General features: G+C 36.2%; 1 pseudogene; it reads left to right on the top strand.

The window, feature by feature from the left end:
* Positions 1 to 38,367: 38,367 nt before the first annotated feature.
* Positions 38,368 to 46,906, top strand: LOC103286794 (sodium/potassium-transporting ATPase subunit beta-3-like; annotated as a pseudogene).
* Positions 46,907 to 72,089: the final 25,183 nt, after the last annotated feature.

The raw sequence follows: 72,089 nt of genomic DNA, 5'->3' as shown, positions 1-72,089 counted from the left end.
CTCTTGCAATTTGGGACCCCTCAGGAGATGTTGGAGAGCCAGTTTCTGCCCAATCCCTGCATGCAAGGCTGAGGGGCCCCTCTGGTGCACAAATCCGTGTAGCGGGCCTCTAGTATAATAATAAACTCCATTTCACATACTCACAACTGTAAACCTACTTTTGCCATACCCTGTATTTATAGTTGCATCCAATATTTTTTTTGCCTATTTCAATAACAGATGCTGCTAAGCATCAATTCAAATTGCTTGAAAAATTTATTTAGCATCTGACTCACCGTAGGAAATGTAAAATTTAGCTGTATTTTCAATAATATGTTCTTCATATAGAAAATGATTTCTCAAGTTGAATTAGAAAATTCTAATTCACAAATTAAATTATGTGAACAGTAGAACTATCTTTTGAGCCTCAAATTAATAATTGAAATGTTTGATGCCCTTTAGGTATAGAAGGCAACTTAGGCTGGCACTTATGTTTGGGTAATGGAATCAAATATGAAAATCCTATGTAATAAAAGCATAGTATGCAAATTGTCCTCTCGACCGGGAGTTTGTCCAGGAGTTATACCAGGGGAAGGGGCCAGCTAGGGGAAGGGAGGGAGATCCCGGTGGCAGCAGGTGGCCACAGGAAGGGAGTGAGTACCTGGTCAGCAGCCAGCAGCCACTAGGGACGCTACCAGTGCACGAATTTCATGCACTGGGCCTCTAGTATTATTAAAAGAGTAATCATGGATTGTGTTGCTTTGCTCTATATCTGGTTTTGTTTGCTATATATACAATTGATGTGCTTTGGATGAGTCCTGTTCTAAACTCTCATGAGTAAGAGTTATTTCCTTAAGCATAATGATTTGTTCCTTAATAATTAAAGAGATTTTGTTTGCCAATTTAAAGTGATGTTAAAATACATTCTACAGTGTCAATTCATGTGTGTTTCCTCATTTTGAATAGTTACTATCAAATGGATAAGTGTTTTCAGATACAAAAACTTTTTAAGAATATAAATTATAATTTATTCAATCATATTATTTTGGTGAGAATATCTATAGCTAAAATGTATACTAACACTTGGAAGTGAGAATTTGAAAGAATAGTGGGAAGTAGGTATATACTTTAAGAAAACACATTTACATTAATACTATTTCAGAAATTACCCCTAGAGTTTTTGAAAGAGTAGATATTCAATAATATTTTCTAAAACATAGATTTTAGCCTGTTGCTGGCTTGTCAACATCCTAGAATCCTAATAAATAAATTGAGGCATCTTAGTATTTAGTTTTTAAAAGAATACTTTAATGAATAGAATGATAATTTTGTCAGTCTATTCCTGATTATACTTGAATATACAATCTTCATTTGACTGTATAGTGCCTGGAGTATCTCTGTCCATGAAAAGCTATGTCATTCTTAAAGACTATATAAAATTTGAGGGTTGTGGCTCTTAGATAAACATTATTCTATATAATAAAGAGGTAATATGCAAATTGACCATCACCCAAACACATAAGATGGCCGCCCCCATGTGGTCAAAGATGGCCGCCCCCATGTGGACACAAAATGGCCACCACAAGATGGCCGGCAGGGGAGGGCAGTTGTGGGCGATCAGGCCAGCAGGGGAGGGTAGTGGGGAGGGACAAGACCTGCAAGGGAGGACAGTTGGGGGCAATCAGGCCTGCAGGGGAGGGCAGTTAGGGGTGACCAGGCTGGCAGGGGAGGGCAGTTAGGGTTGACCAGGCTGGCAGGAGAGGGCAGTTGGGAGGGACAAGGCCTGCAGGGGAGGGCAGTTAGGGGCAATCGGGCCAGCAGGGGAGCAGTTAGGCATCGATCAGGCTGGCAAGCAGAAGCAGTTAGGGGCAATCAGGCAGGCACAAAAGTGAGCAGTTGGGAGCCAGAAGTCCTGGATTGTGAGAGGGATATCAGACTGCCCGTTTAGGCCCAATCCTAGTGGGATCAGGCCTAAATGGGCACTCAGACATCCCTTGAGGGGTCCCAGATTGGAGAGGGTGCAGGCTGGGTTGAGGAACACACCTCCCCCCCGCCCCGTGCATGAATTTCATGCACCGGGCCTCTAGTGATGTATAAGGGAGTAAATGGAACTTGGGATCCAAAAACAGAGACTTATTATATTTAATTGAATTCCAATAAATATAATAAAGATTAAAAAAATAAACATAATCAGGTACATAAATAAGCAAAGTTCATATGGAGAGATAAACATTGAAGAATAGCTAGGGATGCACTAAAAGGGAAACAGGCAAGGAAGTAAATAGTTATACCAGATAATACAACCTAATATAAAGGCTTTCTATTTAGTGTGATGATGGAATATAAATATGTACTAAGTACATACAGAAATCCATTATATAATACATATTTCAAAATATTATTTTTAAACACCCAGATAACAATTTGATACAAGCAGATAAATGTCTCATATTTAAAAAATATTTATATTTCATTGATTTCAGAGAAGAAGGGAGAGGAAGAGAGAGATGGAAACATCAATGGTGAGAGAGAATCATTGATCAGTTGCCTCCTGCACACCCCCTACTGGAGATCAAGCCCACAACCCAGGCATGTGCCTTGATTAGGAATCAAACAGTGACCTCCTGGTTCCTAAATCAATACTCAACCACTGGGTCACACTGGTCAAGCAAATGTTCCCTATATTCACTAGTTTTCAGGATTTCCTATTCGAAGTTAATACATTGATTGTTTTGTTTGCTCTTTTCCTTAATAAATGCATTTTTCCCTTAGATTTTGTTTTAACTGTATCCTATTGGTTGTCATGGATAGAAATTTCACTTTTTTCCACCCTAAACAATCTGTTACATTATATTCAAAACTTAGATGCAATTTTAGAACTTATTTCACAAGCATCTCCCCATGGGAAATGGTTACTTCATATATCATGTACCTCTCAAAATTAGCTAATAATATCTAAATGAAAATACCATCTAATTCACCAGTGCTTGAAACTGAACATTCTATTCAGGGACATTTTATTAGTTATACTAAAAAGAATGTATTTTATTCAATCCAATTGAAATCATGCACTTACTATTTTGGTGTTGTACCACATTTTAAATGAGGCAAAGCTGTTACTCTAAAATAGATTTAGCCCAGCTGGCATGGCTCAGTGGTTGAGCATAGACCTAAAAACCAGGAGGTCATGGTTTAATTCCTGGTCAGGGCACATGACCGGGTTGCAGGCTCAATCCCTAGTATGGGGCTTGCAGGAGGCACCTGATCAATGATTTCCTTTCATCATTGATGGTTATATATCTCTCTCCCTCTCCCTTCCTCTCTGAAATCAATAAAATATATTAAAAAATAAATTATGATCTATCTAAGCAAGGAAACATTTTAAAAAATAAAATAAAATAGATTTAAACAATACAGTTGAAAAATTGGTAGTATCTTTGACACCTATATCTTTGACACCTCTGTTCAAGGCTACTCTTCACTTCCCTATTCATACATACCCTATACTGAGAAAAATATTAATGTTCATACATTAGGTTTGACATATGACTTGAACTTGTCATTGGTTCTATATGATTCACACACGATGCTTGTTTCCACATTGTTCTTCAAATTTTCTGAAATATGTTAGTTGACAATGATGTCATGCCACTGCCATTTTTAATGTAACATTTTAGAATAAAAGAGACGGGAATAATTATATCAAGATAACTTGTTATTCTTTCCTAAAATGCTAACACTGCACTTCATGTTCATTTATTGCTGAAGATTAGAGTTGTGAAATGAAGGAACAAGATTTACCCTATATGTGGAAAAGTTGTTGAAAATATCACTGAAAGCCATCATTAACATATAAGGATATGTTTTCGTTGAAAGCACCAAGTTGAAGCAGCTTGCCTTTTTCTGCTAATTTTAATTACTGCCTTTGTGAATTTCTTTATAACTGCCAAATTTTCAAGTAATGATGTGTTCTGTGATGGTATTCATCAGGTTGTCATTCATTTTGTGAAGTTAAAACTAATTGGCAATGCTTTCAAGACTAGCTTGTTTTAAAAAAAGATCTTTAGATAGACTTGTTAGAGCGAAAAGAGCTTCAAACTGCCCAGCAAGCAGATGGTTCAATATAAATAAATTGCATATTTGCCAAGCTGCATGCATTTCCTTGCTATGTGGAAGCAGGACAATTTTTTTTGAAGAATCCAGTGCTTAAGAAATGAATACTGCATTTCATAATTCTAACAAAAAATGACATAATTGCAGACCCTTCTAAAGATAAATCAAGTGTATACTGAAGATTTCATTATGAAAAGTATGTGAATGTGTGAATTTCACATAGATATCAAGAGGTTCTGGAAGATTATGTGCAATCATTTCTTAGTATTTCACATTTGCTTGGTTCAGAATTCTAGACTTATAGGTTAACTGAATACATAACTGACAAATGGAAGCCATTGATTCTTCAGTTAACTACTGTTATTGATAAATACATTATACTATTCTGACTAGAAAAAGGTTGTGCTGCTGTGCCAGGGAAACGAACAGAGATAGATATATGCTTCACAGGGCAGTGGTTGAATAATTGTGGTGAGAGTGGACATCCTTGTCTTGTTGATACATCACCTTTTAAAATAATAAAGGAGTATCCTGTAAGGCTAAAATAAACATTCATATATAAAAGAAAAATATTATCTTATACATGAATATATGAGAAAAGATCCAGTTTTAATTTAAAGAATTTGGTTGATTTAACACATTGCTTAAATTTAATGTATTTGGTTATTTTAATAATTAAAGATAAAATATCTACACTAATAAAAGAGAAAGATGCAAATTGACCCTACCTCCGTGACGCCCACCAGCCAATCAGGAGGGAATATGCAAATTAGAAGGACAAAGATGGCGGTGGACCCGCCACCCAGCCACTCCAAGGGCGGGCCAGGATGCCTGCTATGAGAGGGAGGGTGGGGGCGAAGGGATCTACAGGAGCGGCACTCTGGCTGCAGCGAAGACAAAGACAGCAGACTCTGGCTGGAGTCAGCAGCAAAGATGGCAGACTCTGGCCAGATTGAAGGTGGAAGGCAGTGGCCAGAGTGAAGGCTTGGGTCCTGGGTGCCAGAAACCAGGGGAAGGAAGTCCTATTGCACAAATCTTTGTGCAACGGGCCTCTAGTGTACATATAAGATATGTATGTATATATTAATATATGTGTTCATACATATCTTTGGGTACATGTTAAGTATGTAAGGATTAACATTGTATCAAAACCTTAATATTGAGATCAATATCAGTATTTTATAATATATAGACAGTTATGAAAGTTATCCTGATTTTTAAATAGTCTATCAATAACCAAACTTTTCTCAGAGCTGGTTGAACCAAACTTGCACATTGTGTTTAAGTTAATGGTCAAAACATATATGCCAGTGTCTCCACAGAGTTGTTGAATATAAATGTCCATCACAGATGGTAGTAAGTTATGATTAATGACAGTGCAGTTACTTGGTATAACTGGGTATTAGGACTAAGCCACCAGCAAACTAAAATGACATCCTGTCAATTTCTACAACACCTTAGACATGATCAACAATAGCTATTACAGCAATATTTAAACAATAATTCATTGCTGAAATGGTAATGCTATTAAATCTAGACAGTAAGTGGAATGTGATTGCTCAAGGCTATAAAATACCATGCCTTCAGTTGTATTAGGAGTAATATGTCAAAAGATCAACTAAGGTAATAGGGCCACAATTCTTTTTTTTTAAATATATATTTTATTGATTTTTTTACAGACAGTAAGGGAGAGGGATAGAGAGTTAGAAACATCGATGAGAGAGAAACATCGTTGAGCTGCCTCCTGCACACCTCCCACTGGGGATGTGCCTGCAACCAAGATACGTGCCCTTGACTGGAATCGAACCTGGGACTTTTCAGCCTGCAGGCCGATGCTCTATCCACTGAGCAAAACCGGTTTCAGCCACAATTCTTACATAATGCCAAATGATTTACAAAAGTATTGGCATAAAATAGTTTATATTCACATATGTTATTTCAATATTATTTCTAATGAAGAATTCTAATTGCATAATTTGGAAATATTGTTATCAATGAATGTTTTTGGTCTAAACTTTGTTTAAAATCTAGAAAGTAATTAAATAAAATTTATATGTCATTACCTAGTGTATCATTACACCCTATGTTATTAGTCCAATAATTTAAAAAAGAAAGTTCTCACTCAAAACATATAATGGAAGGAAAAGAAGAAAAGTGTTATGTGAGTGTACATTGTTAAAATGGTCATTTTACAAATTCTTAACTGCACTTAACTGTGCCAGCCTCCAGTATAATAGTGATTGAGCTTAGGTAATAATCATAATCTGTTCTACTTTAAGGCCTGATGCTGCCATCATCAGTTGGAAAGCATTACAGGTCATCTACTACTTGGTCATATGTGCCAGTATCACAAGCTCTCATGGACTGTCCCCAGTCAATATCAAGTAGCCAACTTGAACTTTGCATTTTCCAAAAAAAAAAACAGAAAAGAAAAATTTAATCTATTACTTAAATTAACATGGAATGAAATATGTTATGCATAGGTAAAATATCACACTTCATGAGTGTTTATTTGATTTGGTTGATTATTTTTGACAACAGGAAGGTATTTAAAGAAATTGCTCATGAAAAGAATTTCAGTTTGCTTGGTATTGGGCCAAATTCTTGCAGTTTTCATCATGTATTCAGTCCCTCATTCCAAGCACCTGGCAATCACCTGAAAGCTATCTTTTACCTAATAACTCCATATCTGTTACCATATTTTATAGATTTTGTCTTCCACATGTTTTCAAAGCCATTTTCTTCTTTCATATCTACTGTTAGTAATGTAGTTAAAACATAATGATATCTCTTTATCTGTACAACTACAGCAGTCGTACCCTTTCTTCCAGTCTCCATTTTAGTTTTATTCAATTACATTCTTTACATGTCCTCTATGGAGACTCACCTAAAACAAAATATTTGACATCTTTAAATGGTCTTCCATTACTTTGAGCATGCTATACAATGCAGTCCCTTAGATTAGTGGTTTGAAAACATTATTGTGCATATGAATCCTGTGGTGAACTTGATCGATTCATCTCACCTGTATGATTCTCCAGGGCCTAACCCTTAGGAAGTCTGATCCAGCAGGGTCTATGTGGGATCAAGATTACATTTTAATTAATATTCCTCTGTGTCCTGGATAACCTGGTTACCTTAGCCCTAGCTATTACCCACTACTCAGCATATTTTCAGCTTAATATTACAAAATTGTAGTACTCTCTTTCTTCATTCTGAGAGGTGCCAAGAGAATTATACAAATAAAAAGCATGTCAATAATAATAAGTGTGATGAAAAATTAAATGAAATAATGGCATAGAAAATTGATAGGGCTGCTATACTTTTCTCGTTTTGTTTTTTGTTTTTGTTTTTCTAGGACTGCTATATTTTTATACATGGTGGTGGTTCAGGAAAGGCATTTTGTGAAGGTGACTTTTGAGTTGAGATCCTGATAATGTAAAGGAGAAAACCATATTAATATTTATGTTAAGAGTTAAGACCATTCTTGACAAAGGGAAGACAGAGAGCCTGAACTCGAGTTTAAAGGAAAAGGGGTTGTCATGAGGCACAGGCTGAGATGTAGGCAGGGACAACATCGTTTAGGGCTGGATAAAAGAGATTACCAGTAAAGAACAACCAAAGTTGTTAGGCAAAAATGCATACTTCATATACCTTATTGAATTTTTTCTGAGAGGGAGAAGCCCCATTTTTAAAACAATTTTCCAAAGGAAATATGACATGTCATGTGATAAATAATTTAACTTTTCTTTTTAATAGAGGCATGTCTCTTCAGCTTGAGCCAGCATCAGACTCAGGAGGCTGGTTAAGACAGACTGCTAGGCCTCATCCCCACAGCTTCTGATTCAGTGATTTGGAAGTCGGACCTGATAATGTGCATTTCTAGTAAGTTCCCATGTGATGCTGATGCTGCTGGTGGAGGGACTACACTTTGAAAATTACTATTGAATTGTTTTGGGCCAAGTGACAGCAAAGGCCAATTTTTAATTTCAGTGTCTAAAGGTTGATTAGAAAGTAATTAAGCTAAAACCTAGGGGAAGAAAGGAAAATTTCTGGCAAAAAATAGACTTACTGAAATCTTTAAGTGGCAGGAGACTGACTTCTCTTTTGAAGCTAGAAAAGGCTGACAGTTAGGCTACTGTGTGAACAGTGAAAAGAAGGCAGAGAAGAGCTCAAACACTGGCAGGAGACAGATCAAGGTGGAACAAGGTCCTTCAGGGCCCTGTAGGCCATGTTAATTAAGTCAATCCTTATTAAAAAACATATAAAAATTCATTGGGTGGCTTTCAATGAGGAAATAATATTATCAGAATTATATTAAGTGTTTCAGGGAAAACTGAACCTTTAGGGGACAAGAAAATGAAAGAATAAAATAAAGGAGTGGGAAACATCAATTTCTGCCAGAGTGATAGTGATCTCATTTTCATGTGTACCTGCACAAAGGAGTATTAATAACAATAACTTACATTTTTATAGTCCTCTAAATTTTGCAAACTATTTTCACATACAATTGTTTAACTGACATTACAATAATAAATTGAAGAAGATAGAAATTTGTAACTACCATGATATTATAAAGAAAAAAAAATTGTATCTAAAGGAAATGAATTCTTGACACTTTATCAAATAAATTTAGGGGACATCTTAGAGACAACCTGAAGCTTAAACATAAAGTGAATTCGGCTTTATCAGAGGATCAAGAGCACAAACTACCCCGCAAACAGAAGATGGGAGCACCTCCAACTAGAAACCACACAATATTGGTAATTCCCAAAGAAGCATTGATATGTCTCATCTATAATAATAGAAGTGTAGACCGGACATCCTTTCGGACATCCTCCTGGATGACCTTCCAGACCAATCCAGGGCTGCAAGGGAAGCCCAGGTCCTGGGTGCCAGAGGGAATCCCGGGTTCCGAGTGCTCAAGGAAAGTCTGGGTCCCAGGTGGGAAGCCGGTGCTGGCAGCCAGGGGAAGGAAGGCCTACTCTTGCACAAATTTCTTGCATCAGGCCTCTAGTGTCATATAAGTTGGTTTGATATATCTTATAATCGGGAATTGGTGAAAGGTGAAAGAAAGATGGCCAAGTATAATGAGACACATTTTATTGTGTGTGCACATTCAAGTTTATTTGTCACAGATTTATTAAAGCATGATATTCCTTGAGAGGAAAAATGCAGTTCTTTTTTGGTAAAAGAGCATAAAAATAAACCAAAAGAACCACAGGTTCATACTATGTTGATTGACATAGTCCTGTGTTTGCATATTTCTAATCTATCCATCATTCATTTATTAAGTACATATCTTTTCAAAGCCATGAGAAAAATAAGGCATAGAAAAAGAAAAAAAAATCCCTAAATAGAAAATATTACATGCCTTTTTATTATGTTTTAATTCATATTGTTGGAATTACCAATATTGTGTTGTTTCAACTCATAGGTGCCCCCACTTTCTGTTTGTGGGCTGGTTTGTGCTCTTAATCCCCTGATAAATCTGAATTCATTACTTTGGGAAATACTTTTGTGTTATGCCACTTATACAATATTCTGACCTGACATGATCTTCACACATACACACAAACACACATATAGATACCACTCATATGCATCCACATTCACTATTATGCCTGCATTGCTTCTTTTGTATAGGGAAACATAATCAGATTAAATCAAAACTAAGATCCCCAAAAGAGCAAAGAAAGGAAGAGATAGAGAAATTAAAATAGCTCATTGTAAAAATATGATGAGCAATTTGATGTTTAAGGAATAAGGTAATTTACTGCTATTGAGGATTAGAGATATTGCTGCCTGATGTTCTAATATTAGGGAACTATACCATTTTGGCACAGGTTACTTGCCTTATATAGAAGGAAAAACAGTTACTAATATCCCAAAAGAACCTAAAGTTGGATTAACCTACTAACACAAGTTTTACCAGCATGTTCTTAATAGGAATTTATATGCTTTACTCTTCTCTATATCAGACTCTGAATCCATCTTGTGACTTGGAGTCCATTTATAAGGGTGTTAGGTTTTCTGGCGAAGGCAATACTCTCCTAATTTCTAGTCAAGCTGCTTACTCAAGTGTGGTTAACATAGTGCTCCATCATATCAGCTCCACAAAACACAAATCAAGATCTAAAAAGTGACACAGGTTGATCTATCTATTTGGGATAAAAGAAAGAGTGATTGGCAAAAGTTTATGTGGCCTAATACAGGGCAGAGCAAAAGTAGGTTTGCAATTGTCCATATGGAAAACAATTCAGTAATTAATAAATAATAACACAAGAATAAATTCAGTGTGTTGCATACTCACAATGTAAATCTACTTTGCCCCACCCTGTATTTACCAGGGCATATAGACCTATCCAAAATTTTTTTTTTATTATTTCTATGACAATTGTGACAGATTGCATTTTGCAAGGGGAGCAACTACAATAGCTGATATTTCATATGCTCTTCTTCAATGTGACCCTGCAATTTTCCCATTAAAGGAGTTTATTTCTTTATTTTTTTTTATCATGACAAGAGTATGATGTAGATTTTGACTGCTTTGATCATCAGAATAAGTCAGAAGTGGTGGTATGTCTGATAGAGCCCTTTATTGGCCTTATAGCAAGCATCTGTTGCTGCTTGTCCCATGGGACACCTAATCTTGGGATGCTGTCACTCAAAAACCAACCACCATGAGAGGAGAAGCCCAAGCCCTGTGACAAGGTCCCATAGAGAAACTCTAGTCTGCAACTCCACTTCAGTTCCCAGCCAACAACCTGAAACAACTGCCACTAGATTTGTTGGCCATTTCCTTTGATTGGACCATTTTTGGAGACTGCAATTGAGAATCATTCACCTGAGCTCATTCAACCCAATAAACTATGAGATATGATATTTTTAATATATATTTTTTGCTTAAAGCCACTTAAACTTGGGCCATTTGTTAGATAGAAATAAATGGAATAACAACAAACACCGCAGCCTGGAAATATATAAGTCCTTCATTAAATGAGTTAATAAAATAGCCTACGGGAGTCTCTGGAACATTTTCTATGGGCTTTGGAATGCAGAATATTATATTCTGTACACTATTCTGGATGATATTAGTTGTGAGCGTGCAAACTAGCTAGTTCAAAACTCTGGGTGCCTGGTCTGCTAAATGCTTAGACTTCTAGGTACATGCAGATGAAGATAAAATAAAACTTAAAAAAAAAAGGAAAAGTGAATGAAATGTGTCTATCTTTTAGAAATATCTCTAGTCCCTCTCCCAATTTCTCTTGTAAAAGGCACATGCCTTTACCCTTCAAAGTGTAACATCTGCTTTATGTTAACCAAGGTTTTCTACATAAACCCATCTCTTGATTTTTTGAGTAAAAATGTCCAGGCCCTTCTGATTTGCCTTAAATCATTCTTCCAATGATTAGACTTTCTTCTGTCATAAACAAAAGATTTTGCTAGTCTATAAAGACATTAAACAATTTAAAAAATTTTTTAAAATATGAATTATTGTTAGAAAATATTCATTCAGCTCAATGTTTCTAACAGTAGCCTGTCGTCTTATTAAATAAAACATACCATCGCCATCACCCCCAGAAAAGCACAAAGAGAAGTTAGGTAAATGGCTTCCAAGTTATTCTTTTAATGACTTTCCCCCTCTTTATTGCAGTGAATTTGAATTAAATTTCCCTGCAGATTACTAGGTTCATGAAATTTCTTGAATTATTATTCATATAGAGGCTGTATTAAAATATTTTTCTCATCTATGAAGCTCTAAAAACTCAATGATCACATTAGAACTTTTCTAATAAAAAATTTCTCCATTAAATGTATCCCATAAATTATGACACCGTTTTTTCAATAACAAGAGATAGTGATAACTAATTACAAAAGGGAGTTTGTCATAGAGGTAAATTATAATAAGTAACAGTGGCAATTTCAGTTCTCTTCTTTTTAAAATGGTGGAAAATTATCGATAAATTATAAGCCCCATAACAGAATACGTCTTATATTTTGGCAAATTTAAGATAGCCATCTAAAATATAGTTACCTGCTTCATTTTAAATATTTTAGGGGTTTTATTTTAATTTTTTAGGGGTTTTATTTTCATTTTTTGTTGATATACTTCAAAAAACCAGGAGATTAATAAATAATATAATCTGGGCCGTGAACACAATACAATTATTACAAGCTATTGGAGAAATACAGCTATGGAATTATAAGACACAAGAGAGAAGAAAAGGTTTCTAAAATACAAGATGGGTGATTATATCATAATAAATGTTCTAAAATGAAATTACCTTAGGGGTAGAATATAGATGTTATTCTTTTTTTAAAGGCCAATAAAATGTTCTTTTTTTGGCTTAGTATCCAATTATTTGTTATAACCATCTGGAATTTGAACACATTCCATATCTGACTATTTCCACAGGAATAATTATTTGGTAGTATTGGTGCCCCTGAGGTATTTTTACACTTACATACATCTGAAAAGTATTCCAATAAGCTATTGGAATTAACCTGATCATGGCAGCTAAGCATATTTTATTTGCCATTTGAAAAGAGTTATCATAAGTAACAGGGTAAAACCAGATTCCATTTTAGAAAACGTATGTTTAAAATGCTTAGAATTTATAGTGCAAATGCATAGTACTGTCACACTATATTTAACTTCCGTTTATCTATACTCTGCTACAAATTAAGTAGACACTTTAGAGTACATTATAGATTTTGTTAGCATGTTGACTCTGAGTGCCTCTGGCTTTCCATATTGTTCACAGAAAAACAATACAACAATATTTTTGTCAGCCTGTCCAGCATGGCTCAGTTGTTGAGTGTTGACCTATGAACCAGGAGGTCATGGTTGGATTCTGGGTCAGGGCATATACCCAGGTTGCAGGCTCGATCCCTAGTATGGGGTGCGCAACAGATCAATGATTCTTTCAATCATTGATGTTTCTATCTCTCTCTCCCTCACCCTTCCTCTCTGAAATCAATAAAAAATATATTAAATATTTTGGTCAGTGGACCTTTTCAATCTCTATAATTTCAAGTTCCCTATAATTATAAATAAGCAAATTATAATACAATTAAAACATTTTAAAAACTTTATTGTGGAATGTATAAAGTTTTAAAACATTTTCATGAACAGCACTCATTATTTTTTATCAAATTCTATTTTAACATGAGGATAAGAGATTGAAGTCTTCATATTAATGTTATAGAAACTACTGTTTGCTGCCCTATATAGATGGAATAGAAAAGAGTCAAACTAAGAGAGGAGGCCATATAAAAGGTGATTTTATTAACTTAATAATAACCTGAGCCAATGCAATGGAAATAGGGATTCAAATGCAGGAAAGAATTTGTAATTATTTAGGGTATAGAATTGGACCATTAGTACACAGGATGGACAGAATCAATTGGCAGAGCTCTCTGAATACTTTGTAAGCTAATCAGATAAAAATACTTTTAACATAATAAAATGAAGTAATTAAAGTCAGTTCTTCTCTAAAAACTGTAAATATTTCTCAGACTCCCAAATAGTAAAGAGTGATGATAAGAGCAATGCTAAATTGCAAAAATAAAAATAGAGAACCTTCCCTATATGAACAGTTTTAGTCTGACTCTAAGATTGAACTTTATTGGTTAAGATTAGATTGTATTTGTTGTAATTACTTAAAATGTAATACATGTGATCAAACATATGTATTCATTGAACATTAAGATTATAGTGTCCGAGGTCCTGTGCTGGATGAGATCTGGACCCATGGGGAAAAAGGGACCCTAAAAGTGCTCCTGTTCGAGGAGGAGAGACCCTGACCAGGGCATTATGGACATTCTAGGAATGCAGCTTTGGAAAAGCAGTGTAAAGCAGTGTTGAAATACAAGTTCTCAGCTAAAGAATAGTAGAAAATTTTAGTCAAAATTCTTCATACTTTAAATTTTGGAATCTTTACTAAGACAATTAAAAAGTATTTCCCTGCCCTGGACAGTGTTGCTCAGAGGGTTGGAGTGTCATCCCATACATCAAAAGGTTGCAGGTTCGATTCCTGGTCAGAGCACTAAGTTGCAGGTTTGGTCCAGGTTGGGATGCGCAGGGGAGGCAACCAATCAATCTCTCTCTCTCTCTCTCTCTGTCTCTCTCTCTCTCTCCTCCCCCTTTTTTTCCTTCCTCCTTCCCTCCCTCCCTCCCTCTCGCTCCCTCTTTCACTCTCCCTCTCTTTCCCTTTCTTTCTCTTTGTTTTCTCTCCCTCTCTCTCTCTCTTTCCCTCATTATAAATCAATGAAACATATCCTCAGGTGATTTTTAAAAAAATAAATTCCTTAGGGTATGGTATGAATTGCAAACAAAATCTGGATAAAAATAAAAATTTGCAAACAAAATCTGGTTGTCATGATAGGATGATATCCTGAGCTTAAATGTGATTTTCTCAGAATTTGAGAGTAAGTTAAGAAAATTATTGTTTGAAAAAAGAAAGGTAGAAATTCTCTCTTCTGCTAGGTGAACTAATGTTAAATTCACGTGATTTCATTTTCCATAATTAGAGTTGACATCATGTTCCTCAAATATCTATCCATTTTAAAAATCCAGAACAAATTAAGACTTTGGAAAAGCCAATGGAATTGAAGCTATTCTCTTCTCTTCTGTTGAGTGATAGAAGCTAGATGGGATAGGGGAAACTGGGAGTTCATGAAAACATATTTCTATTTACAAAGTTCTTGAGAGAAAAATGCAATTAGAATACAATTATTAGGAATTTTCAATAGGGATTTTATAATTTTCAAAGCACCTGAGTTGTCAAAGAATAAAACAAAAACAATTATATAATATAGATAAAAGTGATTGAAACTTTCCACCTATTTGTTATTGAAAATTACATAATTTAAAAACTAATTTTGTGATTTTGAATACATTGATTAAAGACAAAAGCTTCATTATATAATTTGCAAAAGATTACATTTGTAGTGATGATGCTAATTTAATTATAAAACAATGATTTTTTTGGATAATTATTTGTTATGTGGCAATGCTAATTACCTTATTTAAATAAAATATGTAAATAATGTTTTAATAAAATTATACATAGACTACTTCTCTGAAGTTAAAACCAGGCAATATTCATTGTTTCAGCATTAATTGATAATTTGAAAGATCTCATATTACTATCCCTGCATTCCTTCATTGTGTCATTATTAGGACTCTTTTACCAGAAGCATATAATCTCTGGTTTGCCTCAATCCTGCATCCATCCCCAAATGCTTATATGTTTAGCCTCCTTAAGTATTTGAGCTTGATTTATTTTCTTATATATATAGATGATAGGTATAGGTATAGATGATATAGATAGATAGATAGATAGATAGATAGATAGATATAGATAGATATAGATATAGATAGACAATAGATATAGATATAAATAATAGATATAGATATAAATAATAGATATATTTGCCATAACTTACATTTCTACAATTTATGATAATATAAATGGGTTGAATAAATTCAAACTCTTTATATAAAACAAAGAATATAATTTAACTATAAGAAAATGCTTTCCATATTTCCTACATACTTATAAATATGTTAAAACTGAAACTCATGCAATTCAGTAAGCATTTATTAATTCCTATTAGTGCAAAGCCTGGTAGTGAGTTCTTTCATGTGGATCCTGATCTCCAAAAGCTCATGTTTTGTGTGTAAGAGATATGCATGTATGACTATGAAACAAAGCAAAATTTGAAAACACACACACACATAATTACTAAATATCGGTGGGCTTGAAAATTATCATTTTATTCAGAGCAATTAGAGAAGATTTTGTTTACAAGTTGAGAACCTTTGTCTTGGAAGACGAGCAGGATTTTATCTATTGAAAATAGTGATAGGTAAGATAAAGACTGAGCAAAGGAAAAGAATGCAGAACTACCAAATATTTTGGACATGGTATTATTGTCTGTCTTTTACAAAGAGATGCATCAGAAAGTAAAAAACATGAATGGAGCCAGAACACAGAAAACATGATACTTAATTTCCATGGTGCATCCGTTAGAATAGGTTAAATTACGTTGCATAACAAAGAACTGACCTCTTAAAAACTTAGTAGCTTAAATAACAATGTGTTTTTTGTGACCGTGTGTTTATGTGTGTATGGTTTACCAGAGGTTTTGTTTCATGTCTTAGCCTATTTTGGAAAGCCGTCTGCTGTAACATCTGTCATCTAGATTTTTGCTGGTCACCAAAGAAAGAGAATTGAACACAGTGAATCACTTACTGATTCTTAAAAGATTCCATCACTCTCACTCAGCATTCATTAAGCAAAGCCGGTCATAAGACCACGGCTAACTGTTGAGAGAAAACAGTTCCCATTTCTTTATGTGAGCTAAGGGATTTACAGCTAAGTTAAGGATGTCAGTATAAAAACATTCCAGTAAGTTTTAGAGATGAGTTGGGGTAGTAAAAATAGACATTTTCTTTCCATTTGTAGAGAATAATAGTTTATCTTTCCAGAGGTAGGTCTGGTACCAGCACCCTCCATACTAGTGGTGGGAACATCTGAAAATCATTTGGTCTGACCCTGCCGAGGCATTAGGGGTGAGTTAATTAAATGTTTGACCTAATATAGAATGCTAATTTTTAAGTTGATAATTCTGTATGGCCCTGGAATGATGTTATAAATATCCAAATGGCCCTTGGCAAAAAAATGGTTCCCCACCCCTGCTCTACAACATCAAAGTCTCCTAAACTCAGCATTCCACTCCCATCTTGCATTCCAAAACATGTGCAAATACCATCTAGCCCTCACCATGATTCCCTGCATGGATTGGGACAGATGCTATGATGTTACTTTTGGCTGTTGCTGCTTTTTCATTGGTAATAAATGCTTTGTCTCTGACCTGGAAGCCTCAGATTTTCTGTCAGCCACTAACTTATCTAGCAAATAAAGTAAAATCTCCAAAACTTCACAATCAACTATCACTAACTTTGTGTTCCTAGAAAGGAGAGAGCTAGGAATAGCAGTAAACCACTAGAAGAATTGTGACACATGGTAAAGAAAGTGGATTTGATTTCTCTGTTTATCACTATTTCATTTTAATTTATTGATTTTTAGAAAGAGGGAAATGGATAGAGAGAATTTTTTTACCATAGTGGTGAATTGTTCTTTGCACCACATCATATGTATTCATTGGCTGCTTCTTGTATGTGCCATGACTGGAGACCAAACCCACAAGCTTGGTGTATCAGGATAATGCTTTAACCAATAGAGCTACCATACCAGGGCTTGATTTATCACTATTTTATGGAAGGCATCCAATTATAGTAACCTATACTTCACACCCAAATAAGGGGGGTTAGGGGCTCTGAGCTCCATTCCTAGGTGAAGCCTGTAAATCACAAAGACAAAAGTAAATGTACTCATTAAATTATGGTAAAGGATATGAAATAAGTAACATTATGGTTCAACTGAATATACTGTTTTGAATAAATCCAATAGCTGTCCCAGGTTTTTGAAGACTGATTTAAATCTGTTTGTTTTCTTCAGTGTTTGGCATTCCTTTTTATTTTTTTTGTTTTTTTAATGAATCCATTTTCCTTCAAACTCTTTCTATGGACATTTTAAAAAATCTTCACCCAAGGGTATGTTGAGAGAGAGAAAGAGAGGTAGATATATTGATCAGTTGCCACCTATAATTGTCCTGACTAGGGATCAAACCTGCAACCTAGAACCTAGGTATGTGCTCTGACCTGGAATCAAACCCATAACCTTTTGGTATTTGAGAAGATGCTCTAACCAACTGAGCCACATGGCCAGGGATCTGTGGACATTTTTAAAACCTTGTTTGGGAATATGTTTCTCAAGAGAGAACTTGATTTTGCTCCTACCATATATTGGTGGTACTAAAAACTCAAGATTATCTTCAACTTTATTGTAAACCTGGGCTTTTGTTGCATTTTTAAATAAAGTATTTTAGGATACTTTAGAATCACAGAAAAGATGCAAATATAGCAAAGAGAGTCCCCATATACTTCAGTTATTATCCTCATTTGTAACATCTTGTATGTTAGAATGGTCCATTAGTTCCAACTAAGAAGCTGCCATTGGTACATTACTATATTCCAGGCTTTATTTGCTGGTAGATGTTACTAGTGTGATTACTAATATCTTTTTTTTTTCTTTTCCTGTGTCCCACTCGAGACACCATACTGCATTTACTTGCCATATCTCCTTCGCCTCCTCTGATGGGTGGCAGTTTCCCCATCTTGTTTTGGTTGGGAGGATTTGGCTATTTTTAGGATTACTGGTCAGATATTATGTAATGTTTCTCAATTTGTACTTGGATGTTTTCCTCATGGTTGGACTGGGATAATGGGTTTGAGGAAAAATGACCACAGTGGTGAATTGCCCTTTGCACCACATCATATGATGGGCAATGATGTACCTTATCATTAATGTGCCTTTTCATTCATTTTGTTTTTTTTAAATTACTGCACAGGTAGAATGGATTTAGGTCTCAAATCTATGTGATGAAGTGATTGACATTAGGAATTCTTAGGTAGATTTCCCTTTTTATTTTATTTTTTCCTTTTTCTCAAGTCCCAAGGTAGACACAAAAGTAACTCCAAGCTAGAACTTAACTATTTTTATTTTATTTTACAATTTAAAGAAGAATGGGGTAACATTTTTTAAAATTATTTTCCTTTGGAAACTTAGAATTTAAAACAGGAGCTCTGAATATATGAATTTTATGATGCATATTAGAGAAGTAGTCATTAGCAATTACCCTGGAACCAGGGATAAAAAGGATGTATTTTATAGCCTTTTATGACTCTGAGTATAGAACATTCATTTAAACTAATATACACGCAGAATAAATAATTAGGATGAAATTAGAAAGAAATCTACTTTAAAAACCTTTGATTCTTATCTGTTTAGTATCCATTACTAATTACTTGTTAAGGAAGTTTGTTGTAAATCTGTCCTTATAGAAATGTGCTATTAATGTAAAGTAACCGTGATCTTAGTAAATGAGAAAAATATTTGGTTAGGAACATAAAACAATATGTAGTTCTGACCACAATTAGTTTGGTAACAGTATGTATTAAAATAGACATCCATGTAATCGTTGTGTGATCTTTCCAAATATTTCCTAACCTATTACTACTCATATTTTAGAGATGCAAAAATATTTTTCCAGGTGTGGGTAATGACCTATGACTATTCCTGAGATCTTTCTGTTTCGATTTGTAGCTTCTATACCAGTGAAAAGTGAGGAATGAAAAACAACCTCATTATTTTTATGTAGTTGCAATGATTGGGTTTTTCTATAGCCTTATCATCATGTTTTGCATCAAATATCTACTTTTCTTAGCTGAATATTTATATTTTCTTTGCTTGGAAAAATTGGCTGTTTTACATTGATTCTTTCATTCATAAACAGAGTTTATAAAGAATATATTATTTTTAAAGGACCACCATCAATGCAGACAGAAATTAAGCAAATAATCTAAATAAAAGAAACACTAAACAATTGAGCTGATTCTTTGTCAATATAAAAAAAAAAAACAAAACCCTAATCATGGTTATTCCAAAATTGTAATGAGGCATGGCTTATTAAATATTTTGGTTCCTGGTTCTAATTATTATTGATGTAATAACATTTTTAAAAATAAAGATGCTAAATATAAGACCACATGCTTCTACTATTACATGTGAATATGATGGAAGTTAAATAATTAAACTCCCCCAAAACTTTAACTACTAACAACCTACTGTTGACCCTACCTGTTGACCTGGAGCCTTACCACTAACAAACAGTTGATTAACACATATTTTGTATGCTACATATGTTACATACTATAAGATTACAATAAAGTGAGCTAGCTAAAAGAAAATGTAAAGAAAATCATAAGGAAGAGAAAATACATTTAGATTATTTATTGAAAAAAATCTGCTTTTAAGTGGAACTGAACAGTTCAAACCTGTGTTATTTAAAGGTCAACTGTACTTCCAAGTAAGACTAGCTTAATTGACCTTTACAGCAAATACTGTTCCCCATATTTTAAGGAGGACCATAAGCAGTATCAAGATGGGGATTTTGAAATAGTTCATTAAAAATATTCTCATTCCAAACTGTGATTGTCCATTGCTTGTGGTCAGGGAAGAATGCAGCTTTCCCCTGAATTTGCAGGATTCAACACCAGGAGCAATAATATGTTCTTTAGACATCCCTTTGAGTTTAGATATTTTTCAACATGTTGGGATTATATAGATTTCATGAAAAGATCATTTGCCATTTCTAGGAATAACTTCCTAAAAAGAAGAGAATTAAACAGGCAGAGATAGAGAGGTAGCATTCCCTAAGAGGGAAAGGGCTTGAGATTTTTCAATGCAATAAGTGGTATTACAATTGGAAACCAAAAATATTAGTAAAATATTAGTAGGGATAGACAAGCCAATGCTGGATTGTGAGTGTGTGAGTGTGTGTGTGTGTGTGTGTGTGTGTGTGTGTGTGTGTGTTGTATGTGTATAAAACCCACTTTATTCCAACAGCATTCATGAAAGTGTCCCAAATGTTTAACCCTATATTTCCCTTCTCTATACTTGCAAAAATAAAATGTCTTAGAGTGCCACTTACCTTTGTAAAACTAGCACTTTTCAATATCTGAACCTGTTGGCACAGTTTGAGTGTCAAAACTCAGAGCAGAACTTGGTAAGTCAGTACTGATCTTGGGTATTACAGAAAGCATACTTTTATTTTCTGTTAATGCTATTGGCAAGCTTCTACAGAGGTATCATGGACAGTATTCCCTTTAGAAGTGGCTACTTACTAAACAAATTTATGAGGGTTCACTGGGTTATGTATTTAGTTAAATTCTTATACCATTAAAATTGGTTCAGTAATAAAGCATTGGTAAAATCTTCTATGTCAAATTCTTTGTGCCTGATCCTTATGTCCATCTTTCTTTATAGTTTAATAAAAATGACTTCTTTATAAATACATTGTGCATTCAATAGTCAAAGAAAGGCCAGGGGGTAATTAAATGAAACCTTACAATGTTTTCCAAATTGTAATGATTATGCAGATGACACAGCTCTGAAATATGGTACATTTTTATTGTGGTAAAAACATGTATTAAATTTACCATCTTAATTACTGTAAGTGAAAAGTTCAATAGGGTTAAGTACCCTCACATTGTTGCACAACAGATCTTGAAAACGTTTTTCAAATAAACCAGCTACCTAGCAAGAGCCTCCTGATTTTTCAATTGAAGATTATTTGTTAGCCTTAGAGCTTTTGACTTGTACATGATGGCATCGTTGGTTTTAATGCCCCACAATCCCATATTTGTTGCTGGATAATGACATGCCCAGAAGGGAGTGGTTGACATTAAACATGTTTATGCTAACCACATTCTCAAGAAATATTTTATGAAAAGCTGAGTTTCCAAAGAGTAAATATTTGATCCTTATTGTATTACTTAAACACTGCTTAGCAGGATTATAAATTGGTATAACTTTTCTGGAAGGTGGCTTGGTAATAACATATCAAAATCCTTAACTGGATTTACATATTTGACCCAGGTATTCCCTTTGGCAAATTTATCCTAAGGAAATAAATTTGAGAAAAATATGCAATGATGAAATCAAAAGAAAATTTTAGTTACACTATTGTTTGTAAAAATTAAAAACTTTAAAATACCCTAAAAGTCTGTCAATATGGGATTGATTAAATAAATTTTGCTAAATTCTTAATAGAATGAAAAGAAAACATTTTTCTTTTCTTACAATGCAAATCCACTAACCACTAATTCTCCCTCCTCACTAGCCCTTGCTAATCACCTTTCTATTTTTCTGTTACTGTAATTTTGACTACATTAGATATATCAAATAAGTGGTATACAGTATTTATGCTCTGGTGACTGACTTATTTTTCTTAAATTCCCTTGAAAGTCATTCATGTTGTAGCATGTGACAGAAGTCCTTCTTTTTAAAGCTGCACAATATTGTGTTGTATTATATACAATGTTTTCTTTATCCATTCATTAATTAATAGAAATTTGGGTTGCTTCTACCTCTTGGCTATTGTGAAGAAAACACACACACACATGTGATGAATATGGGTGTTATGGGTCTTTGTAATATTGCTTTGTAATATTGTAAATATGGGTCTTTGTAAAATATCTTTTTAATATTGCTTTGAGTTATTTTGGATGTATATCAAAAAGTGGGAATGCTGGAACACATAATGATTCTATTTTTAATTTTCCGAGGAACCCACAAACTGTTTTTCATAACAGCTGCACCATTTTACATTCCAAAAAGTGTTCAAGGGTGCCAGCTTCTCCACATTCTTATCATCACTTTATTTTCTATTATTTTGATAGTCACAATCCTGATGTGTTTGAGGTAGTATCTCATTATGGCTTTGATTTGGATTTCCCTAGTGATTAAGGGTGTTGAACATCTTTTCATGTGCTTCTTAGTCATTTGTGTATCTTATTTGTAAAAATATCTATTTTAGTCCTGTGACTACTTTTAAATAAGCTTATTAGTCTTTTATTGTTCAGTTATAGAAGTTGTTAATATACTCTGCATCTTAAGACCGCATCAAAGATGATGTGAAATGATTTTTCCCATTCCACAGGTCGCCTTTTCGCTGTGCTGTTTCCTTGTCACACTGAATTTCCATTTGCCTATTTTTTGTTGTTGTTGTTGTCTATATTTTTGTTGTCATAACTAAGAACTCATTGCCAAATCTAATGTCATGAATCTTTAAGTTTCCTTCCAGCTATATAGGTCTTATATTTAGTTCTTTAATCCACTTTGAGTGGATTTTTATATATCATGTAAGGTAACATTTGAACTTCATTCTTTTGCATGTGGGCATATTATTTGCTTTTTAAAGTATTTGATTTTATTGAAGACATTTAAATCTCTAAAAACGGAGGTTCAAAAATGTTGGATTAAGAGTTGTATCTGGTTGATGTATCCCCACCCTTTACCAGAGGGTATTTTAAAAAAATAGTCTTAGCTTCAGCTCCTCCCTCCCCCCTCCCCGCCAAAAAAAACAAAAAATGTTCTCTCCTGGGTAAAGATACAGGTTTTTAGATTCTCTTGCCACTTTTGAGACCTGGGCCTGTCAGCACGCCAATGCTTTCCTGGAGCCAGCAAGCCATTGCGCTTTTGGATAAGGAACCAGCAGGCCACTTTCCTACATTGCCCATCACTCCCTGTTGTCATAGCAGCACGTAGGTCAAGTGGCAGGGGGCTATCAGCAGACTCCATCACTTTTATTCTTCTCACAGTAGAGTTCAGAGGAAAGCTAACCACTACGTGTACTCTTAATCTATTTCACAAGTAGGAAAAGTAAAATTTGACCCAGAGGGCTACATGTTTCAAGAAAAGATAAAAAGTGCTTTTTCCCCGTAAGTGAAGAATATTGTTCAAATTGGCATATTTCAAACATTCACATTCCCTGCGCACTGCCTATAGGCACTGGAGGTTGCAAACCCTGCTCTAAGCACTAACTCAGGATGACAGCGGGAAGCGCGCCATAAATATTCTCAAAAGTTCATCACTAATATATCTTGCTCCTGAGGGAAGCAGAAATGATAAAAGTTTTGTTAGGGGAGACAGGCGCGCTTCTTCCTTCTGTTCAGTGCCCACTATTTTTATTTTCCCCCAAAATTGAATAAAATCCCCCTGGCAGGTGAATACCATGAAGTATGATATCTGACAAATTCTCCAAAATATTCAAAGTTTGGCTTTTGAAGGAAAACTTTGCTGTTTCCAGTATGAATCTGGTAATGCGTTAAAACATGCACCATTAGTAATTAAGAATAGATTTAAACTGCCTGTAGATTTCTTGTTTTAACAAGATTCATTCCTTTTCACAAAAACAATAATAGGCTAGTTAAAAAGAAAGTATGTGAAAAATAAACAGGTACATATTGAAACATAAAAATAAATCCCTTCAATCATCTAAAGTTCTTGGTGGAAATGTAACATCATAGGAGAATTGTTGTACCTTTTAAATTTGAAGCGCTTCATCCATTGTGGTGACAAAGGTGGTTTCAGTGGCAATTACTACATTCCTTAAAATTTCAAGGTTATTAGGTTTGATGAAGCAATTGAGTTGATACCCTTCCCCCAGGAACTGGCTTTTCAGGTCATTTCACTATGGACATTCCCTTTGCGGAAGACCACATTTCACTTGTGGTGACCACATTCCATTCTCTCCCCTCCCGGTTACGTATAAAGAAGTCTCAGCCCAGAAAAATCCCACCAAAAGTCCTTTAAAAGCCACCGACTCCCCTCACTGGGCGCTGGAGCCATCCAGACTCAGCCACCTGGTGTGCGGATGATGGAATAAATTCGTAATCTCTCACCACTCTGGCCTCGTGTGTTCCTCCTTCGGCGACCTAACAAAGGTGCTTTGGTTCCTTCCAAAATGAATGTCCTTTCTTCCTTTCTTCTCATTCCTTAAATTAGTTTATGAAGATAGCAATGTTCACCAATTCAACTGAATCCACCTCTATGGCATTGCTCCCCTTCTTTCTTTAAAATTGGATTTCAAATGTTATTTTCCTCCAAAGAACTGTCCCTCTTCCATGCTTCCCTGGTGTGAGCAGAGCCCAACAGGAGCTAAGCTTCCACCCCACTGGGCAGCGCTTTAGGGTGTCCTCCTTTTAGTCTCTGCCTTCTCACCTTTCTCCCCCTTCATGCAAATTTACCTCCCAGTTCACAGCAAGGTGACTTCTGCTAAGAGGTCTGCATCAGTGCAGGGTTCTTCATCTAGAGCCTGTAGGGTCTGGCGGGCCTCACATGGGAAAGCCGCCCTCCCCACACCAAACTTGGTGCACAGCCAGTGCATTGCAATCTCTGGAGAGAGTTGCATTCAAAGACTACCTTTTTTTTTAATTAATACAATGATTGGTTTTGTAGACTATGGTATTTGTAAGGCAAATGGTGTAAAAGTTATAATAAACTTAAGAATTTTCACCAGTTCAAAAGAGTTCTGTAGTATAACCACATGAAAACTTATACAAAATCAAAAAGAGAAAACAGATAAATATAGCACCATCATAAAACTATCAAAGTATTTATTTGGCGAGTCCATACTTATGACAGAATCTTCCAAGTTAGGGTGGCTTTGCAGGTAGTTCAGAACCATAAAAAAGATGCTCAGCTTCATGTTCAGAGAGCCAGGGTGGTCTGGCACTCTAATTTACTTGAATGTCATTTGGCTTTAATGATCATTATGAACCTATTTAACATGTGAGCATAGAAATCTCTGGAATACTTGATAAAGTTAATTTCCTAAAGCTTGAAATATGAGAAAGAGAATCTCAACCATGATAAAATCACTAAATTACAGATACCTGGAAAAACTGAAGTAGCATCTACTTCTTTGTTTCTTTAAAGCATTTCTTTGCTTCATGCTGTCAGGCATTCTTCTAGGTGCTAAATTAGAGGGCAAGGAAAGAGCCTAAATGCCTGAATCAATGGTTTATGCACTGCAGTAGGAAAAGATACATAAACTGTAATCTGGTCAATTAACAAGAAAATATTCAGGTCCATGGTTTTCACTCTTGAGTGCACACTGTAATCACCTGGAGAGTTTTAGAACGTACTGTTGTTTGTGTCCCTTCTCTAGAAATTTTGGGGTGAGTCCTCTATGTTCAAATTTTAAAAAGACCTTATATGGCTCAGATATGCAAGCATAATTGGAAATCATTTGCCTAGAGAAATATGTTAACCAGATTTAAAGCACGGGAATGTGACAGAACTTTTAATTTCTGCATTTATAAAGCCTGCTGGGTGTCCAAAACACCACCTTAAAATATGTTCAAGGCTTCCCAGAATTGAAAGTGTCTAAACTTTATTACAGCAGGGCTGCAATTGAATGGAAATGCAAAGGATATCTGGAGGAAGATTAAGGAGTCTAAAGATGGCTTGCAAAAGATTAAAGAAACTTCTGAATATTCTGAGAACAAAACTGATAATTGAAAATAACCACAAGTCAAAGATACACACATGAGCTACAATTAATGGAAGGAAGAAATTGAGAATTACTATTAGAATTTGAGTGAGGGCTGAATAAGGTAGAAGAGGACATTAAAATGCTATGGAGAGACTGAAAAGACCTTGAGTGACCAAATATTGGGATTAAATTTTTATAGCTCTCTTTATCATGTGTACCAGTGTAGATGCTTTATACATCTACTACCTTGTATTTATATCTATAGATTCCTTGGTTCACTATACTTCTTGGCACTGTTCCTAGTTTAAGTTATATATATCAAACTCCAATATGCAACTCAACTGAATATCGTAGTGTTAGTGTATGACAAAAACTAAACTTTCCTCTGGGTTGTGTCTTGGACAGAAGATAATTATTATTGGAGATGCAATATAATACATTGTTTATTTCTCTTTCTTCATTATTGAACTATAAGATCCAAATGAGTGAGATGAGTATTATTTCAGTTTGTATCAGCCAAAGCAGAGCAGTATGTATGTAACTGTTATGACCATGGGTTCTAGAGCAAGTTTCAATAATTCAAGGGTGTGTTGTGAATTCTGCCATTTATGAGCTCTGTGGCCTCTGGCATACTGATTAGTTAACATTTCTGTGCAGATCCCAGGTTAACAGATGTGGAAATAAAACAGCAAAATGAATTCTACCTTTTAAAAGTTATTGCCCTGTCCTTTGCTGCTCAGTGGTTAGAGCTTCGGCCCCAGCAAAGAAGTGTTCATTGGTTTGATCCCTGGTCAAGGGTTTGATTCCTGGTCAAGGTATGTACATGAGTTGCAGGTTGATCCCCACCCTGGCCAGGGCTCCTGTGGGAAGCAACCAATCAATGTTTCTTTCTCACATCGGGATTCTCTCTCTCTGTCCCCCTTCCCTCTCTCTAAAAAGCAATGGGAAAAATATCCTTGGATGAAGATTAAAAAATTTTAAAGATAAGTAAAAATAAATTTTAAAATGTTAAAGGATATTCACAGTAAATTTACCAGGATTATGTTTTATAATTTTTATGAAAGTATTTGATTTAGTAAATTCCAACACAAATCCAATATAGAACAAAACTATTAAATATGCAACTTGAATTCTAAAATGCACAGTTAAAATATGATATAACACCATTGGTTTATTGCAACTTGCTCTGTTTCAGTAGTGCATATTTCTACCATTGAAATGGGAAATATTAATTGGCCACTGTAATGCTGGTTATTTGAGGTTTCAGTGACTGATATAGCAAAAGCTTCACAATTACTTTTATAATATTCCATTTGCTAAAATGGGCAATATATTAAAACAGGAGGGTGTCATAAGCAGCCAAATGTCTACTCTATGGCCACCATTTGTAGTTATAATGATTTTGCAGTTATTGATATGACTCTAGTAGCATATGGATGATTTTTAATCACCGGTGGAGTTCCTTTAGCCCATAATTTATGAACAATAGTGGCTAATTGTAAATGAATAAACTCATTCTGGGAAGACAGAGATGATGCATTTCCCCAAATGCCTTTCTTTAAAAATGACACATACTAATAAAATAAAATAAATAAAAAGTTGCCTACAAATACCACATAATCCTAGTGTTAACATCCAGGTGGTGCTAAAGAGAATGCATGTGCCATCCTAACACTATTCAGGTCCTCACTTGGCATCAGTTGCTAATTGCTTTCAATTCCTCGTCATAATTCCCATGGAGACAAATCAGATATTTTACAATATTACAAAGTTGGAGTTTTAATAATTTTAAGTAGAGTACCCTTTAGCATTTCCTAGGACAGTTCGCGTTCCTCCACTCCTTACTCTCGACATCTCTGGAAGGGGATATCTGCACTGCACACTTTCTTCCTGTGCAGTGGTCTAGTTGATCCACTCTTTGTCATAGTAAGCGTGGGATTAGGATTTTATCCTCAGTCCCCTGACACTACATTGATCCAGTATACCACCTGCCTTACTTGCATTTGTACAGTAATGAAAATAATCAACTGATTTAATCCCCTACTTTAATAGCATTTTTCAAAGAGAATTGGGAATTCAAGTAGGCCATCCCTGACCAGAAGTATTGGCAAGCACTGGTTTCCTTGCCAATGGCACCAGGTTTTAATAATTAAAAATCCAATTCTTGAATAACGTACATAGTAGCAACCTTGGAAGGCTCATGTAATACAACAATCATGTCTGATCTAGAATTTTTTCTGTTATAGTCCTAGGTATGGTTAGGATTAAGCTCAAGATCTGACACTATGAAAACTACAGTGCAAATTATAGATTACTAGAGGCCTGATGCACGAAATTCGTGCAAGGGGCTCGGCCTTCGCAGCCATGGTGGCTTGCCTCAGCCTTTGCAGCCCCAGCTTCATCCTGAGGCTCGCCTGGAAGGACATCTGGAAGGACGTCCAGAAGGTTATTCGGCTGTCTGGTCTAATTAGCATGTTATGCTTTTATTATTATTGATGTCAGAGCAGCTTTTGCAAATGAATCCTATGGGTAATTGCTTCAAGGTCCCCAAAATATAAAAATTACTTAAGAATCACAATACTATATTTATTCCCAGGTATTTTATTCTTTTTGAAGCAATTGTGAATGAGATTTTTTTTTCTTAGTTTCCCTTTCTGGTAGTTCATTATTGGGGTATAAACATGCAACTGATTTCTGGATATTTATAGTGAATCCTGCTCTTTTACTGGATTCATTTATCCATTCTAGTAATGTTTTGGTGGAATCTTTAGGGTGTTTTTTTTATATACAATATTATGTCACCTGCAAATAATGACAGTTTTATTTCTTCCTTTCCAATATGATTGCCTTTTATTTCTTGTCTGATTGCTGTGGCTAGGACTTTCAGTACTATGTTGAAGAAGAGTGGTGAAAGCAGTCATACTGTCTTGTTCCCAATCTTAACACCTTGCTGACCAGTCACAAGGTAATTTGTATATGCACTTACATTAATTTAAGTAATTTTAAGGTCTGAAAGGAATGTAGAGTTTTAAAATTACCTAAATTAATGTAAGTGCAGACACGAATTCTCATGACCAGTCAGCAAGGTGTTAAGGGAAAAGCTTATAGTTTTTGCCTATTGAGTAATATTGGCTGTGGGTTTGTCATATATGGCCTTTACTATATTGAGGCATGTTCCGTCTATACGCATGTTGCTAAGTGTTTTTATCGTAAATGGGTGCTAGATTTTATCAAATGCGTTTACTGCATGGACTGATGTGATCATGTGGTTTTTATCCTTCATTTTGTTTATGTGGTATATCACATTTATTAATTTGTGGATATTGTACCAATCTTGCATCCCCAAAATAAATCTTGCTTGATTATGGCATATGATCTTTGTAAGTATTGCTGGATTTGGTTTGCTACTAGTAATATTTAGTTAAATATTTTAGTATCTATGTTCATGGGGGATAGTGGCATATTTATTTATTTATTTATTTATTTGCAGTGTCTTTATCTGGGTTTGGAATTAGGATAATGATGGCCTCATAAAATGAGCTTGGGAGTCTTCCCTCCTCTTGAATTTAGTGGGAATGCAGCTACTGTGGAAAGTATATAAGGTTACTTTAAAAATTAAAAAATAGATGCCCTAGCTGGTTTGGCTCAGTGGATAGAGCATTGGCCTGGGGACTGAAGGGTCTCAGGTTTGATTCCAGGCAAGGGCACATGCACAGGTTGTGGGCTCGATCCCCGGTAAGGTGTGTGCAAGAGGCAGCCAGTCAATGATTCTCATCATTGATGTTTCTTTTTCTCTCTCCCTCTCTGAAATCAATAAAAATATATTATAAAAAATAGAACTGCATTATGATGCAGTTATTCCACTTCTGGGAATTTATCTGAAGAAATCAGAAAAAATAATTTGAAGGAATACATGCACCCCTATGTTTATTGCACCGTTAGGTACAATAGCCAAGATCTGGAAGCAGCCCAAGTGTCCATCAGTAGATGAATGGATAAAAAAATGTGGATGGGGGTTGGAGGAGAGAAAGAGGACTAGAAGGGATCAGTGGGGTAAAAAATGGGGCAAAAATAATACTTTCAACAATAAATATTTTAAAAAATAGATAATTTACACATAATACTATTGAGCCGTAAAAAAAAAAAAAAAGAAATCTTACCCTTTGCCACAGCATGGATGGACTTGGAGAGGATTATGCTAAGTGAAATAAGCCAGTCAGAGAAAGACAAGTACCATATGATTTCACTAATATGTGGAATCTAATGAACAAAATGAATTAACAAGCGAAATATAGGCATACACATACATAAAGAGCAAGAGCAGGTTGACAACTGTCAGGGTTAAGGTGGGGTGGAGGAATTAAGCAAAAAAGAAAAAAAAGAGAAAAAACTCATGGATTTGGACAACAGTGTGCTTATTGTCTGGGGGTAGGGGGGTTGGGGAAGGTAGAGGAGGATATATGGGGAATAAATGGTGAACACACAATACAGAATACAGAAGATGTCTTGTAGAACTGTGCACCTGAAACCTGTATAATTTTGTTAACCAATGTCACCCCAATAAATTCAATACAAAGGAAAAAGTAATAAAATAATTATCTTTACATCTCAAAATAATTGCAAAGTGATAATGGTTTTTTTTCTCTTAGAACAGATATAGAAATGTGTAGCTCATTACAAGTCCTCAATGTTGCTATTCTCCCAGCATGACAACATTCTGCAAAATTTATAAATATGCTAAGCCTTTCCAAATATTTGTCATTAATTAATAAACTATGCTGGTTAATATATCTAATAAAATATTCATTTCAAACATCAGGAGGCATGGTTTTAGCTAAGACTTTAGTTAAAAATCTATGGGTCAGTAGCTTGATATATTGTCTTTAATCAAAAAGAATAATGAATTGAGTCACACGCAGTAGGACACAGGCTGAAAACCTGCAGAGAAAGTATCTTAATTTGTCCTGCCCTCATGCTATTAGCCAAATTACCATGCAATTTACAGTTAATAATAATACAGGCTTATATGAGTTCAGACTAAAGTATGGACAATTATGCCAAGAACTTTAACAGAAGAAACAATGAGTTTTATCAATTAATTTCAATTCTACTTGACTTTGTGTGAAACTCTCAAATTGAAATGGATTGAATCTCAAATTAAAGAGAATAGAATTTTTGATAATCACAATAAGACAATAATGTAAATCATCTTCTGCCTTGTGGCCGCATTATAATTCTTTTGAAGATAAATTCCTAGCACAGTTTGAGTTGCAGGTTCTGCAATATCACAGCAGTGTATTAGCAGATAAATTATAAGATTTACTCCCTGAACAGTAATGTTTTAGGCCCTTATTTGTACATCAGCAGAATAGCTGGCTTTATTTTCTATATATCACACATTAACTGAAAGCTTTGTTTGACTTCACAGTAAAACTGTACTTGGTATTTAAGAAAATGTATAAATATACCCAGTATTTTTATCTTTTTTAAATACATTTTTATTGATTTCAGAGAGGAAGGGAGAGGGAGGGAGAGATAGAAACATCAATGATGAGAGAGAATCATTGACTGGCTGCCTCCTGCATGCCCACTACTGGGGATGGAGCATGTGCCCTGATCAGGAATCGAACTGTGACCTTCTAGTTCATAGGTCACCACTCAACCACTGAGCCAAGCAGGGCTGGCCTTAGTATTTTTAGTCTGCAAACAACACTTAAAAGTAGACTTACAGGATATTTTTTGTTGTGTTTTTTTTTGTGTGTGTGTTTTGTTTGTTTGTTTTGTTTTTATGGACATCAGAAAATAAATATAGTGTGGGTTCCATTGCAATTTTTTCTTATAAAATCGGGCTTTTTCCCATGATTATCTCAGTCTGAAAATATGTAGAACTCTTGAGAATCACATGATAAGAGCATGCAGACATATTTTTAAGTATAATAATTCTAATTAATATAACAACTTGAAAAATACATATAACAAATTGAGATCCAGACAAGGGAATTCAAGCTTTGGGAAAAGTGTCTTGAAAAGAAGTAGAGTTTGTCATTAACTGCTCAATTTACAGAACTATTATTAACACTACTGCCCTTCTGACATCATTAGATTCACAACAAACACATTTTGAGCAAGTAGCTTAATATATAGCATTTATTTTCAAGTCATTATCACTGTATGTGCTACTAGCTAACAAATTCATGAACAGGTTAGAAAGCTCTGAATAAGCATCCATTGTATGCAACACATAAAAAAAATAAATGTAGTATAAACAAGAATGTCAAACAACAAATAAAGTGTATTTAAAAACAAAATATTTCAATCAGAACGTCAAACCTCAGGGAAGGTAAGGGCCAGTGGGGGTAAGGGGGAGAGATCAACCAAAGGACTTATATGCATGCATATAAGCCTAATCAATGGACACAGACAACAGGGGGGTGGGGGCATGAATGGGAGATGGGGGTTAATGGGGGAATAAGGACACATATGTAATACCTTAATCAATAAAGAAATTAAAAAAAATAATAAAAATAAAAACAAAATATTTTAAAATTCCATTTTGTTAAAGTGGTCATAGAATTTTTTAAACTTTTTTATATGTTGTGAATTAGCAATTATAAATGAACTGATCTAATTTATTTAAAGTTAATCAATTAAATGTCTAATTAAAAGTTTTTCTGAATTATGAAAAATGATTGCACTTCACAGGCAACAAATAGCCACACATTTAGAGGATTAAGAACAACACTCACTTATTATCTTATAGTTTTCAGCAGGTCAAAGCCCAAACATTGTATAGTTCAGCATCTCACAAGGCTGAAATCATGGTGACCACTGGGCTGTGTTTTCATCTGGAACTTGAGATCCTCTTACAAGCACACTCAGGTGATGGGCTGAATTCAATCCTTCTTAAGATTCAAGTCCCTTGTTTTCTTGCCTGTTGTGGGCCAGCAGTCAATTTCATCTCCTAGAATCTTCCCTCAGGTACTGGTCCTCTCAAAATATGGCAGTTTACTTCAAGACCAGCAGGAGAATCTGCCAATCTCTTCCTTCTGAGAAGTCCAGTTCCTTTGAAGGATGCCCAAATTAGGTTATACCCACCACTGTAATTTCACTTTTGATAAACTCCCAGTCAGCTAATCGGGACCTTAAGTATACATAATCTGCAACACCACTCTTGTCCTGTAATGTAACTTAATCATGGCAGTACCTCCATCATAGTCCCCATCCTGCCCACACAAAAGGGGAGGGGATTACATGGCATACGTACATCATCCCATAACATTTTCACATGCTTCCTTTCAATAAGTCTCTACTCCCATAATCATTCAGTTTTGATTTCTATACTTATATATTAGTTTTTCTTGGGTTTGAATATTACATAAAATGAATCATATAAACAGTCTTTTGTGTCTTCCTTCTTTTGCTCAAAATAGCCTTTGTGATTCATCCTTGCTGTTGCATATCATTAGTTCATTCTTTTTATTGCTAGATAGTATTCCTTTGTATGAATATACCACCGCTTATCCATTCTTCTGGGTTTTGGACATTTTGAGTGTTTTTCAGTTTTATGAAAGGCTGCCTACAAGGTGTTTTTGTAGGTCTTCGTTTCTCTTGAGTAAAGTATGCATGGTTAATGTAAAAAGAAACTACTTTACCCAAGTGGTTATAACATTTTATATTTCCTCTAATAATATATGAGAATCCAAATGTCTCTACATCCTTGCCAACATTTGGTATAGTCAGTCATTTTTGTCATTGTGGTGGGTGTGAAGTGATATATCATCATGATGATATCAATTTGCACCTTGCTGCTCAGCAATGATAGTGAGCACTCTCTCGTGTACTTGTTGACCATATGTTTTCTTATAAAGGTTTTATTGAAATAACTTGCCTGTTTTGTCAATTGGAGTGTTTATCTTCTTACTATAAAATCATGACAGTTCTTTACACAAACTAGACATAAATCCTTTGTCAGCCATAAACATTGCAATTTCTCCCCAATCTGTGACTTGACTTTTTGATTTCTGAAACAGTGCCTTTTGAGTGTAAGTTTATAATTGTGATTTATTATTTAAGATAAATATTTTTAGGTGCCATCAAAGAAAATTTAGTCTTTTCAAAGATTTCCAAGATACTGTAAAATTTCATCAAGCAGTTTTATATTTAACTTAAGTTTTTGATATAGAAGTATAGCATACCTTAATTAAAAAAAATTAGTGTTTTTTTCATATTGATTCTTCTAATTCATGATAATGTTGTATTATTTTTATTTGTCTTCTTTAGTTACCTTGTCCCATGTTTTCTAGAGCTCTAAAAATCACATTTTACTTTATTTTTTATAGTGTTTTGCTGTGTTTTATGCTGTAACAAATGGTGTTTTACATTTTATGTTCCTATATATATATTTTTTTTGCTTCTAGTTATAGAAATATATCTGTTTGTTGAATTGGCCTTGAATCCTACACTTACTAACTTCACTTAATAGTTTATGTAGTTTTCTTATATTCAGATTCCATAAGATAGTCTACGTTAACAATTAAGTCATCTCCAAATAGATTTTTCCTTCCTTATTTCTAACTAGAGGTCCGGTGCACAGATTCGTGCACCAATGGGGTCCCTCGGCCTGGCCTGCGGGAATCAGTGGACCTCCACACCACTGCAGCCCAGCCTTACCTGTCAGCTTGCCGGACTCTAGCCTGCTGTCTGTGTTGATCCCGCATAGCACGAAGTAGTGCGCAAAGCAGCAGGTGGAGGAAGGAGACTGAGCCTGGGCTGGGAGCCGCTCCCACTCATCCTGGCCCCACTGTGCCTGCTGCCATGCTCAGGTGCACAGGGGGAGTGTCCATGGGAGAGGCTTGCACTGCTGCAGCTTCACTCACCAGCCATGAACCCGTCGGTCAGCTGAGCGGTGCTCCTGCTGTGGGAACGCACTGACCACCAGGGGGCAGCTCCTGCATTGAGTGTATGCCCCCTGGTGGTCAGTGCACATCATAGCTACTGGCTGGTCATCTGGTCACTTAGGCTTTTATATCTATACTAGAGGCCCAGTGTACGAAATTCGTGCACAGGTGGGGGGGGTGTCCCTCAGCCCAGCCTGCACCCTCTCCAATCTGGGACCCCTTGAGGAATGTCTGACCACCCTTCTTAGGCCCGATCCCACCGGAATCAGGCCTAAACGGGCAGTTGGACATCCCTCTCACAATCCAGGACTGCTGGCTCCCAACTGCTCACCTGCCTCTGCCTGATTGCCCCTAACTGCTTCTGCCTGCCAGCCTGATAACCCCCTAACCACTCCCCTGCCAGCCTGATCAACGTCTAACTGCTCCCCGGCTGGCCCGATTACCCCTAACTGCCCTCCCCTGCCTGCCTGGTCACCTCTTAACTGCCCTCCCCTGCAGGCCTGCCCCCCCATCTGCCCTCCCCTGTAGGCCTGGTTCCCCCTAACTGCCCTCCCCTGCAGGCCTGGTCCCCCCCAACTGCCCTCCCCTGCAGGCCTGGTCCCCCACAACTGCCCTCCCTGGCTGGCCTGGTCTCCCCCAACTGCCCTCCTCTACTGGCCCAATCACCCCTAACTGCCCTCCCTGCTGGCCTGATTGCCCACAACTGCCCCACCCCCTTGCAGGCCTGGTCCCGCCCAACTGCCCTCCCCTGCAGGCCTGGTCCTCCACAACTGCTCTCCTCTGCTGGTCTGGTCACCCCTAACTGCCCACAACTGCCCTCCCCTGCAGGCCATCTTGTGGTGGCCATCTTGTGTCCACATGGGGGCAGCTATTTTTGACCACATGGGGGCAGCCATCTTGTGTCTTGGAGTGATGGTCAATTTGCATATTACTCTTTTATTAGATAGGACTAGAGGCCCGGTGCACAAAATTCATGGTCAATTTGCATATTACCTCTTTATTATATAGGATATAGATTTTTATGCATGTTTTTCTTTTGCTTGCCTTTTTACTAGTTAGGGCCATTAGCACAACACTCATTAGATATGGGTGGTAAGAGTAGACATTCTTGATTAGTTGTTCCAGACTAACTTCTCTTAGGAAGATGTTTTCATCATTAACTGTAATGTTAAATATATGCTTTCTAAAGTCATAAAATTATTTTCAAAACAAAAGTAACACATTTATACATTCACTCCATAAATCAGTCAGTCATTTAACATACCAGGCAGACACTAAGACAGAAAAGGCTCTTGTTTCATAGAACTTATAGATAGTATAAGGACAAGAGATGGCAGCACAAATAATAAATGAGTTAATAAATAAGATAAAGGATGTTATAGGGAATTACTTTTGTGAACAGTAATTGAGTACTTTTGCAAATTACAACTTATATTTTTTAAGAGTGGTATTTTCTGTCTACTCAAATAGTGCCCTTGCCATATAAGGTCCATGTGGATGAATCTTTTTCTACTTGTGTATCTGACATATATTTAATGACTGAATGGGTGAGTTATAGAGTGATTGAGTGGATAAACATATAATTTTTTTGCTTGGAAAAAAAAATGTATGACTTGAGAATAATATTTATTTCTTAAGAAACAGTTGAAATGTTTTGTTTCTTTGGAAACCTTTATCTGAGGAAGCATTACTAAACACTTACCCTTAATAGAAAACTTAGTTTCTACCACCCATCACATTTCATTACAGTTTTGTACATGTTTACTTACTGGATTCTAAGTGCTTTGAAGTTTGAAACCAGACAATGCTTGAGAAATAATGGGTGTTTCATAAATACATGTTTAATGAATGAATGGATTAAGAACTATGAACACTGTTTATTCACTGAGCAAAATGTTCAAGAAATTCTATATTTTTATTATACTTTGTCAGGTTTGCTGTATTTTGTCAGGATCTCATTTCATGGTAAAAAATGGAACTTTATTGTGTGTATGTCAGGGAACATTATTTCCTATTTGATAAGGACACTGGTTGCATTTAGAGACAATAATTTTTTCTATTAATGCTATCATTCCATCAAGAGCCTAAGGCTCTGACACATATTACAAAACAATAGGTCACAGGGAAAAGCACTTTAAAATTTTAGTATGAATACATAAGTTAAATTGATTTATACCTACAAGGGACAACGTTTTGCTGCAATTAGATGGATGTATTCATAAGTCAATAGTTAAAAAACTGAAAGCTCTGCCTACGTCTATGCAATGGCACACTGTTCGTTCACCGCACTGTTGTGAGGGAGAGCATGGTGGTATAACCAAATATTCAAAATGTTCAGATATTAAGGTTCTACTGAAAATAAACCTCTCTATTTAAAACAACAACAAACAAACAAACAAACAAAAACACCTCTTAATTTTGTTCATGGCAACGGGTATGACATCACAGTATCACATATTCATGTATCATTTCTATATACAGGGTGTCCCCAAAAAATGTATATACACTTTAACAGCTGATAGCTCAATTTTAAAAATGAAATGTACTTTAATAAACATTGCCTTTATAATTATTCAAAGTGTGTGTATACATTTTTTTTTTTTTGTGGGGGACACCCTGTATTTAAAAAGAAGCAGAAGTCAAATTCAATGTAGAGGCAATACAGTTTTAGCTTCTTTAAAACATGCTGGGTCACTATTAAAACATACTGGGTCATTTCTTTTTATCCAAAATTTTCTCATATGCTCAGAATAAATTTTTATTACATTTCAAAATTAATAATTTTTAGAGTATCTTATATTTTTCTATATCCAAAGTAAATATCCACCATAAATGCAAATTTTGAGAGTCAGGATTTAGTCACATTTGACTATAACATCAATCTGAAATTTAGTCAACCCCTAAATTTTCATTAATTCTGTGTTAATGACTGGAATAGTTGTGCCTACTTAATTATATGCCTGCGCTCTCTTTTAAATACTATTGCTGATTAGAATATTTTTGTAATCCTCACCTAAGAATATGCTTTCTATTGATTTTAGGGAGAAAGGAAGGAAGAGTGAGAAAGAGAAAGAAACATCACTATGCAAGTGAACATCTACTGGTTGCCTCCAACTGGCAATCGACCCCGCAGCCTGGATATGTGCCCTGACCAGTAATCATTCCTGTGACCTTTAGGTGCATGGGACAATGCTCTAATCAACTGAGCCACACCAGCCAGGGCAAATTTTTTTATAATGAACTTTTAAAATATTTTTTTAGACTTACAAATCACAACCTGAGAAATCAAGAGTAGAAAGAAGAGACAATGAGATTACATTGCTAATTAAAATAGAATGAGTCACCTTTTACTAAAAGTTAATCTGAAAAATACAATAACTCTGTACTGGTGATTCATTTAAGCATGAAGAGGAACAGTGACAGATTAATGGTGAAAGAGATGACAAAAGTAGTCATTACTGATACAGTAAATAGGGATTATTGGAAAGTGGAACAACAAAATATCTTAAGGAACTCTTGGTTTGAATCATATGAAATTACTAATATTGTATGTTTTAACCTAATACAGCAATTTCATGTGATTCAAACTAATATTATTTTCCAATGACTGTGGAAGTTATTTTGCAGCAGTAACTGATCTATAACAAGCTGCACCAACCTCTGCATACTAATCAAGTCACATTAACATTTACTGTTGCATTAAATATTTCCCAGGGACAAAATTGCTCAATCATCAATCCCCAAGTGCCACTTCAAATGGAGAGGCTGTCTACTAAGTATCAGAGAGAAAATGGTTCCTTATACATTGCTCAGGGCAGTGTAAATTGGTTGAGTCTCTTAAGAAAAACATTTGGCTTGAAAGTTGAACATTTACATGTCTTGAAACCAGCAATTCCATGCCCCAGATATATGCTCAAGGATGACTCTTACACAGGTTAAAGAGGACATGATAGAAAATGTTTATAATAGCAAAATGCTTGCATGAACATGAGTGCACATTGACAGGAGAACGGATTAATAAATTGTGGTCTATTTACAATGAAGTATTTAATAGGAGGGAAAATAGAGCTACATGCTACAATATTGATGAAATCACAATATTCATTTGAGTGAAAATCCTCCCTAATATTACATAGAATATGATATCCTTTTAATAAAGCTAAAAGGTTGTTTTTTTTTTGCTAAAAGTTAAACAATAAAATTAAAATAAAAAGTAATAAAGTTGTATTAAAAAAGCAGAGAATGGTTGAACACAAGATTAAGGGTAATGGTTACTTTGGAATGGTTTGGTCAGAGGGGACATATTCATAGATGTAAGATGTTGTCAACTGTTCAGATTTTGTTTTCAGTTGTCTCATGGATCTTTATAATATGACTAGAGGCCCGATGCACAAAATACGTGCAAGGGGCTCAGCCCTCACAGCCCCAGCTTTCATCTGGAAGGACGTCTGGAAGGTCGTTCAGCTGTCCAGTCTAATTAGCATGTTACACTTTTATTATTACAGATTATAGATGAATGAATACATAAATAAAGGAAGATATCTTGTAGAAAAATCGTGAGAGTGTATCATAGAGCAAACATTGCAATTAATCCAATTTAATAAATATGTGGTTCAAACTAAGAAAATAAATGAATAATGAAGTTAAACCTCTGAGAGGGTGGGTAATATTATTTCCTTTCACAAATGAGTAAACCAAGACATGAAGGTATCAGATGTAGCTCTCATATGAATGACATTTCAAAAGGAGCTTCTGATGGCACATTTGATGGAAGACATGAGATCCTGCCCCACCGAGTATATCTAATCTATCATCCAGACAGGGTGTGAGAAATGTGTATCATTAGAGAATTTCTGAATTCTGGCTTTGTTTTCAGAAAGTTCCCTGACCTTGGTGAGCCAGTCACACACTATCAAGTCTCCAGCCACATTAACCTTCCTCTGCCCTGCCCTCTACCTAGCATGCTCTACTGCAAAGTTCTCCTAGATTTTCCTAGATGAATTCAGGTCTGTACCACATCCTCCTTAAAAATGTCTAACTGACTTCACTGAACAAAATAGCAACACCCCCTCCCCCTCCTGGACACTAATCATCCAATTGCTCTAGTTTTCTCTTACTAAATTCCTTCAACTTTGTACTTTATCACCTACTTATGTAATTGTTCAATTGGTGCATTTTTTTTCTCTTTTAATCGTATTACTCACTACTTGCAATGTAAATATCGTAACCTTATATTACATATTTATCTTTGCAGAACCATTTTATTTAGGTTCATTGTACTTTAAAAGTTGATAACAGAAGGTGTTGTTTTTTTTTTAACTTATGGTTTAAGACATCATTGTCTTATTTACATATGGTCATGGAAACATAAAAATGGTGCTCTACATCTTTGGTTTTCTGGTGGAATATTTATACAATAAAGAATTCCAATCACAGAAACTAAATACTGTAAATTTATATAGTTAGCAGCAAAGACTACTGTTTTCCTTGACAAGCTTACCTGACCAGTGATTTGTAGATTTTAAGAAAGTAGCTTTGCTGAGTGTTGCCTTGCCCATAAACCATTATCATGAAATTGCTATTTGTAGAAGCATCAGGAAAAGTAGGCGGCCGTACAAATAGCTTTTGTGTTATTTATATGAGTATCAGTCTGAGGGAAATATTGCACTAGGAATGTAACCATTTATCACCATGGAAATTAAAATAGTTGAAGGATTGTTCTCTGGTTTCTTTTATTTCCCTCAAAATGTTTCTCACCAAGTTCAATGCACTGTAGGAGCTCATTCAAATATTTATACTGACTCAAATTTAGCTTTGCTGTATTGCATCATTAGGAGCAATAATGAGGCTTGAACAATGACACTTTCTAATGGATAAAAATACTATGGAACAGCAACAGCAGGTTCCTCTACCCCTCACTTCTGATAGTGTGATAAACACTGTTTTAAGGGTTTAACACACAGGAGGATATCCTATATACATCGGGGCAGTTTTCTGCTGTGCTGTTTTTATTATTGCTAGCGACAGCTTACTCTTCAAACAGCATTTTGTCCAGTCAACATTCTCCCCTAATATAAATTGCCTAAATTTTAGCAGCTGAAGTGTGTATAGTCTAGACTGTAGAACACAAATAAGACAATTATTAGCAATGCTGAAAACAACTGTGATTTGTGTACCTGAATTCTAGTTTCTCTTGACTATGTTTTATGAAATTGAGACCTTGTCTGCCTTACTGTGCCAAATATAGCTATATTTGTACAGTTCTCCATTCCAAAAAAATGTTTATCAAATTATTATAGGGCTTCTTATTTTTACAAAGAATTAAAAAATCATATCTAGAAGGAGAATTTTCAGCTGAAAATAAAGTTGAGTGATTTAGTTCAACTCTTTTTATAGAGTAAGAATCTATAGCAGTTTGTTTTCAAAATGAAGTTGATCTGATTAGTAATCTTGGTGACTAGTAAATATATTTTCTTCAGTCAGTTAAACATAAGTATGATCAAAGAAAATTAAAATATTTTACATATTCTAAAGTGTAACACTTCTCTAAGACCTTCAGAGGAATATTTTAATTAGAATAAGTTTTGTGATCATCTCATATCAGCCTTTTTAACATTTCTGTTGTTCTTTCTCAAATACTTCGATAAATGCCAAGTAGAACTCATCTTTAAAGGACAGAAATATGGATATACTTGACTTTTTCATACAATATGCAGAATATTTAAATCATTTAACAGCGATTTAAATTGTTTGTATTCAAATAAGAAAACATGTCAGTCATTTAATTGGACCTGTGGAGTTTGAATGGATTTTTCTATGCAGCGTTGTTAAACAATAATACTAACAATGGGCTCATGCTGCTTCCGTCCTTTTATTCCTTTAGAGAGAGGACTTCCCAAATGGAAAAAAAAATAGTGAAAAGGTCTATAAGGATTTATAGAACTATATTTCTGGCTTTTGTCTTACCTGTATGCTTTATCAAAAATGTAAATCTTCACATAGTTTATCAAACATCATTCAACACAAATTGCCCTAAAACATTATGATTTCTTGAAGACCTCTGAAAAGCAAAAGTAAGTAATAAGTAGATCATGTTTTCAAGTCTATGCATGTGGCTAACAGAAGAGATCCAGACACGTGTCTCACTTTCAAAGGAACATATACACAACAATGGCAGGGCTCTAGATGTTCGCAATTTAGAAACTGTAGCAATTGGCATTATTTTAACATGCTACAGGTAAAAATGAAATGTACAGTCTGGCCAGTGTTGCTCAGTGGTTGAGCATCCACCTTTGAACCAAGAGGTTAGGGCACATGCCCAGGCTGCTGGCCTGATCCCCAGTGGTGTGTGTGTGTGTGTGAGTGTGTGTGTGTGTGTGTGTTGTGTGTGTGCGTGTGTGTGTGTGTGTGTGTGCAGGAGACAGCCCACGGATGATTCTCTCATCATTAATGTTTCTATCTCCCTATGCCTCTCCTTTCCTCTCTGAAATAAATACAAATATATTTTTAAAAAATAATAAAAGAAATAAAATGTACACATATGTATATAAAATACACAGGCTGTTATGCACACTGGTTGACTGAAACAACAAGCACTTACATGCAAACCAAAAGGATGAACAGGACACTGCTAGTGGCAGGCAATGGGAATAAATCTCAGCCCAATTTAGAGACACTGGGAATATTTAGTGAAGGGATGAATACAATTATGGGAGAAGCAGATAATTATGAAACATTGCCCCAAAACATGCCTGAGGAGTCCCAAACTGCAGGAGATAAGTGGGCTATGTCAGAAGAGAAGGGGTCACATTCATACAGCTCTAGGTTTGAGTCCTGACTTGAATGCTTAGCTGTGACATTATGACAAGTTTCTGAGTTTTAAACCTGTATCTTCCTTAGTCCAGTTGGGCCTCTTATAAAATACCATAGACTGGGTGGCTGAAACAATAGAAATGTAATTCACAGGGTTCTGGGGGTTGGAAAATCGAAGATCAAGATGCTCTGGGTCTGGTGAGGCTCACTTCTGTCCAGAAGATGGCCTCTTTCTGGCTATTTCCTCCCAGGACTCTCCTTTGGTATGTGCACAGGAGGGGAGAGAGAAAGATCTGTGTCTTCCTCTTCTTATAAGGGCATTAAGAGGGTCCTACCCTAACTAATCTAACCTTAACTACTTCCTCCAAAGGCCCCACTTCCAAATGTTGTCATCTTGGGGGTTAGGGCTTTAGCATATAAATTTAGGGGGTGAGGGGGGGGGCACAAACATTCTATACTTGTATCCTCCTCTGAAAATGGCATAAAAGCGGCCTTGCTTGGATCAGAACACAGCGAACTTGGTGCTGCTGCTGTTGCTGCTTTTTGTGACCCTCTCGTGAGGAAGATAGCAACAAATCAAAACAAAATAGCCCCTACTGGAAGAGGTTCAGGCAAGAACTCAAATTCCAGCGGAGTATGCTCAGCTGGAGGATGTATAGGGATCTTGCAGAAGAGGCGCTGACAAATGGTTCTGAACCCTGAGCCCATCATCTACTGTATCTGAGGATATGTAAGGGGTGAGTAGAAAATTGCAGAGACAAGCAGAATCACATTGGCAAATTTCGTTGGACTCCCATGGTATTTGTCATCCTCAACTTAAAGAAAATGAGAAGGGTTTCATGAGAACCACAAGCAAAGCTCCCTAACATCAGGTTTTACAGGCCACATCTAAAAAGTGTAATGGAAAAAGAATCTCATTGTTGGCTTGAAGTGGCAGAACACAAGAGGCAAAGCAAAGGGTACATGCTTTCCTTGGGGCAGATGTGGGCTGCGAGAGGATTCGTCAAGTTCTGAAAGGACCTCATTCAAGTGGACTATGATTGAATAAACGAAACAAGTGTCCTATTAGGTCCTAAGCTGAATTAGGGTGGGGTGTGGCATAAAGGTCAGCTGCAGACCCCGATACCAAGGTAGTGGCAGTGGAACTTGGCAGGGTAGGAGGAGGGATTCTCTGAAAAATACAGATAAATCATTTCAAGAAAAAAAGTCATCTTGCAAAAGGGCCAACAGCAGATCAAAATAGAATCCAGAGTACTCCTCACCCCAAATCACCTCTCTTCTGATTGAACCCTTGATGGGGGGCCATGGGATCAGAAGATGGTGCTAAGCAGCCAGGGAGGAATCGACAAAGGAAGAAATAAGCTGACATTTTCTTCCCATCAAGTGGCGATGTTCCAGACCTGAAGCAGCATTCAGTGGAAGGAGAGAAGCTTTAATGTATTTGAGGTGCAGACTTTTGATTATTATACTAACTCATCATTTCATCTCAATAAATAAAATGATTTTGAGGCTTGGAAATACCCAAAGACCTACCCATGAATTTATCCCAGAAGCAAACAAAACCAGGCTAATGAGTAAGTTTAAAGAGACTGGGGAAAGAAATAAAATTGCTTCATGACTTGCATATGGAGACCAATATGTTTAATAAACTAGTTACATTTTACATAGTGATTAATATTCATGCGTCCATATTAAACAGTTTGTAGTATGCTAATATTCTTTTTAGACTTTCAAAAAATATTACATATTTTACAAAAATGTTCCCATCTTGTAAAATTAAAATGAGCTTTTAAAAGTTTTAGCATATACGTAGTTGTGAAAATTCTATTTATGTAGTAATTTGAGCCTATTGCCTCTATTCCCAAAAGTTAGGTATTATTGTCTCTGGGCATATCTTCACAAACTTTAAAGAATATGCTACTCAAGGATCCAAAAAATACAGATTTCATTAACTATCTAATATTCTGCTGGGCTTTGAGATCCACATAAGTGGATGTGCAAGTCTTTGAGTTTCAGTTCTATTTGCATTTATGATGCTGCTGAAGAACAAACCCCTCACAGGAACATCAATGATTAAAGAGGTCTCTTCAGTGTAGCAGATAATCAGTAAGGAAGCCAACAAATGCAGCAACCCAAGGGATGTGTTCTTTCAGCCTCCTGTCTGAAGTCCAAAGTTATTTATCTGGTTTACATAGCAGCTGTTGTCAGTGTCACTAAGAACAAAGCAAAAAAGATGCCAGAATTCTTTGAAGTGTATTTGATTACCCTCTTCGGTATGATGGGGAAACAGTATTTATTTTTACTTAGTGTTAAGAATATGAAGAGAAAACTAGGCATTAATCTATGTTCCTAGTTCTTTGGAAGTGCTTGTTTTTTTGTGGGTTTTTTATAATGTATGCTTTTGTCTTTAAAAATAGTCTCTACAACTATTTTAAGTCCCTTTAGAGAAAATATATATTTTTTTTGTCATTGTAGGGCATCACTCTGACTATGTACTTTATCTTTAAAGTTATGTAAAGAAGTTATAGATTTCAAGGTTGTCGATAAGTGTGAATAGATAATAGCAGTAGCAATATTGTTTATAAAATATTTTTATACAAAAAATAACATTTTAGAATATATTGGTTAGGATTTAAAATTATTGCCAATTAAAAGTATACACAATTTTGAAGCTGAATTTTGGAAATTACTGAAAATTTAAATTGTAAATGTGATAATAGCATTAGCTCATATATAGGGTCTAGATATTAATACATAGATTTTTAAAGCCTGTGGCTCAGGAAGTTGTTAAAGTTTTATCAAAGAATGCTCTTTAATACTTACTAATCACATGATTCCATACTGTCATAACTCAGAATAATACAGACTGTCATTCTTAAGAGGGCAAGAGTTTCTGTTTTTCCACAGATGCATTCCTAGTGCTTAAAACACTGGTTGGCCTTAATGGTCCTCGAAAGATAATTTGTTGAATGAATAAAAAAAGGAGAATCATAACTAATAACATGGTATTGATATCAAGTACTAGTATTGATATCAAGTACCTCCTTTAGAGTCAGACAGAAAATGGTTTAAATCCCAGCTCAGCCATTAACTACTTTTTTACTCAAAGAAAAAGAATTAATCTGGAACTTATTTCCATCAACTCTGAGATGGTAAATCACTACCTAATGTATAGTGTCATTTGATTGGAGCACCTGGCATATAAATCAGCCTTAAAAGATACATGTGGAGTTACTGGAGCGCATCTCTGCAGGGAGACGTCCTGGGCGATTGGCCATCCAGCCTCTGCCATTGTCCCAGGGCTGCATTGCTTGAGCCAGCCCAGGAAGCACCTCTGTCCTAGGTGCCGCCACCCGGTGGCCTCTCCCACACACAACACAAGGTCATCTACCTGTGGACCACCAGGGAGTTCCTGGGGTGCGCCACCAAAAGCTGGAGTTTGATTTTGCTCTTCTACCCAGTCTTTCACGGATTCCTGGCTGCAGACTTTTCATTCACAATGTGGGCTACGCTTCAGCCTCTGGACCAGCAGGACCCCAGTTATTGTGACCAGATTCCTAGTCCAGGACTCGTGGTGGTTTTTTCCAAAACCAGTGAGTGCATTGGGATATACGTTGCATTGGATCCAAATTCCTACAAAGGGTACAATGAAGACCCTTAGAAGTTTCTAAAGTGGTATGATTTAGAAGAACAGAAGGATCCCACAGTTGGCCCTAATAAAGCACTTTTTGAACAAAAAGGTTCAATTTATGTTGGCACGTCTGTTTGTTTCCTTACTTCAAGTATGCAGTGGTGTGAATGTTCCTGATTTTGGCTATTCCACAGGAAATTCTTGTATTTTTGTGAAAATAAATAGAATACTGTAATTGTATTAAAGCCTCAAGGAGAACTGAGAAGAGCATGTGTTTCAAAGGATGAAAACACAGCAGTTCTATGAATTATAGGCTTAAAATTCTTTCCATAGGTATCTATAGCCATTGTTTGTAGTCTAGGTTGTCTTTGATCCTAACATTACTGTGAAAGAAATAATAGTGGGGTTCAGGATTGATGGATCACCCAAACTGAAAAGCCAGGATGATGGTGACAAGTTTTTAGGACTGGATGTCTTCAATTTCACAATGCATGCATAGTTTGAGTCAGATAGCACCACAGAGTAAATGTCTTGTTGTCTGTCTTCATTTTGTGTAAACTAGACCTGCCAATCTAGAATTATGAGACCACGTTGGAGAAAAATGGTACATGACAGGGAGGCAACTTCACAATGTGCTTCCAGATCATCACATTCAGTGAGTGTCCTCCTAAGTAACTGCCTTTTGAATGAGCATATACTGAGTGGCCAGATTATGATGATCTCTGAATGCATAATAATCTGGCCACTCAGTGTATATCTTATATAATAAAAGGCTAATATACAAATTGTCCCCTTGACCAGGAGTTCGACCAGCAGGTAGGCTGGCCAACAGCCCATGTCCCCTCTCCCTGGCCAGGCTGGCCAGACCCCACCCATGCACGAATTCATGCATCAGGCCTATAATACACACACACACACACACACACACACACACACACACACACTGAGTGGCCAGATTATTATGAGTTCATATATCATAATAATCTGGCCACTCAGTGTATAGTCAAACACCATATTCTGACCATGTAGAATGGGAATCTGGTCCTATTTCTATGTGGTTTAATTGCTTAAGTGTCTAAAGGCTCAATATGCTGTACTATATAAATATTTTATGGACTTGATAGTGGTAAACTGTAATATTTTAATGTAAACAAAATTTAGGAAATAAAATGGTACCTGGCCAATATCAAGTGACTTTATAGCTGCAAGAACTGTGGTGTGAAAAAAAGTTCTGTATGTAACGAAGAAAAAATAAAATAAAAGTGGAGTCACAAATGTTTTTTAACCCTGGACTGGTAGCTCAGTTCGTTGGTGAATTGTCATGATATCCCAAGATTAAGCTTTGGATTCTCAATCAGGACATATTCAAGAATCAACCAATTAATGCATAACTAAGTGGAACAACAAATCAATATTTCTGTCTGTTTCTCTCTCCCCCCACTCTTAAATCAATAAATAAAGAAGTGTTGTCTTAGATTTATTTAGTTCAATTATTTTTTTAAATTCTGAATTGGTCTGTGGATATTTTTTATTAAGAATACAAACTTTTTGCTATAAAATATGTAAAAAAATAGTGATGTATTATTTTAGTGCCATAACTATATCTTTATAAAATATTTTAGACCACACATGGAACATAGCATTTTTGGTTTGCCAATATAAGCATACACCTAATTTTTTAATAAAATTAAATTTATAAGATTTAAATTGTACAATACTTTTTCAAATACTGTGTTACTCATTTTATTTAGCAGACTGTGGAGTCTAATTAAATATAAATTGTGAAATATAAAAAGTACATAAGCTGTTATTAAAAAACATGACTTTAAAAGGAACAATATGTTTTGATACATTAAATAATTTAAGATAAAATTCTGCTGTTATTTTAATAATTTTTCTTATATTGATTTAAATTAATAACTATCATAATGACTGATAAAATTTTATAGTAAGCAACTTAATATAATCTAAATATATTAAATTATGCCAAATAGGACATTGTTTCATAATATTCAAAAGAAAGTTCTATTGCATAGAATTTTACTTCTTAAAGATTATTATAATTAGTTTAACCAGCATTAGCCTGCAGCTACATACTTAGAAAAGTTTTCCTGAGGCTTTGTCATTGCTTTTTGTCTTAATTATTTTATTGCCTCCTATATTCTAAACTTTTAGATGTAGAAACAGAAATTCTTTTAGTTAGTAGGTAAATTTTGATACCTGAGGGAATTAAAACTTAAAATTGTATTTTTCATATTACTTCTGAGAGACTTACCCTCTGGTCAGTGTTTAATAAAAAGAGGCAAAGTTATATTTGAATTTTAATACGATTCTTCTCCTGGATTTGGATGATTTACATAAATGTAAATTCTATCAACATTGTTTTTTTAAACTCTTTTTATATATATATATATATATATATATATATATATACTTATTTTATTAACTTTATTGGGGTTATACTGGTAAGATTATATAGGTTTCAAGTGTACGTTTCTGTGATACATGATCTGTATATTGCATTGTGTGCCAAACACACAAAGTCAAATCAACTTCTGTCACCATATATTTGATCCCCTTTACCCTTTAATACCCCCTACCCTCTGGTAACTACCATACTGTTGTCTATGTCTATGAGTTTCAGTTTGATAACCCACATATGATTGAAATGATATGGTTCTACAAAAAGTAGGTTCTCAATAATTTTAGTCTCCTGTTTTGTCTTGAAAATACTTTTGAAAATATGATTGATCCCTGATAACAAAGTCTACATTTTTTTCTCTGTGGGGGAGATATTGAAAAATAATTAAATTCAAAAAACTATGAGTACTTCCATTACACTTTTCTGTTTCACTGTATGTTTCCCTTTGTTCTGCTATTTCTTGCTAAATGGTTTCTTCTGGAAGAAAATTGAGACTTTTTTTGGTTGTTTGTTATCTTAAATATTGTTTAGTATGTTAACATATATAGAGGCAAAACAGAATTAAAATTCAAAAATAAACAAGTGGTAGAGCTGGAGCATTCAGCATAAAGACAACCCACTCACAGGCACTCACAACTTTTAGGAAAGAAGCATGGGCAAAGTGAAGGAATTTAATAACCTGTAATATTTTATTCATGATGCCTTGCAATATGCCTTCAGCACCATACACTTGGGTCTTATTTAATTCTATCTTCTCCCAAATGCAATTAATTGCCAAGAATTATAAAAATCTAACTCCTACATTTGCTGAATATATCTATACATATTCATCATCATTATCACTACCCTAAGGCAGATACTTTCTTCCAGTGATTCTGCTCAGAATTCAACATAAATATAATTCCTAATGTCCATCTGATGACACATACTAGTAACTGAACGTTTGGGTTCAACCCCCCACTTCCCCAATCATGATTTTAAAGACCTAAATCCCAATGTGATGATATTCAAGGTGGGGCCTATGGGATGTAATTGTGTTCCAATGAGTTTGTGGGTGTTGTGCCTCAATGATTCGATTGGTATCTATAATGGTTAACTTTATGTGTCAACTTGAATGGATCTTAGGTGCCTGGATATTTTTGTAAACTTATTTTTGGGTGTGTGTGTGAGGGTATTTCTGGATAAAATTAGCATCTGAATTGGTGGACTCAGTAAAGCAGTTTCCCCCAAGAAGTGAGTAGTCATCTTCCAATCCTTTGAAGGCCTGAATAGGAAAAAAAAAAAAAAAAAGGCAGGGGAAAGAATTCAGCTCTTCTTGCCCGATTGCTTGAAAGAGACATCTTCTCCTCCTCTTGGTATTCCCGATTCTAAGGCCTTCACAACCTGGAATCTTCATTATTGACTTGGCAGATTCTCAGACCTTTGTACTTGTGCTTACACCATGACTTTCCAATCTTTAGCTTGCAGACTGCAGGACATGGCACTACTCAGCCTGCATAATTATGTGAGCCAGTTCCTTATAATAAGAGCCTTTATTTACACTTATAAATATACAGTCAGCTATTCATATCTGTGGGTTCCATATCCATGGGTTCTGTATCCATGGATGCAATCACCTAGGATCAAAAACATTTTTAAATATATAATGTTGTTGTTGTTGTATACCATGTAGTTAGATTTACAGTAGTTGCATCTGTACTGAAAATGTACAGACTTTCTTTTCTTATCATTTCCTAAACAATATAGTATATAGCATTTGCATTATATTAGGTTTTGTAAGTAATCTAGAGATGATTTAAAGTACATGGGAGGATATCTATAGTTTACATGCAAATATTATCCTACTTTATGTAAGAGACTTGAGCATCTTCAGATTTTGGTATTTGAGGGAAGTCATGGAACCAATTCCTGTATGTGTATGTGTGTGTATGTGAGAGTGTGTATAAAACTGCTTCTCTTTTAGCAGATAACTCTGACTAATAGAGGTTTGGTATTGGGAGTAGATCAAGAGAAACAATTTTAAGGCTAAATTCTCAGAATTGGTTCTAAAGTGTCTGTGTTTGGCTCTCTAATCTCATTAGATTTAAAGACTCTAATGACTCTATTTCTAGTAAAGAAAGAGCACTGATAGTCCATGCTATGAACTATTTGTAGAGATATACAAATTATCTGCACTAGATGCTCCTAACCAACCACTGAAAAGAAACAAGGAGCTAGGTGACTCTGTATATGTTACTTTGAACAGTTTTTGAAAACTGATTAATCTAACAACTTTGGTTGGTATCTCCTAATGTCCCCTACACAAAATGATAAAAGAAAAGGATGAGCTCAGGGATTCAAGTTCTCAGCTCAAACTTAGCATAAATGACATAAGAGCTTTTATGTGTGTGCAGAAGGAGAGCCTTATCTCCTGTAACATTAGGGCTGCAATTGCTGAAAATCAAACAATGAGCCCCATCCTGACACCGGCTAAATAATAGAACTCCTAGTCTTGCATGGTGTCCAATGTTAACATGAGGGCATTGATTAGGATTGATTAGGAAATAATGGGATTCTGTAAGTTGGAATGGGGACGTGTGGAAAGACTCTGATTAAGACAGGGCCATGGGGCCCTTGAATTCTGATGAGTCTTCTTTGCCTGGGGAAGAAGCCTCCCCACTCCAGGTGGAATTAGTCTTCAGAAATGGCCTTCCAAATTTAAGTAGAAGTGGCCTCCCAATCCCCAGTGGCAGCAGCCTTCCTCCTGCCTCCAGAGATACTGACCTCTCCACAGTGCTACTGCATTTTCTACCTCCATCTGAAAAATGGTGCATTGTCTGAGAAAACTATAGTGGCCTCCCCTGAGGCAGTTGCCATGCAAAACAATGCTCATTCTCTTCAGGACCTACCCTGCCACTCTACTTTGCTTTTAGCCCTTTAGCTAGACTCAAGTCCCAGCATGCCACTAAGAGGGAGGTAAAAAGTATGATCTGTGAGATATGCTATATTCCAAAAGAATTATTTGAGTTTTCTAATTTATACAGACAGAAATCTGGGGACAGGTGTGGGAATGGAGGCAAACTAAGTGGGGTAACCGTGGAATTAACAAATATCAGGCTGAATTTATAAATATGACTCTCAAAGCAGAAATTCTGAACTTAACATTGCAGCTTAAGAATTAGAAAGATCTCTAAATGTTTGCTTGATTTGTTGGCTAAAACATGGACCCAAAAATGTTTCACCATGACCAAACTGGAAATGTCCAACAAGACTTGGGTAATTATACAGAAAGGAAATCAAAGACTTAGGAATATTGTGTTGTTAAAGCAGCTTTGCCATTTAAGACTTACCCATATTGGGAGGGTACAAAGACATACTATTTATTAATACTGTCCCAAGTAGATCCTGGGAAAGGATCTGGGATGTTTATCTAAGGTGTCCCTTGAGACAAACTTTAACCGTGCAGGTGTGGGACATTCAAGTAGTTGCTAGCGAAGAGACTACTCTATGCAAGCAGGACCACGTGGCAGGCTTAGGACCAGAGGGACCAGAAGCTTTAATTTAAATTTTAAGTGTACACAAAATAATTCAATTAACTGCCAGAGGAATTACACCACATGAAACATATGCAGTTGCAAATCACACAGCTTTTTTATTACTCACACAAATTCCTAACCTGCGGGTACTAGCTTAGTTAGGGATCCCCATGGTGCTGTCCTCTGGGGTCAAGCAGCTGGGCTGAGCTGGTCCGGGTGCAGGGGGCCTGCATTCCTCTCCCAAGAGCTCGGTCGCGTCTCAATTGGGGATTACTGGTCTTTCTTCTATCATCTGACAGAAAGAGGAGTGCGGAGCAACGTCACTTGTCAGACCAACAAAGGGACGGGCCTTTGTGATGTCTCAACAGGTGAGCATCATTAGCTGGCTGGGGTCCATACTTAAAGCTTGTTTGTACCCGTAGCAGCTCAGGTGGCTATCAATGATTTACATCAATGCACATATATTAATCTCAAACAAGGCGAGAGGGCTAGGGAGAGTACGTTACTCATGCAAGTGTTTATCTTGACAAGTCACTCTGCGTCAGTTCAAATCCTTATCTCTGGGGTACACACACTTCAAGGCAGTGGGGAATGTGTTAACTCAAACATTTTAAAACATTTCTAACATTCTTTAAGCATTTTTAAACAATTCTATATTTTACTACAACAAATACTTGGAGAAATAAATTTGTGAGGCAACCCCAGCATCCTTAAAATACTTCTTGATTGATGTTCTTGCAATGGGAACTGAAGCAAGTCATTGAGAAACATAAATGCAATGGGAGTATATTGGATCTGAGATGGCAGGGGCCAGATGGAAGCACTCACAAACCAAAGGCAATGTGGGCATGGTTACTGCAAAGGACAAGAGAGTCAAAGCAGCAATCAAAATAGTATGACTGGTGCAGACCTATGGCGTTAGCTAGTTGATCATGGTGTTCCTAAAGTGAAATAGATAGAAAACCTACTAAATTCTTACTTTATCTGTATAAGCATAAAGGTTTTAAGTCAAGTGAACAAAATCTAACCTAAATTATAAAAATGGAGTCACAGCTTCTAGATCAATTCGCAGGCTTGAACCAGTTTATGACCCAGAACTTCTTTAATGAAGGGGAGGCTGAGTGCCCTTGAGGAAGAACCCAGTGCACAAACAATAATTTGTAATATTAATCTTTCTCCTAGTCTCCGCCAAAGGGATCTATGGCCTTTTGTCAGGGTCATTTTGTTACTGCAATTAGCTAATTATTGATGAGGAAGGAAGCAAAGGAAGAGTGAGAAATTGTTGAGCATATTCAGCTGGGAAGCAGCAGCCTGCTTGCCTCACCAGAGATACAGCTTCATCCCAGAAAATCGCAGCATTGTCCCTCCAAGGGAATTAACACCTCTCCCTTGCCCCCTCCTGTACCAGAATGTGTGTGAGGGGGGAGTAGGAGATAAGGACATGAGCAATAAATTCAAAATGGCATCGGGGAAGGTGTTCAACCAGAGACCTGTCAATCTAATCTGGGAAAAAGATCATTGGCTAGAAGGTGGACACCAACGCAAGCCCACCAAAGTTTGGGAAACTGATTGGTTATTTTGAAAAAGCTTCTGGTTCCTCCCAAGCCTGGGAATACATAATTCCAGGTGAAGAAATAATCTCTCTCTCTCTCTCTCTCTCTCTCTCTCTCTCTCTCTCTCTCTCTCTCTCTCTCCCCCTTCCTCACTCCCTCCCTCCCTCCCTCATTCTCTCTCCATAGCCATGTGGCCTTAGCAGCTGCCTGGCAATGGTCACACAGACTCCAAATGCAGGCTCCAGGTGAGAGCCTGGATACACAGCACAGCAATGGATTGCAGCCAGGAACACAAACTAAGTGACTGTTTCTGGTCCTGATTTTTCATGGTGACAGACAGAGATGGGACATTGGAGAACTCCTTTAATTTTGCTTCCTGAATAAATCATCCTCTCTTTTGGGTCCCTGAAAATGCTTTTCCTTGCAACATTGAAAGAACTCCACTTTCATCGGCAACAATTTTATATGAAGGACAATGAAATAATCAAGTCTTTCGGAAACTACTGGACACTGGCTCTGAATGGACATGAATTCCAGAAAACCTCAAACATCACTGTAGCTTGCCAGTCAGAGTAGGATTCACAGAGGTGAGGTGATCCATGGAGTTTTTAGCTCAGGCCTGTCTCACAGTGAGCCCAGTGAATTCCGGAACCCACCCTGTGGTGATGTCCCCAGTTCTAGAATGCATAATTAGAACAGACATATCCAGCACTTAGCAGAATCCCCACATTGCTCTCCTGACCTGCGAAGTGAGGGTGATTGTTATAGGAAAGGCCACATAGAATCCACTAGATCTGCCTCTAACTAGGAAAAACATAAAACCAAAATCATTATCACGTTCCTGGAGGCACTGCAGAGATTCCTGCCAGCGCCAGAGACTAGAAGGGTGCCCCATTGGCTTTCGAAGTCAGATGTTTGGGGGGCTTGTCACTTAGGTGCAAGTCTTAAAAAGTGAAGGTGACAGATGCAGGTTTCAACCCGTTGGTCCTTATGGAGATGCTCCAGACTTTGCGTTCCCCTCCGACTGTGGGTCTTTATGCTGGGAGTGGGATTTAAGGAAAGATTCTGTCTCGGTATCTCCGACCCACTTTGATGTGGCTTTTTCCCTCAATGTCCCGCTGTGTAGAAATTGTAGAGCTAGTTCTGGAAGATTTTGCCGAGGAAATCATTCCATAAGTATCTGTAGTTTCCGTGCGTCCATGGGACAAGCTGAGTTCAAGGCCCTGCTAATGTCACTATATTCAACCAAACCTCTTTTTCAAGTGTCTATTCCTCAACATGATTTAGCGTTTATTGTTGTAAATCGTTTTTCCTTTTCACTCATTTAGAACTTAAACTGTATTCAAAGCATAATGTCAACTATGTTGACTTTTATCTTCTAGTTTGTTTAGTAAGGAGCTCAGTACACTCTGCATACACATGGAGGTAAGAAGTCTAAAGTGCGATTTAGAATTCTGCTTTGTACTAAGAAAAGGTAGCATTTCAGAGTGATACAATTTCAAGTTTTACTCTGTTAAGGATATGCCATAATCCTTCCCTCTGTATACTTCCCTTTTCGAACCAGATAGGCTTCCTTAATGTGTGAAAAAGAATACAGCATTTCTGTTTGAAGACAGCACAGCTTTTCATCCTGTCTACCGGGGCTCCTTCTGTATGTTCTTGGCACACAGCGTCAGTATCTTGGCTTTTGATTTTCATCACCCCTAAAGTGATTTTTGTGCCGGGATTTCATACTGAGCATATCAACTGGCAGATAATCTTGACTGTTTCCACCCTATTCATATTGGCTCTTCTGGGACTCTAAACATCAGCTGACAGTTTCAAAGGGAATTTTCCGTATTCTCTGCCTCCTCCCCTCTCTTCAATTGAAGTTTCATTTTAAAACTCCTTACTTTTCATCAGTTTCATACCTCTAACCTTACACTATAGCATGTGTATGTCTGATGTTAATAAAGCCATTTCTGTTTGTTTTTCTCCCCAGGTACATATTTGACAAACCCATTTTCAACCTTTATTATTGGTTTTGTCCATTTCTTAAGGCCTCATTTAAACAGATGCTTTTTAACTCTGTCCTTTCATAGGAGTCATAATTATATTTACACATAGGGCAATGGTTGTATATAGATGTCATGCTTCTCCCTTTGTGTTTTATGTTTGCTGCTTATTTTAAACTGTACTTTCTTATATTTCATTATTCTTTTGCATGTTTTTATCAAGTTGCTATTCATTTAATGTTTTGCCCACATATTTTGATATTCTAACTATAATTCTATGATATTCCCTATCCCTGCATTTATAATTAGATACAGATTTATTTACTATTGTCTGAAAAGAAAATAAAGTGAACTAACAAGCAAAATAGAGACAAAATAGTTAGAAAGCAGGCTGATTGCTGTTTGGGGTGAGGAGCCTGAGTGGGGGTGGGGAGAGGAGGGATTGAGTGAAAAATGAACAAAAAGAGGGAAAAAACTAATGGACAGGGACAACAGTATGGAGGTTGGGGGTGGGGGTGGCAGTGGGGGAAAGTAGAGGAAGTTATAGGGGGGAAAATGGTGAAGGACAGAGACTTGATTTGGGGAGGTGAACACACAATAGTGTACGTACGATGTGTTGTAGAAGTGTGCACCCGAAACCTGAATACTTTTGTTAACCAGTGTCACCCCAATAAATTCAATGAAAATGAGAAAAATAAAATATTACCACATGACAGCATATGGTTCCCATCAAGATGGTTTGTGTCACCCATCCCACTAAGAGTAGACATAGGATTACTCTTTAATTGTATCTCCTCTATCCCCTGCCTCTGCTATGAGGCCTTTAGAATGGCCCCATTCCTGGCTGGGCCGGTTAAAAAAATTTAATTTTTGCCTATGATGAAAGTTTCTTATAGTTTAGCATTTTCATTCTGTTTCAAGTGTCCTTAAAGCTTGCATTTGGTTTTGGATCCTATATTACTTGGTATATGTATACTTTTCCTTTGTCTCCCTCTGATGAGTTTATTATATTAGTGCACATTATCAAACATCTGCCTGTGACATGACTATTGTCAGTAGGTATATGATATGCGTTACATGTTTTTTCTCAGTGTTCAGCAAATGCTATGCTATCCCCTTCAAATTACAAGTGTTGCAAATGAGCAATTCGATTCCAGTCTTTTTGTCCTGTGTAGGTAATATTTTATTTTTATTATTAACAATATTATTAACAATAGTATAAATTAGTATTATGCTCCAGGAACTTGAAGATCTTAGCTTTATCTGTAAAATTCAAAAAATTGTTACATTTAAACAGGTATATTTTTCTTTTCATTAATCTACTTTAGAACCTGATACATATGTTCATATTCAGACCCAGTTCTTCCTAAAGCTCAGACAGATTTTTCTCCCGTTACTGTGAGAACTATCAATTTGGAACTGTTTTGGAACTCTCAATTTATACTTCTTAATTTCTTCACCTTTTCACCGAACCCCAACCCCACATCCCCTCTGGCAACCATCAGTCTGTTATCTGTAATTAACTATCAGTCTGTTTCAATTTATTTTGTTATTGATTATTTTGTTATTTAGATTACACATATAATTGAAATAATTTAATATATCTTTCTCTGATTGATATATTTCACTTAGCATAATACACTCTAGATCCATCCATGCTGTCACAAATGGTAAAATTTTATTCCTTTTTAATGGTCAAGTCATATTCCATTAAATATATGTACCACCACTTTTTTGACTTGTCTATTGATGGGCACTTGAGTTGCTTCCATAGCTTAGCTATTATAAATAATGCTGCAAGGAACATAGGGGTGAATATATTTTTTCAAATTAGTGTTTTGGGTTTCTTTGGATATATACCCAGAAATGGAATCATTGGATCATAAGGCAGTTCCACTTTTAATTTTTTGAGAAACCTACATACTGTTTTCCATAGTGGCTGCATCAAGCTGTGTTTCCAGCAACAGTGAAGGAGGGTTCCCTTTTCTTCACATCCTCACCAGCACTTGTTGTTTGTTGATTTATTGATAAGTAGTGTCCTGGTGCATGGATTCATGTACATTGGAAGGAAATTAATTAGAAGAAATATTTTCATATTGCTATTCACCCTTTCTCTATAAAAGAAGTGTCAACCAAATTCATGATCGACAATGACAGATTGAAACACATGTGTGCTATTGGCGTCAGTGAGAGCTTTATGTGTATTGCACATGTGCGAGTCACCTTAGCCTTTTATATATATAGAATAAACTTGCTTAATTAAACCTGCTTTCTAATTTAGCTAAACTTTTTCCAGCCCAGTGAAGCACTCCAACTTCTCTTTCAGGTAATTGTCAGCAACACAGCAGTAAATATCAACACAAAGCAGATTATTATTGTAGATCACGCAGGGAGAACAAAGGGTAAAATATTTAACTGCAGCAGTGTTTGACTATATTCTGCTCAGTAAGAAAACCTGAAGTCATTTTCAAGGTCCTCATTTCTTACTTTTTTTTCAGTCAGGTCAAGTTTCTAAACTTTCTAAATCTCCGTTTTCCAGCTAATCAAAAGAAAATAGGATTCTACCGAGTCTCCTATTTACCTACTCCAGGACTTCTGTGTGGATCAAATGAGATGAGGCACATAAAAATGCTTCACAAACATTTGGTTAAAGTGTAAAATGATTGCACCTGGCTTTAAAGCAAGTTGTTTTCCTGGTCTGAAGAAACTCCAAGGAGGCTAGTCGATAGGGAGAGGAAGCCAGGCGTTGCTATGTGACATCATTACCTGATGCCCACAGCCACCGTTTCCAGTATGGGCTGGGCTGTGGGCCACATTTTGCGCCATGGAGTCTTGACAGCATTGGCTGTGATTTGGTGGGATGTAGCTCCAGGATGATGGCAGGGCCTGTGTCCCACTTGGGGGAAGCCAAGTATTGGTTTGTCAGTGCCAGGTCCATGATGCCATTTATTTTTAAATGGCCAGTGCGCATCATGGCAGCTCCTGTGTTGAGCATCTGCCCCTGGTGGTCAGTGCACATCATAGCTATTGGTCAGACCGACAGACACTTAGCCTTTTATATATACAGATAGCTATTCTGACAGATGTGAGGTGATATCTCATTGTGGCTTTAATTTGCATTTCTCTGATAATTAGTGACATTAAGCATTTTTTTCATATGTCTATTGGCAATCTGTATGCCCTCTTTGGAAAAATATCTATTCAGGTCATCTGCCCATTTTTAAATTGGATTATTTGTTGTTGTCTTGATGTTTAGTAGTATGAGTTCTTTATAAATTTTAGATATTAACCCCTTCTCAGATGTCTCTTTGGTGAATATCTTCTTCTATATTCAGTGGGTTGTCTTTTCATTTTGTTGATGGTTTCCTTTGTCAGGAAAAACTGTTTAGTGTCAAGTAGTCCCCTTTGTTTATTTTTCTTTTGTTTTCTTGATTGAGGAAATACATCAGGAGATATATTAAGAGAAATGTCATAGATTTTACTGCCTTTTTTTTTTTTTCCCCCTAGGAATTTTATGGTGTCTTGTTTGGTTCAGTTTTTAATTACTCTTCCCCACCTGCTCTAATACACTAAAATTGTGACAAATCTTCTCTGTACTGGGCCTGCTTAGAGATACCATTACTGTTCTTTGTTGAGTTATTTGATTACTTGGGCTCAGGTTTGGCTTTTGCCTTACCCTGTGCAGTCATGATCCTTGAGCAGAGTATGAAAACTTCTTCTTGCTTGGGCCAAAAGTGAAAAGTGAGACTTGTTAAAGGTAGGAGCATATGTCACTCCAAAATATGCCACTGGGCATATTGGTCATTTTGAATTAAAGGTACTTAATAAACAGCCAGTGCAAGAAGAACTCTGATTCTCCTTTTCCCTCATGATAGCAGGAGTTAAATCTCCTCTGTGAAAGGTACCCGCCCTATACCAAGTGGTAAAAGACACCCTTATCACCAGAGATGGGAAATACAGGGCGGAGAAAGCTGTACCTGTATAAAAAGACATTCTTCACCATTTAATATCCATAGTCAAACCTCTTTGTTTTGTCAATTCTGTACAAATTTATTATCTCTTTGTTTAAAAGATATAAAAGCTTCCTGTTCTTGTTACTTCTTTGAGTCTTCATTCTCTTGGGAGGCCTCCTATGTACATGTAAACATTCAATATAATTTGTATACCTTTCTCCTGTTGATCTTTTATCACATTGTCTTTGTCACATTAATTTTCAAACCCAGCCAGAGGAATGGTTGAGGAATACTTTTTCCTGGTAAGGCTTTGGAACATGGAATATTCTCCTTATTCTGTATCGCCTCAAACTTTCCAGTCCCAGGGGTGATCTCACATCTTAACTTGGTCCTTCATTTTCTTATTTGTCTCCTTGCCCTGGTAGAGATTAGGGTAAATTGCAATCTATGCTGGCCAGAATGTTCAGGTAGCTTTCACTGAGGAGAAAGTTATGTAGCAGTTCTCTCTACCTTGACTACCACAGAGCAAACAACCCTCTTTGCACCTATGCGGCTTCAAACCCCAGTGGTCCTTTGACTTAGGCAAGGCAGATAGACTAGAATTCGCATTGGTGGAAAGGAAGCTGGGTCCCCATAGCCATGTTCCAAGAATCATTGACTTCTCTCAGTGCACTCTTCCAAATGTCTAAACCTTCTTGCTATGACCTCAAGTCTATAGAAGAATCCCCTCCCATTGATTTATATCTAATTTGGTCTCTTTATTCAGACCTTCAGATTGTGTTCAAAGACCTTTTAAGCATTTTTTTCAGATTCCCAAATTCCACTTTGTGCTTTTTTCTGGTGTATTAGTGTAGGCCAGTGATGGGCAACCTTTTGAGCTTGCTGTGTCAAACTTAGCCAAAAAACTGAGCATAACTCGGGTAGTGTTTCATTTTGAGGAAAAAAACATTATTTCACAAATGTTTCATCCTCAGGAGCAGCAAATGTCTCATCCTCGGCATGCGGCCGCCTCAGCGGCCGCATGTCATCAGAAATGGCTACGCGTGTCAGTGCTGACACGCGTGTCATAGGTTCGCCATCACTGGTGTAGGTCCTTGTTGATGTAAGTGGGTAATCCAGCTGCTGATTCATTAGGTCAGCTATATAAATTTCTAAAAAAAACTTTAACTTAATTGATGTGAATCAATATATAAATTTCTAAAAAAAACTTAAACTTAATTTTTAATTGGAAAATAGTATTGTATGCACATGTGCATACATCAAGCTTCTAATATTTTAGAGAGATATTTTTAGTAGATATTAAATTTCCCCAAATCACCCTTAATAAGCTTTAAATTTCACTCTGAAAAAAATGCAATGTGATTCTGATGTCTACAGAAATTTCTTTATACTCTTGGTAGCTAAATCCATAACACTTCTAGAATTATTCTTTTTTTGTCATTTGTAATTAACTTCCTCTATGGATCACTGATGGATGTTCTATGAATGTGCAAATAACAGATGCTACAAGAAGCAAATTGTACAAGTACATACTCTGGCAAGCCAATCAATTATGACCAGTTCCAATTAAATGATTTTAACCACTGAATATAATATTAAGAGGAAACTATACCAAAATAGTTTATTCCAATAGAATATTTTGGTGAGTCAGCATGTGACATTTTCAGTATCTCATTTGACTTTTACAGTAAAAGGTAATATAAAAAATAAACATCTAAAATGATAAAATAAGATTTATTAGACATTCTGTGTCAAGTAGTCAGTGCTTTAGATGCACTGTATCCTGTAACAAACATAACTCTCATTAGTGAATTACCATTATTTTCTCAGTTTAAGGATGAGGACACTGGAGCACAGAGAATTTAAGAAAGTTATACAAAATCTGAAAAATAATACCTAATAAGGCCTGATCTTAAAATTATGTTTGCCTGAGTTGGGTCTCAGGACTTAACTATAGCAATTTAAAATTTTAAGTATACCTACTGAATGCTTTAATGATCATGAAATATTTCTAAGTATGAGTATGTGGCAGCTAGCATTGAGAAAAAATATAAAATAAATATGAGTTCTCAATTTTTAGTCATTCCTGCACAAATATATTTTCTAATTTTTTAAAAAAATTCTCAATGTTATGTTATGATATGGAACTTTCCAGAGACAGCTAATTTTTTGTGGACTTCAATTATAACCAAGTAATTAATAAATTTAAACAGATTGATGAGAATGGTTTTGTCTTTTAGTCCCTTTACTAACAAATTAATTCAGTATTGATCAATAAAGTCATCTTTCAACATGGCCAGAAAAATATTGGGTTATATCAATAGATGCAATATACTAAGGAGGAATATCCTTATTGTAAACCAAATAGGGCATATTTACTTGAGGCAAAAATAATCAACAGCCCTAACTGGTTTGGCTCAGTGGATAGAGCGTCGGTCTGCGGACTCAAGGGTCCCAGGTTTGATTCCGGTCAAGGGCATGTACCTTGGTTGCGGGCACATCCCCAGTAGGGAGTGTGCAGGAGGCAGCTGATGGATGTTTCTCTCTCATCGATGCTTCTAACTCTCTTTCCCTCTCCCTTCCTCTCTGTAAAAAATCAATAAAATATATTTTAAAATAAATAAATAAAAATAATCAACATATTTAAGTATTTGTTTTTTCTATATAAAAATATGCAATGGTTATAAAAGATGTAATTTATACATAAAAGTATTTAATTTGAATATTTTATAATAAATTATTATATAGACAATAAACTTAGAAATCTTACTATGTTCTAAGTTATTCATCTTTTAAAATTGTGAAAGAGTTAAATATTTGACTATAATTTTTGCAAAAAGAATAGCTTTGCTTTATTTTACTTTGTGTATCCACATAAAGGCCTGGGTCAGCTCCCTTACTTCTTAAGCTTGCCAGCTCCTCCACTCTCCTGGCAGCCCAACCATGGCAGAACCCTGGACCAAGTCCTCGTCAGGACAACCACACAATATGGGTCCTGAAAAAAAAAGTAATCTGGAATCTGTCCTGTTGCCGTTACCTTGTTCAAATCAACTAAGTGTTTTATTTGTTTATTTTGGTTCACAATAGGAGGTAGCAAAATAAATAAATCATTGATAATTATGCTTTCCTATGGCTTAAACCTTATCTTTGGAATTAAAAAAAGAGAAAACAAAACACTCATTTCAGGAAAAGAAAATTTATATATGGTTTTCTCACAAATATTTTTTATCCCAATTTACCATTAGGAGAAAAGAGGGTAATTTGGAAAATACTGAGAATAGAAATAATGACATTTCCAAATTTAGCAGGGGCTAAAATAAACTTTGTATAGTCACTATTCAATCCCTAATATGTTATCAAGTAATGGCATATTTATTTCTGTCTCCATTGGTCATTCTTCAGACTGCAGTGCAGAAATTTAATAAGGTCAAGATAGCTCTATTTATTGATTTACCTAATTTTTTTGGTATAAATGTGTGTAATGGATGTTCTTCCATATCTAAAATGTCATGTAAGGAATTTGTTTTGGATTGATTATTTATAATAACAATGGAAAAAACTCTGTGTGTTACTTTAGGGGGAGAATTTCAATGTCACTCTCTATCATGTGATCCTGTACTCCGCAGGTGTGCTTAAAGTTTGGCTACATAAGCCTTCTCAAAATGCTTCAAGGCAGCACAGCCAGGTGGCATATGCCACATCATATATGCATTGTGATGCCCTTCAGCATTCATCAAGGAGAATTCATCCCCTTTATCCTTCATCATAGTGAGCTATACTTCATCATAGTGAGCTGTATCCAGACAGACCAGTATACATGCTAAAATTAAAAAAAAAAAAGATAACAATTGATGACATCATCTACACTGAAGCATTTGTTCCAGCATGACTAAATTAATAGGTTAAGAACTTAGAGAATTGGTGATCTAAGTATTTTTATATTCTAATATTTTTGTTCCCCATTTACCATTGGGAGAAAAGAGACAATTTGGAAAATACTGAGACTAGAAATGGCATTTCCAAATTTAGAAGAGAATTAAATAAACTTTGAATATCCACTATTTGATTCCCAATTTGCTATCAAGTAATGGCACATTTACCTCTGTTTCCATAGATCATTTCTTTAGACTACAATACAGAAATATTAATAAGGACAAGATAGCCCTATTTATTTATCTAATTGTTTGATGTGTGTGTGTATAACTTATGTTCTTTCATATCTCAAATATTATGTCAGGAATTTGTTTTGGTTTGATTATTTATAATAACAATGGGAATAGTTGTGTGTCTTTTCTTAAAACAGTAAAAATATGTCTTTTCTGTTTTCTTTTTCAAGTAGCTATGTTGCAAAATTATGTATGTAATTATATAATGAAAAGGAAGTTATTTCTATGAGACAGAAAAATAATAAAAAAAGAACCATCACTTGGGCCATGCTAATCTCTATTGACATTTAAAGAAATGCAGATGAATTTGTGATACCTTTCAGGGACCTGGTCAAGGTTTTGAAGGTCACTGGAAAGCACCATTAAGAGACAGCAGTGATCATGAAGACAAACTATCTTATAGACACTATTGCTAACTTTCTGTAAAGTTAAACTATGTCTGGGGATGATTGGCATGAGTATATTCTGAAGCTGGAATCAACAGAATATAACATCCAATTTAATAAGTAATGGGGACCTAAATTTTAGAGTTTACAAAATCACTTAATGCTAATCACATTTTTATCTGTGGTGAAGTATTCATAGTAATGCAATAAAGCTTCTAAAAGTTGATATATACTTACCTTTAATTATACTTTAACTATCAAAATAATGCACAAAGTAACAGAAAGTAAATACTTAAAATTATATATACACAGACTGCTTATTTGAGAAACACTAACTCCAGATAAAATTTTCTAATATTTACTCTGTCAGAAAAATGTAATGTACACCAAAGACTATTCACTTGTACTTCACATCTTTAATACTTACTTTTTCACTTAAAAGGGTCCTACCCTCTAGAATTCAACATCTATTAGATGATTTTTTAAAAATATATTTTATTGATTTTTTTACAGACAGGAAGGGAAAGGGATAGAGAGTTAAAAACATCGATGAGAGAGAAACATTGATCAGATGACTCCTGCTGGGGATGTGCCTGCAACCAAGGTACATGGCCTTGACCGGAATGGAACCTGGGACCCTTCAGTCCACAGGCCGACACTCTATCCACTGAGCCAAACTGGTTAGGGCTATTAGATGATTTTCATTGAATTTTATACAATCACTGACTTCCTGGGGCTGCTTAGAGACAAAATATAATTAAAACTAAAATCTTTGTGGTAGAGTGGAGCTTTGTTTCCTGTTGTGGGTTTTATGGTTGTTGTTTTATTCTGTGTTTTTTTTGTTTGTTTGTTTGTTTTTTGATCTTTTGGATATTTATATCTGATTTCTGAAAACTAACTATAGTCTCATCAGGAAATATAGCTCTTTATCTGAAATATCTTTCAAAAACATTTAGCAAAATATACCTTTCTGCTGATATCTTCTGCTTGAGACACTAACTTGCTCTATAATGTCTTTGAAAATTATATTATTCATCAGAAACACATGCACACATATATCATTTAGGCATGAGTCTATCTCCAAGTAACAGAAATACAAATAACAGTGACTTTTCAAAAGTAGTGATTTATTTGTTTCACATGTAACAAGAAATCCTGGAGTTGAGCAGCTGCAAGAATAATCTTACGATAGAACCAATGTATTAATTTTTCTTTATTTATTGGGGTGACATTAGTTAATAAAATTATGTGTCAGGTATACAATTTTATAATGTATAATCTGTACATTGCATTGTGTTCACACCTCAAGTCAAGACTCCATCATTATTTATCCCTCCTTTACTCTCTTCGACCTCCCTCTATCCCCCTTTCCCTCTGGTAATCACCATGCTATTGTTTGTGCCTGAGATTTTTGTGATTTTTGTTTTATTTTTTATTGCTTAATTCCTTCAGCTTTTCCACCCAGCCCTGCAAATCCCCTCTCCTGTGACAGCTATCAGTCTGTTCTCTATCTATGAGTCTGTTTCTATTTGGTTTGTTAGTTTATTTTGTTCATTAGATTTCACATATGACAAAAATCATATTGTACTTGTCTTTCTCTGACTTCTGACTGGCTTATTTCATTTAGCATAATGCTATCCAAGTCCATCCATGCTGCGGCAAAGGGTAAGATTTCCTTTTTTTACTGCTGAGAACTATTTTAACTGTGTAAATGTACCACAGCTTTTTTATTCACTCATTGACTGATGAGCACTTTGGTTACTACCAAATCTTTGCTATTAAAAGTAACACTGCAATGAACATAGGAGTGCATATATTCTTTTGAATTGGTATTTTGGGTTTCTTTGGATACATTCCCAAAAGTGGAATCACTAGGTCATTTTTTAATTTTTTGAGGTTAATTCCTTCTGTTTTTCACAGTGGCTGCACCAGTCTGCATTCCTGCCAACAGTGCACAAGGGTTCCCTTTCCTCCACATCTTAGTCAACACTTCTTTGCTGATTTATTGATGATAGCCATTCTGACAAGTGTGAGGTGATATCGCCTTGTCGTTTTAATTTGCATTTCTATAATGCTTAGTGATGTTGAGCATCTTTTCATGTCTATTGGCCATCTGTAGGTCCTCTGCTCATTTTTTAATTGGGTTGTTTGTTTGTTTGTTTTGGTATTGAGTTGTCTGAGTTCTTTATAATTTTTTTGATATTAATCCCTTCTCAGATATATTATTGATGAATATGTTCTCCCATTCGGTGGATTGTCTTTTCGTTTTGTTGATGGTTTCTTTTTCAGTGCAAAAGCCTTTTAATGTGATGTAGTCCCATTTGTTTATTTTTCTTTTGTTTCCCTTGACCAAGGAAATCTATCAGAAAAAAATATTGCTAGAAGAAAATGTCTAAGACTTTACTGCTTATGTTTTCTTCCAGGAGTCTTATGGTTTCAAGTTTAACTTTTATGTATTTAATCTATTTTGAGTTTATTCTTGTGTATGGTATAAGAAGGTGCTCTGGTTTCATTTTTTTTTTTTTTTTTCTATTTTTTTTGCATGTATCTATACAATTTTCCCAACAACATTTATTGAATAGACTATCTTTACCACATTGTATGTTTTTGCCTCCTTTGTCAAATATCAATTGAGCATAAAGGTGTGGGTTTACCTCTGGGCTCTTTATTCTGTTCCATTGATCTATATGTTTCTTTTATGCCAGTAGCATCAAAAGCTGTTTTGATTACTATGACCTAGTAATATAGTTTGATATCGTTAGAGTGAGTCCTCCAACTTTGTTCTTTCTCAAGATTACTGTGGCTAATTAAGGTCTTTTGTCTACACATTTGTTTTTTGATTTGTTTTTGGTTTAAATAAACTTGCTTGTTCTCATATGCTCATAAATGTATTGTGAAGTCCTAAACATTTTGTTTTGTTTAAAGTAAAAAAAAGGGAAGAGGACTGAAAGGCCAGTACATTTCTTCTATTGGCCAGGGTTGTGTCAGAGCCACTGTTTGCAGAAAGGAGAACTAGGCAAATGAGTATTTGTATTTCATAGCACATATAAACATGTGAAAAAGGAAATTGATATTGGATATAAGACTAAGACAAAGTACAAGGACTTTCAGAATATTCTTAGCAAACAAATATTTCAGGAAAAATAAATTAACAAATGGAAATCCTCCTTTGCCTGCTTTTAACAGGTGAATTGCATTACCCCGCAAAAGTATGTTAAATTCCTAACTCCCAGTACCTTAGAATGTGACCTTATTTGGAAAAAGGGTTATTAAAGATCTAATTAGTTAAGATGCGGTCACACGGGAGTAGGATGGGCTCTAATCCAATATGACAGGTGTCCTCCTAAGGAGAGGAGGGAGGCATAAAGGCAAAAGGGCCTTGTGAATACACAGACACAGACACATGGGAAGGTGGAGGCAAAGACTGGAGGTATGCCACCACAAGCCAAGGACTGTCCCCTAGTTTGTAGGACTTTGTTATGGCAGCCCCGGGAAACTAATACATCCACAAACCCAGCTCCACTGTACTGGATATTTTCCCTAAATTTCACTGTATGCATATCATCTATGTATCCATAGACACTGAGTGGCCAGATTATTATGATCTCTAAACGCATAATAATCTGGCCACTCAGTGTATATCCTATATAATAAAAGGCTAATATGCAAATTGCCCCCTCAACCAGGAGTTCGACCAGCAGGCAGGCCGGCCAACTGCCCATGTCCCCTTCCTCTGGCCAGGCTGGCCGGACCCCACCCATGCATGAATTCATGCACTGGGCCTCCTTTTCAGAGATCATAATAATCTGGCTACTCAGTGTATATACATATATATTCATACATGGCATGTATCAGATTATACTTGTGTGCTGCCTTCTATCTCTCACTGCATATCTCTCGGCACACCTGTAACACCAGCAGTCAGAGCCAGGGCTGCAACAGCCACTTCCTGCTGACAGCATCCCCCCTGGAGCACAGCCAGGGCATCTTTCCCTTCCAGTCCCTGGGGCTTCTCTAATGCTGCCATATGGGATGCCAGTGGGAGGCAGCTTGTCTTACAGGCCAGCTTGTCTGGAAGTTCTGGGGCATTAACACTAACTCAGGAAACCCTCCAATAATGGAGGAGAAAAATTAGTGAATAAATGCTTCTCTCTTACCATTCTCAGAGAGATAATTATATTTTAAAAAATTTTATTTCAATTTAATTAAGATATAATTGAAGTATAACACTGTATAAATTTAAGGTATATGGCATTTTAACTAGACGTACATATATTGTGAAATGATTACCACAATAAGTTTAGTTAACATCTATCATCTCATGTTGATACAAAATACTTTCCCTTGTGATAAGAACCTTTGGGATCTATTTACTATGTTCAAATATACGATGCAGCAGTGTTAATTATAATCATCATGTTGTACATTACATTTCCAGTACTGAACACTGGAAGTTTGTTCCATTGGCCACCTTTATCCAATTCCCCAAACTTCTACCCCCTGCCTGTAGTAACCACAACTCTGATGTTGTTTTTATGAGTATGGGGTTATCATCTATGTTCTGGATTTCACTTATGAGTTAGATCATACCGTATTTGTCTTTTTCTGTCTGACTTATTTCAGTTAGCATAATGACTTCAAGGTCCATCCATGTTGTAAATGGAAAGATTTTCTTCCTGGAGGAACCAAGATGGCGGCATAGGTAAACACCTGAACTTGCTGCCTCGCACAACCACATCAAAACTTCAACTAAAAGACAAAATGAATATCATCCAGAACCACGGGAAGGCTGGCTGAGTGGAAGTTATACAACTAGAAGGAAAGAGAGAAGCACACTGAGACTGGGAGGAGGTGTGGAAGTGTGGAGGTATGGAGGCGTGCACAGAAATGGGCTGGCAACTAGGTACTCTGTTGTCTTTTTCAATTGTGAGGGTTATACAAGCTCCCGACTGCTCTGAACTCCAGTTCCAGGCGAGACTCTGGGGATCCAGACTCATATGGAGAGAAACTGGACTGTCTGGTATCAGGCCAGAACGCAAGGGCAGCTTTCTCTCAGAGGTGCTTACAGAGATCATCGTTCCTGCATGGTGCCATGGAACACAGAGACCTAGTGACCTTTCAGGGCAGGGCTGATGGGCAGCCATTGCTGTTTGCTCCACCCTGGTGATTCCCTGAGACCCTGACCCACCCAATTTACAACCCCACCCAAACTGTGTGCAGAGGTTTTTGCATATGAATGGCCTGGCCATTTGAAATCTAAAACCTAACAAACTGCAGCTGAATCAGAGAGCCCCAGAGCTTCCAAAAGAAGGCCCAATGCTCGACAGCAGCTTGCATTGCTTCACAGCTTGGCCTCATCTGGGCACCTCCAAACCCCAAACAAGAAGAGGAATCTGCAGATCTCTCTGTAGCTCCTGTTGGGTGGCCTCAGGCAGTGGCTGACTTTGCACCTCCTTGGAGATCCAAGAGCCAGTGTACCCAGTGGTCAGAGTGAGACCATCCAGATTACAACTCTTCACATCCATAAGAGACACACTCAGGGTGCAGACTCAGTGAGCACCATAGCCCCACTGAAGCAAGTCCTGACCCATAAGGGTGTCTCCAGCACAGAAGTTCTCCCACTGTAGACACAACTGGTCCTCTCAGCCAATTGGCCTGGAGTTCAATTCCTCCCAGTGATACCAACAGCAATCAAGGATTAACTACAACAAGACTGTGCACACAGCCCACAAAGGGGTGCACCAAGAGTGTCCACCTCAGATAATTAGGGAGGCTGGGCCACTGGGCCCTATAGGACACCTAGCACACACAGCCACATTATCAACACAGGGAAGCAACCAAAATACGGAAACAAAGAAACAGGGCACAAATGAAAGAAATGGAGGAAAGCAAACTACTGGATATAGAGTTCAAAACCACAGTTATAAGGTTAGTCAAGAATCTTCTAGAAACCTCTGAGAAATTTAGTGAGACCCTCAAGGATATGAAAAAGGACCAACTAGAAATTAAACATACATTGACTGAAATAAAGAATAATATACAGAGATCCAACAGCAGACTAGAGGATCCAAAAAATCAAGTCAAAGATTTGAAATATGAAGAAGCAAAACACACCCAACTGAAAAAGCAAAAAGCAAAAAAAAAAAAAAAAAATCCAAAAATATGAAGATAGTGTAAGGAGCCTCTGGGACAACTTCAAACTTACCAACATCAGAATTATGGGGGTGCCAGAAGAAGAGAGAGAGCAAGATATTGAAAACCTATTTGAAGAAATAATGACAGAAAACTTCCCCTACCTGGTGAAAGAAATAGACTGACAAATCCAGGAAGCACAGAGAACCCCAAACAAAAGGAATCCAAAGAGGACCACACCAAGACACATCATAATTAAAATGCCAAGGGCAAAAGACAAAGAGAGAATCTTAAATGTAGCAAGAGAAAAACAGTTATTTACCTACAAGGGAGTACCCATACAACAGTCAGCTGATTTCTCAACAGAAACTATGCAGGCCAGAAGGAAGTGGCAAGAAATATTCAAAGTGATAAATAGCAAAAACCTATAACCAAGATTACTCTACCTAGCAAAGCTATCATTTAGAATTGAAAGTCAGATAAAGAGCTTCACAGATAAGAAAAAGCTAAAGGAGTTAATCACTGCCAAACCAGTATTATATGAAATGCTGAAGGGTATTCTTTAAGAAGAGGAAGAAGCAGAACAAGATAAAGATAAAAATTATGAACAACAAATACATATCTATCAACAAGTGAATCTAAAAATCAAGTGAATAAAAAATCTGATGAACAGAATAAACTGGTGAACATAATAGAATCAGGGGCATAGAAAGGGAGTGGACTGACAATTCTCAGGGGGAAGAGGGTGTGGGGGGTGCGGGAATAGACTGGACAAAAATTTCCCCACAGCCACTGTGAGGCAGGACTGGAGTGGAGGCTCCCAAGAAGTGACCCACCCCACTGGGAAGGTGAATGTGCACCTTGGGCTCTCTTTTCCCCCTGGAGGAACTGTAGGTTCAGGAAAGACCATTTGAAGTAGAGCCAGCCTGGAGGAGGGACAATGTGTCCACCTGCTGCTGCTCATCTTACCCTTAATGGGGTCTGTCTTTGTCTCTGTGGTGTAAGGGGATATTTCAGCCTCATTCTCATGTTCTGGCATTTTATCAGTGATGTCTTTTCTATGAATAGATGTTATTCTTTTGAGGGAGAGTGAAATTGGGAATGACATAGTTTCCATCTTGGAGATGTCACTCAGTCACAGAGATAATTCTAAAAGGCATTTTTCATTCTTCTCAGAAGATCCCAGAAATATTGAGCCCCAAAAGACTACAAATGTGACCAACTTAATACTGTTTCATTTTATGACTTTTCTTCCATCCTCCTCTCTTCACTTCTGCTCCTCTGGTAACTGCTTTTACCCTGAGTAAGCGACCCTTGTTTCTGACCATCATGGTGTCTCTGTCTTCTCCCAGAATTCTAAAAAAGACTAAGTTGTTAGCTTGCAAATAGTATCAACTCTCAGACTCTTAATAGTTAGTTCTTGACAAAATGGAATGGGAAAAATTTCATATATTTCTTACCATTTCTGGTACATGATTTAAAAAATACATATTTCAAAAGCCTGAGCCATTAATTTGAAACCATCAATTTGGACAAAATCAGATGGTATCAAGTAAAACAG

The sequence above is a fragment of the Eptesicus fuscus genome, chromosome 3, assembly GCF_027574615.1.
Source record: "Eptesicus fuscus isolate TK198812 chromosome 3, DD_ASM_mEF_20220401, whole genome shotgun sequence".
In the NCBI taxonomy this organism is placed as follows: Eukaryota; Metazoa; Chordata; class Mammalia; order Chiroptera; family Vespertilionidae; genus Eptesicus; species Eptesicus fuscus.
The sequence above is the reverse complement of the archived record's forward strand: the minus strand, read 5'-3'. Positions and strand labels throughout refer to the sequence as shown.